The sequence below is a fragment of the Pimephales promelas genome, chromosome 4 (assembly GCF_988280905.1).
Source record: "Pimephales promelas chromosome 4, fPimPro1.hap1.1, whole genome shotgun sequence".
NCBI classification, from domain to species: Eukaryota; Metazoa; Chordata; class Actinopteri; order Cypriniformes; family Leuciscidae; genus Pimephales; species Pimephales promelas.
The window spans coordinates 16,742,516-16,803,463 of record NC_142772.1 but is presented as its reverse complement, the minus strand read 5'-3'; the positions used below and the strand labels follow the sequence as shown (position 1 = coordinate 16,803,463).

The 60,948-nt window shown below is 38.6% G+C and overlaps 1 long non-coding RNA gene across 1 annotated transcript; it reads left to right on the top strand.

Moving 5' to 3' along the window:
• Positions 1-286: 286 nt before the first annotated feature.
• Positions 287-37,501, top strand: LOC120471893 (uncharacterized). The gene is made up of 3 exons (XR_005620865.2): positions 287-459; positions 31,923-32,049; positions 32,773-37,501. It is a non-coding gene; the product is annotated as an uncharacterized LOC120471893 (long non-coding RNA).
• Positions 37,502-60,948: the final 23,447 nt, after the last annotated feature.

Sequence of the window (60,948 nt, the reverse complement as noted above, 5' to 3'; positions counted from 1 at the left end):
TAAGGATGCTCGAACTTCCGCCGATCATAGAGTCCAATGCAATACCGAGAATTTATATTGAATTTTATACTCCATGGTTATACTAATGAAACGTTAGTCACAAAAACAGATAAAACAGACACCCCTCGTTGTGTTTAATGCTTCTTTTTAAAATTATATTAAATAAACATAACTATATATAAAATTACATCTAAACGTATGTACGTTTCGTTTCAAAGACCTCCGCTTTAATCTCCACAACCGGAAATGGACGAGCATCCTTACGTCAAATGCGGAACTTATGGCTCTGGCCCATTCCAATGAACATGGCGCGAACATAACGTTACATTCCTGAGGATAAGCAGTAGAGGACGCCAAAGCTGTTTCTAAAGACTAGTTGCTTCAAACCATTTCCTTGGGTGATTTTTAATCTTCTTGTGGCGCTTATAGATTCAGTCAAGTCGCAAGTCTTCGAATAAGGTATTTTCTTTTACGGTATGCTATTGTTGTTGTTTTTTGCTCTACGGTTTCTGTTAACTAGCCTAATTAACTACGGTATCTCGCATGAATCATATTGAACGGAAGAGTTTGATTAACCACATTTGATAAGCTATATATATTTTAGGTTAGGCTATATCTATCAGCGTATGTAAGATTTTTAGTTGACTGACATTGAAAATGCCACAAAGTGTCATAATTGTGTGTTTATATTAGGCTATGCCCTGGTAAAACCATAGGCTATGTAGGGTAAAACCATGGTTCTCTGCAAGTACCGAATGTATTCCATGGCACATAAATAAGAGCGATCGAAACTACTGTAGTTGTCACAATTTAACGTTACTCGACCAGTAAATAAAAAAAAATCTTGAATACAAAGAAACAGATGTTAGAATGGGGCGTGTTGTCAATAAAGCCATTAACAACCTATTAATGGAAAATTATAGTCAAATGCGTATTAGCAAATTTGTTAAAGATTAGTTAGAAGAAATGCCTATAACAATTGTTATTTTCAAAAAAATGTTGCATCATTGCCATTGTATAAAACTTAAGAAATGTCTCATCTTACCCAATTTGAAATTTATGAAAAATATACTTGTCCTGGGAGCACATAGTTCAGCTACTGTGGATTTCTGTTTCATTAGATTTTACTGCAAAAAAAAAAAAAAAAAATGTTATGCTAGCCAATGTAACTTTAGTTTGCTGGAATCCAAACTAAACTTCAATTATTGAAATTTCAATGAGGGTTTTTTCGAAACCAACATTCAAAAACAGTAGCCTATTTCTTGTGAGAGGTTTGATGTTGAGATCAGGCCCTCTGGCAACATAACTGGCAGTTGCTGTTTTCCCTTCATCTTTTTGTTTTCCTCATCCTTGAGCCCAACTCACTTCCTCAGCCTTTAGCCAAGCAGTGATTGCTTTAAAGGAAAGATTATATTTATAAACAAATACTGCCTTCTTCCTTGGTCATACTATGAGTTTGTAAAGATGCTGTGGGTAAAGAGTTCAGCTGCAGGTCAGTGGAGATTCCTTGGGTTTACCATACACATCCCATTCACAAGCCTTGAGGGAATAAACCTTCGTCAGAGACCAGGGTATAGTGCCATGTCATTTTGGAGCCAGGAATGAGTTACAGAAGTACAGGTTGTTCATTGGATTGTAAGTTCTACTGATGATATATCTTTCTGAAAAACTTTCAGTAAACAAAAACTCCATACAACAATTTTGAAAGTTATAAGTTGTGAAAATTGTGTAAATATGTGACTTTTATACATGATATTGTAGCGTCTGTAAATGCCCTGATGCACAGTGTCAGTGCAGTTCTCAACTCAGGTTTTTGTTCTTTGCTTGGGGATAAAAAAAAAGAGTTTGAAATACCTTTGCAGCAAAACACTTGTCAGCAACATCCCGATTCCATCCACTTTTCTGAGAGTGGTGTTTAGATGAATGTGTGGGTATTTCATGCATGCTTTCCTCTCAGTAACAAAAATTAACAAATGAAAACAGATAGAGAGCATCTGATTCTGAGAAATACTCCAGTCAATTCACTTTGGAAAGCTTTTTCAAACTCCAGAAATTAACTTATTTTGCCTGATTTTGTTCAATATAACGTCACATCAATATTTATTGCAGACTTAAGTCTATCTCTCACAGCATGTTTTTGGGTGTGTGAAATCCAATATGGCATCTAACCTGACTATATCAAGTAAAGTCAGCTTTTTTTTTTTTTTTACAATACAGATTGTTTCAAGGCAGCTTTACAGTGACAATAATGGAAAACAATGCAACAAAGTTTGTTTCGACCGTACAGCAGATCTAGAAGAAAATAGTGTCATAGTCCAGATTAAGGAATTTCAGTGATGGTACATTTTTGTTGTAAAAAAGTTATTCATTTAGTTAATTCATGTATATAGACTATGGTCGATAGCTCTAGTCAATAGATGGGTAGATTGAGGAAGCATTCCCTTTCGTATATTGAAGATGCTTCTGCAGGAAATGTGGGAACGGTTAAAGATCAATGCAGCACTTTAAAAGAGTCAACCTCAGGCCACAATTTGAGTCCATCTCTGTGGGGTCAGAGATTTGAAGTACGAAGGTGACGAGGTCAGCCTTCAAGTCCCATCAAAAAGAGTTTCTTCCCTCCTTCGGTCTGTTCTATTCCTTGGAAAGTGGCAGGAACACACAGACAATGATTTGTCACCAGAAACGGCCCTGATAATTTCCAATTTCATGGGAGCCGGAGAAGAGGCCAGGATGGTCAGCCACAGCTGGAAGTGTGTGTGTCCACTGTGGGCCCCGGCCATTGTTAGAGTCCCAGCCGCAGGCCACTGTGTGTGCGGGACGCTCTCACTCGGAGCGCCCCGACAGCCAAATGTCACCATTAACCATGCGCTGCAAAATCGGAGGCATTCATGATCGAAGCTCCTCATAAGCCATAAAAGGGGTCATCGGTGAGGGTGACTCAAGTTCAGCAAGTCAGATTCAATGGTGTCATGCTTGTTCTGCTCTTTGATGTGACGTGTGTGGAAATGTGGCTTCTTTCTCACACTTGTTAGTGCTGTCAATCTTCCGATAGATTCCCTGGTTAAACAGTTGTCTGTTCTCAGTGCTGGCACCGTGAAAGCAATGATATTGTTGACTGATCATCAGATAACTGAATCAAGTGTTGATTTGTGATTGTGATCTAGTCTTTGTTTTGTCTCATAGACGTTTTATCACCTCTCTCACTAAGACACAAAACTGGTCTCGTCCTGAAAGCTGATTGGTCAGTACAGCGTTACCATCACATTTAAAGGTGCAATGTGTAACAAAGTTGAGTATCTATTAACAGAAATGCAATATGACATCCATAACTATGTTTTCAGTGGTGTATAAAGAACTTACTTAATTAACCGTAATGTTTTTATTACCTTAGAATGAGACATTAATAGCTCCATAACCGCGGGAATCCTCTTCTATGAAGGTCGCCATGTTGTGACGTCATATTCCTACCGTAGCCGAACGCGAACAAACAGCTCTACAGAACGCGTTTCATCACTACCTTGAAAGAGAAGTAGCGGAAAGCTGGAAGCTAGCCTTACACTCCGTGAGTAGTGACTTTTCCCTTGTGAGTGGTGTAAAATATGTAGTTGGGATTGTTTCATGTAACTTAGTTCTCCCTCGCTGTGTTATGGGTTTGTTATGTTGGGGATAGATGTGCTGTACGTTCGTGAGACAGCTGATGATTAGTATTCATGTCATTGACCGTAAAACATGTTACAGGAATCACTAACCCGTCGATAGAGACTTTTACTAAAGTCTTTTATCACTAAAGTCGATCGCGAAGAGTTTTCAAATTCAGAGAAAAAAGCCTATTGCGTGTAGTAAATAGTATCTATGGGTAGGGCTGTCGCGGTTATGGAATTTCCCTTGCGGTAATGTTGAGTGGCTCAATAGCGCGATATGCGGTATTACCGCCATTTATTTATTTATTTAATTTATAAGTATTTGTTGCTATATAAATAAAGTGTACGATGTGGACAAAAACAGGGTCATTTAACCAATAACCGAAACTAAACAGCGTCTATATGCGCATTGAAAGCATGATTGAAAGGCTTTCACTCAGCGCGCATATTGTTATGACAACGGACTTTGAACCGTTCATTCAACGAACACGTTCAAAGAAGCTGATTCGTTAAAAGAGATGTAATGAAACAAGATGTTAATTATTTTTAACTTTGAGTTCCACTTTTCAAGGCTCAGCTGATCAGCAATGCGTCGCATGGGTAACGCGGAAGCTGATGCTTCACTTATTAGAGACCAATATGGCATTGATTCAATGCGTGACTCTGTGATATTATTTTCTGCGGCTTCCTCGCGCTGTGGGATGCTGACCAGCGCTGCTGCTGACGCGCATTTGTGGAAAATACCCGTGACGTGAAGCTTAAAATGATGATACGACAAATATTTCGCTTTCCTTTGACACGGCAACCTTTTCACGACTTCAAAGACAGACGCAGGTAATCGCACGCGCTCTGCAGATCTCTCTCATTCACTGTCTGTGTGAAGCCTCTGTAGGCTACACATCACCAAGATAAGCAGTCTTGTTGTTATCAATCATTATGAACTTGTTTAGCGTTCAATACACATGCATGAAGTTCAAAACAAGAAGAAGCCTTATAAAAAAAAAAAGTGAATATCGCGGTTGCTGCGGTTACGTGCAATCCTCTGCGGTTGACTTGTCAGAAGCGCGGTACTGCAATATTGCGGTTATCGCGACAGCCCTATCTATGGGATGCGGAGATGACATGATTGTAACAGTGCGCGCACTTCCGACCTTTGGACTCATGCGGACGCGTCCCAGCTCAGCCACAGTAACAGCTCATATTAGCCAGCTAAACTATTACTACCCTGTTAGAAAAAATATATAGCTGCTCCCTCGCTGTATTATGGGTTTGCTACAGTATGTGGGGAGAAATGTGCTGCTGGTTACGTTTGTGAGACAATCAGCTGATTAATATTATTTTATTAAATTATATATTAAAACCCTTGATCCTCACCTGACTATGGCTTTGGAAACAGTATTCATGATGTGGTTTATAATGGACTGTGGTACAGAAACAGTGACAATGTTACACACTCTTGGCTTACTCTGGCTATTCTCTGCTGTCTCAGCCGACGAGATGTTTGTCCCGTTTTAGCAACCGTAGCTTCTTCGAAAGGGAGGGGTGAGCAGTGGGCTGAGCCCTTAGTGCAAACCTGGTGCAAACTCGCAACGGAACCACTAGATGTCGCTAAAAATCACACATTGCTCCTTTAACTCTTCACCCATACTTACTGTATGCAATGCATAGACCAAATATTCACCTTAATAGGTACGTTGACAAATTGACATTAAAGTCCCTTTAAAGGTAATTCAACCAAAAAAAATCTAAACACATTATAAATGTTAGAAATGTATTGCTAAAACATATTACAAAGACTGTGAACTGTGAAGTACTGAAATACGGAGTTAGAGCATTAAACAGTTTTTCACCCTTGCTATTTTACGGATTTTTTGGGCGGGGCTAAAACAGGGCTCGATGACACACTGGAGCCCAAGAGCTCGTGGACACGCCCCAACTTGATGACGCACGTTGGCTGATCCATAGACAGGGGATGATCTCTCCCCTAACAATATAGAGCACATTTGCATTCGCCGCTCAATAACGAGTTACTGTCAACTCAGTACTATTAGTTACTACAGTCTACAGTTTGCTAGCTTGCTATGCCTTTGACAAGGAAATGCATAGGCTACTACCTGGATGCGATCATGTACAAAACAGATCGGTGTCTTTATTTAAATTTCCTAAAAGCGATCACATCAAGAAGAGGTGGATTAATTTTGTGTAGAGCCAACCTTGATGCCACCGCCAAACACCCGCCTCTTTAGTGATCATTTTACACAGGATCGTTTTATAAACTTTCCTCAGAGACAACTGGCATTCACTGATAATCCAGCCCGTTCTCATCCTTTAGAGTCACATAGAACGCTATATGACAAAACGGCGCGATACTACGCACATGGCACCCTTTATCGCTAATATTCACGCGAACACAAGGCGTCATAAATCCTTTAGCGTAATATGAGACTACCCTACCCTACCCCACCCCTTAACCTACCCCTCACAGCACGTGTTATAGTAACGATAACGGGTGCCATGTGCGTAGTATAGCGCCGTTTTGTCATATAGCGTTCTATATGACGTTAAAGGATGAGAATGCGTTGCATAATCCGTTGCTGCTGGAGAACGGGGCTGAAACGACTATCTTCCGCCTCAGCGTTCATCCTCCCGTTCCGAGAGCAGTTTCACCTAATATCACCGTCGACAACTTTCCCGCGAGTGGGCGTGGTTTCAGCGCAGCCAGGGTACACGCCCCCAGCGTTTGAGAACAGAGATAACTGCTGATTTTTTCAAGATTTTGATAGCTTATTTTATGTACTTTCCGTCTTTTTTATCATTCAAATTTGGCTGGGTGACTAATATCAAATTTTTCTGTGGTATGACAGACTCAGAACACATACTTAATTTTGACTTTACAGGGACTTTAAATTATTGGAAAATTATAATTTTTGGCTTTTTGAAAAATTTGAAAAGTTTTATGGCTTTTTGTCCACATTAGCCTTTTTTAGTCACCTTTTTGCTATCGAACTCTTAAAGGCCGGAACACACCAAGCCGACACCAACGAACTAGCGCTGGTGAAAGCCGGCTTTGTTGTCGCCTCTCGTCCGCTCTCGTCAACGTAAAAAGCTCCACTTGAACACACCGAGAGAACTGCAGCCGACTGTCAGCTAGAATGTGCGTTCTGCGCCTGCGTTTAATGAGCCAACTGTCTATTTCTGCGGATATATTAGTCTATATTCGTCATTCAAAAAGGAAAACCGACGCTGCCAGCTGCAGATACACATAACGTAAACAAAGCAGCGCGTGATTGCCGTTTTGAATATCAATCCTGCTAAACACTTTCTTTATTCTACTCCACTCATGTTAATATTGAAATATTCGCCAAGGAACACTCAGGTAAGAAGACGTAACATAAGAACAGCCTTCTATCTTTACCGTTTTGAATTCTTTGCTTGCTGTTTTGCTTTTATTCTCGTGCACTGACTCTTTCACTAAGCTGAACAGCCAATCAGAGTTCTCACTTTTCCCAACGGCCCGACGCCGATTCAACATGTCGAATCGGGCGAAACAAAGCCGACGAGGACTATTTTCAGCCAACGGCACGGAACCGTGCGTATCACACCGAGGAAACTTAGTTGGCCGACGCACAAAATCTGCTAGACGCACGGCCGACCGTCGGCTTTGTGTGTTCCGGGTTTAAAGGAGAATTTCGGTGCAAAATGAACCTTTGGTCTAATAAAACATTGGTACCTAGTCAATCGTTCTGAGATTTGTTTTCATGATAATCGAATGTAAAGAGTTTTATCTCTAAAAACTGTTTAGCGTATAATGCTAGTACTGAGGGCATTTTACTAAGTAAAAAGAAATTACTAGTTTATACCACTAACAAGGCTCAAAATAGCCCGCACTAACACAGTAACATAATGAGGGTCCCTGCATGCAAAACAAAGCATTGAGAACTTTGTAAGTGTACAGACCGTTTAATAAGAAGATACTTTATAAAGACAGTTCACTCCGTGTATACAGACAGGAGCCATCTTAAAAAATAGTCGATCCCCGAACACCTTTTATACAGTTCAGAAGTTCGCTGTACTTCATACAATTCAGATCACTCAGCACGTCGTTCGTGGTTTGACTTGTTGTGACTGTTTTCCGAAGATTACGCCACCTGTATACACGAAGTGAACTGTCTTTATAAAGTATCTTCTTATTAAACGGTCTGCACACACTTAGTTCTCAATGCTTCGTTTTGCATGTATGGAGCCTCATTATGTTTCTGTGTTAGTGTGGGGCTATTTTGAGCCTTGTTAGTGATATAAACTAGTGATTTCTTTTTACTTAGTAAATGCCCCCATTACTAGCATTATACGCTAAACAGTTTTTAGAGATACAACTCTTTACATTGGATTATCATGAAAACAAATCTCAGAGAACGATTGACTAGGTACCAATGTTTTATTAGACCAAAGGTTCATTTTGCACCGGAGTTCTCCTTTAAGTTTGAGATATGTTCATTTAGAATTTATAGTCTCCTCCAGTTTTTTTATGACTCATCTTCCATATGGCAACAGTTCTTAGTTCATTGCTATACTGTAAACTAAAAAATATGAAATTTTAATGGGAAAAAACAAAACAGTTAGCCTCTTAAGAATTCATAATTATTTGTATGTAACACACATTTGTGTATGCTAAAATGTAAAGGTATTTATTTACCTTTACAAATGTAAACATCTTCATGAATCCTTTGTTTAAAATTATAGGTACAGTGTATAATTAGATATGTTTTGATATGTTAAGCCATAACCCAACCCCTTACTCTAAACCTCGCAACAATATTAAAACCATAAAGGCAAATGTACAGTTTCAGTTACAATACTACATATTTTTTTGAAGGATTTAATTTTTGAGAAATTGCACAGAACAGAATGAAACTTTAACTGTTAACTTGAGTGAATCCATTAAAAAAACGACCAATTGATTCTGAACTTAATTAATGTTATTAATTAAATGCAATAAAATAGTAGTTCTCATTCAAGGGAATTCAGAATTACTTAAAGGGTTAGTTCACCCCAAAATGAAAACTTTGTCATTAAGTACTCACCCTCATGTCATTCCAGACCCATAAGACCTTCGTTCATCATCGGAACACAAATTAAAATATTTTTGATAAAATCCGAGAACTTTCTGACTGCAAAATAATCATTTTCAAGGCCCAGAAAGGTAGTAAAGACATTGTTTAAAATAGTCAATGTGACTGCAGTTGTTCAACCTTAATTTTATGAAAAGTAATGAGAATACTTTTTTTTTTTTTTTTTTTGCACATAAGAAGTATTCACATCACTTCATAAAGTTAAGGTTGAACCACTGTAGTCACATTGACTATTTTAACAGTGTCTTTACTAACTTTCTGGGCCTTGAAAGTGACAATTACATTGCAGTCTATGCAGAAAGATCATTAGGGTGAGTAATTAATGACAGAAATTTAATTTTTGGGTGAACTAACCCTTTAAATGTATTTAAATGAATAAATTATTACTAATATATTAAAATAATTACTCTAAATTATAATGCTAACACATAAAATCAAGATGTAAATTAAAATCATATTACTTTTTTCTAGGGCTGTCAAACGATTAATCGCGTCCAAAATAAAAGTTTGTGTTTACATAATATATGTGGTTGCACTGTGTATAATTATTTTTTATATATAAATACATACACATGCTTGTATATATTTAAGAAATATTTTCATGTATAAACTTTATATAGAATTTATATTATATATAAATATAAATATTTTATACATAAATATTTTTTTTTCTTAAATATACATGCATGTGTGTGTGTGTATATATATATATATATACACAAAATAATTATACACAGTGCACCCACATATATTATGTAAGCACAAACTATTATTTTGGATACGATTAATCGTTTGACAGCCCTACTTTGTTCCCTTTCATTAACTATTGTTTTTATTGAATAGCATTCAGTTCTGAAGAACAAATGGAAAAATTGGACTCAAAAATAATCGATTTCTGGTTAATTAATTTATAATATAAAATTAAACAACCATGTTAATTCAGTATATTATTGAAAAAAAACATCTTTGTCAGAAATACAGCAGAAATACCAGGAATTATAGTGTTTATGGAGGGAGGCCTTCAAATATTGTTTTGGCCTTTGCGTCAAAAATGTTGAGAATAAAATGGACCTAATAATTTCACGAGTTTCACGAATTGAACTCAACAAAAGGAGGGTGTTGGGGACGGGACCTTTTTGACTAAACAGGGAGAAACCTGTTTGAAACATTCATTATTTTTGTAACTGGTGATGCTTGTGGAAAAATAAATAATGCACTTCATCTTTAATGAGCATTTGAATGAAATTTGTGTCGTCTTTAATCATTTTTTTATGTAGCACTACTTTCATAAAAGCAACAGGGATGTGTTACATTGTGACTATAGTTCAGCAGTTGTAACCGTTTCAATTTAGACCCACTAACAGTAGCAGTCCTCTTGCCGTCCATGCTATCCACATAGATGCACCTGTTGCTTAGAATCTTACACAGCTCTCAGGTGATCATGTGCTCTTTGAATCCCGAGGGATCTGTCAGCATCATCCCCTCCCAGCTCTCACACTTCCTACAGCCCTTTATCCATTACACGAAATCTAACATGTGCTCTTATTGTCAATGTTGGATAAACACAAGAGCGTCTTTGATCATGGCAAGAGCGACCTGTTGATGTTGTGATGGAGGAGAGGAAAGAGAAGGAAGGGTAGATTATGCCTCACAGTGCTACAGGAAGTGTGACCGATCTGCCGGGGATTTCTATTGTCTTCTGTTGTTTGATTGACATAATGGCAAGAGCCTGAGGGACAGTCATTGGCTCCGTCCTCAGATTTCTCTGGAGGTCACGGGTTAAATCGTAGCATATTCTGGTGTGGATTGGAAAGCAAGCGTTTCATGATAACCCGTCATTACAAAAGACATTTGAAAGTGCAGAAGTTCCGAAGACCGAAACGGTCGCTCAATTTATTCCGGCCCTTTTCTTTTCCGACTTTTCTCTTTCCCATCCTCTCTGCCTATGTGGCTAACTTTTCGCTTCATTCTCTCGATCTTTCTCCTGCCACCAGTTTCTTTTCTCCGGGCTCTTGGGGACTCAATTGAAGGGCAATGAGGCAGCTAATGTGCAGAAAGATAGAAATTTACTTGCTTTAAGTTCATGCTGCAGACCTTTCTGAAAGAGAGCATTCAGCTGCCTGCCGCTCCACAATAAGAAGCGATTGAATAAAGCCTGCAAGCAGGTTCTTAGCGGCTACATGATGGTTCAGTTCACGGCCCATTTGCCTCCAATGCTCTCCTCTTTCTCCCCCACATATTTTTTATCTTTTCCTCTCTCGCTGAATGACATCTTTCGGCCGGACCCCCCTGCTGAGGAGGTTTAAATGAAATGCATTGATACGGGCACAAGAAGCAATTTGTCTCCTGAACTGTTTCAAGGATTTAAAGAGAGTCAGGAACGGAGAGAGAGAAAGAACGATTGAGAAGGTTGTCCGAGTCCGAGAACGGTGTTGCACTGTAATTTCTGACAACTGGACATCAGGATGCAGAGACGTACATATTGTTTTTTTTTTTTTTTTTTTTTTTTTTTCAGAATTTTTTGAAATTTTTTTTTGTTTTTTTGTTCATCTCTTGCGTATCAAGCAGAAACACTCTATAATAGCTCCAGGGACGAGTATCTCCCTGGCGAAAATGCTTTTTTCTTTTCTTTTTAACGCTACAGTAACTGTCACACCAAATACAGTTGGCAATACCACTGATCGTTCAATGAAAATTCCAACAATGCCTTGAATTAAAGGCAGAAATGTGCTTTTCTTCTCGTGACTGTTACATGTTCTCATCAGTTCAAGTGTATGTGACCCCACAAACTAAGCGGTATTTAACCTCTATAGACCATCTCTGTCTACATGTCATGCACTCTTTCGCTCTCATTTACCCTTTCTCACCCCGAGTTTCTTGCTCTCTCTTTTCTCTCTCAAGCCTCCAGCTGTGAATGTTTGTTCAAGTGGAGTGAAACCATCAAGATGAGAAAATATTGAGCTTGTCTTTCTATTCTCTTTGGATTTGCTTCAGCCATTACGTTTTCGGTGACTCTATTACTTTCTCAGCATCTCCTTCACTATTACAGTCTTAGACTGGAAGGCTAAATTTTAGATTCAAAGTCTAATTTAAACTTAGAAAATAAACAGAAATATGCACTATTAGGTCAGTAATCAAATAGTGACATTGATCAAGTGACTGCTTGTGCAGATGATCAGATGTTCAGATTAGATGCTGGAGAACATGATCATCAGGTTACACACACTTGTGGAGTTCTGTATCTTGAGTGCCAAATGCTAAAACATTCTGTTTTTCAGTTCAACATTTCCAACTTGATCTCATGATAAAGCGTAACTATTTTGCAAGATAGCTTTGTGTGCGTAAAATGTAATTTGTACATAAACGTCCATTTTCTTTTTTTAAAGCATCAAGCTCCACCCCTAAAACTGTCAGAAAAGCAGATATATAAAAACATACAAATGAGATTGTATGAATTCATATGAATTATCCACCAATTCACTAAACTGTAAAAAAGTTATGAATTGCCATGGAAGTGTGCTGACTTTTCATTCAAATACTTTTAATTAGATTTTTTCATTAATTAAAAAAAAAAAAAAGGATTTTCACTAGTCGTCTCAGACTGAATGGAATACAGTTCTTAAAGCTGGCATTGCAAATCACTTTAATTTTTATCTTAAGTTTAAAGTTTGTCCTTTTGGTTACATACTGTAAACACTCCAGACACTTCACAATAAGCAGAAAAACTCGTGAAAAAAACGCATTAATGAGACTAAAGTGCAGCAGAATATAAAAACATGGCTAGATTTTAAATGTAAACATAAAATATCTTTTAACCTTTTGGAAGAGATGCATTTATATACTTTGAAAAGCTGTTTTCTTTTCTCTCAGCATTTTTCCATTCATTCTTTCTCTTGGCTCTTAATGTCGTTCACAACCGCAATCAGCAAATACGAATAGCTATTGGAACCAGATATTAACAACAAACGCATCTAAATGGCCACGTCTTTCCCTCTGCCGCCTCCCCTCTCGCAAAGGCCATGAATTCCTCGTGCTGCAAAGAAAGGACACATGGCTGTACTATTTTCTTTACGGCTGCATCTGCTGCGGCATTGTGCGCGAGTTGTGAAAAAGAGAGATCCTGGCAATCCATATTGATAGACTGCGAGACAGATTGCGTGTAGAGAGACTACGCCTGGCTCATTCACTGTACCACTTCATTTATTTGAAGTTTTAATCTAATTATTAACTATTTTGGGGGATAATAAGCTTTGCGGCTGTAATAGGCGAATTGTATGCCTGAGCTCTTGTGCCGTTGAGAGCACCGGTACAGAGGCCAATCCTTGGGAGGGGTGAGGTCGCTGACAAAAGCACTTGTCCAAAAATATTTTGTCAAGTCTTTTACGCGCCATTCTAACAGGGCTTACATTGGAGGCCTGAAAGAGGATGAGAAAGGCGCCTTTAAGGCTTGATTGGCAACTGCAAACACACTAAATGCTAATGAACCCCAGATGGATTGAAGATTAGCACCATAGTGTTTTCTGCTCTCTTTCTCCCCGTCCACAAAAGTTTCTCTCTGTCCCCGCAAATCTCCCCTCTCGCCCCCCCCCCCTCCGGATCACCTCTGCAGTCTGCCACCCTTGTTCCCACTCCTAAGCCCTTTTATTGCTCATATCATACTATTAATAACCCGGAGGCGGAGAGGCGGACAGTAATTAATTCATGGGATCCAACCCCTTGATCTGGCCAGAGGAGGGGCCTTCGTGGTGGGACGGAGACTGGGGGCCGGAGTGTGTGTAGGTGGGGGAACGTTCTCGCATCCGCATCCTGACAGAAGTTCTCTGCGTGTTCCTTCCGTCCTCGTTATCGCGTTTCAAATGTCGGATCTAGTTTTTTTTTTATAAGTCTGCGCACACTTTTTGGGTGAGCCTAATGCCACGCACACCCCGTGTTAATCTCTCAGTCTCATGCACACAGTCTCACCCTCCTTTTCGGACCCTGCTGCTGTATAGAGCTGGTGGGACAGAAGCTGCAGTGGCACATGACAAAAGCAAGGCATGAAATTCAATTAGGAAAGGGTCTGCTCAAGATTTCACAGCCTTCACTGAAGAGAATAGCTTTTGATATATTGGTACTCCTATTTACTGCCTATCTAGGCATTGCTCTCATTAGTAGGCACCCCACCTCCAGCCCTCCCTTTCCCTTTCTCTATCCTTCTCTCTTTATCTCTCTCTCTCCGTTTTTCTCTTTCTCCAGATCTGGCTCAGTTAGTTGTGATAGAAATCGAATTGTCTTATTTTGTTGGACCACAAAGTTTTTGCTAATAGTATTTGCTCTAAAAGTCACTTCACATTAAACTGCACACTTGCCACTCTGTTTTTTTTTTTTTTTTTTTTTTTTTTTTTTTTTGAATGACGAGGACAATACTTTTTTTCGGTTGATATAGTGTTTAAAAAAATCCTGCAGCTCAGATTTTTTGTCAAGTCAACAAATACATATGTTATTGTCCAGTATACTAAGTATTACATTTGTAATGTTTTTAAAAACCTGATGAAATGTATGAACACTCTTTTTTAATGAGAACAACCCTTCATTATATTGTTGGCTGTTAACAGAATGTATGTCAGTGTGGTTTGTGTTTACTTGTTATCCAACAGCTAGAAAAAAGTAAGATATTGTAATTTTAGTTTATAAGAGATAGGTTAGCATATAAATAATTTAAGAAAGTTTTAAACTGGGTGTATGAAACCAACATACAACATGTCTAGTGAAAATACATTTTGTGTTATAAGCCTTATTTCTAAAGATACCACATTTGAGCCATATCCTTTTGTAACAACTAGCCTCTGTCTCCCATGCACTAACTTTTCTTGATTTCATTGAAGCTAGACTCCTTTTCCTATGTCCATATCTGTCCTACAACCCCATGATGCACCTTTCTCCAGCTACCTTGCCCATCAGTCTAATTGAGCCCCCCTAATCAGTCTGCATTTTTATTTATTTTATGCATTTAATTTGCATTTGTTTACAAAGTGATCATATCTTGACTTGACCATTCAAATTTGTAGATCATAGATTAAAATTTGCATACTTCACCCTCAATTTACAGCTTTCAGCATCTATATTCTTTGCAATACAACATAAAGAGAATTTATAATGTCCCAGATTGTGCTGTCGTAACATTGGTGCTTGATGAAACTTTTGTGAAGACAGTGATGTAGAGACCATCTACATCATCATTGTAAAGCTTGGCTTGTTAGTCCTGACAAATGATCCTTTCTAATGAAGCTCTGTGAAGTTATGATCCCCACCCCTCTCCTTTTGTTGACCAGAGCCCATTGGGTAACTGATGACTGGGAAGTAATTAGTTCAGTCTTGAATGTTGGCAGGTACGGGCAGCTGTCCTTTGTATGGACGTCAATGTGGTGTGTGTGTGTACGGTAAAGGGTGAGAGTTTGTATACATTTGTGCGTGGGAGGGACCCGTAGAGGGCGGAGGGCCGTCTGATCCCATCTGTTTGACTGAACCCCCCCACAGCTGCGCCACTGCAGGACAGACCAGAAGAGGACCCCCATCACGCTTGTGCCCTCATATAAACATACTGACATGTAATTGTTACAAATAGAAATCAAATAGTTCAGAGGCTGAATTCCTTATTCATCATACAGTGTATAATCCCAAATATTAGGAATATGGCTTACTGTTATACATTTCCTGTCTCACCTAAGGGTCAAAGATGAATTTGAAGATCCAAAATGATGGAAAGGAAGGAACATTTTCCAATGTTTTAGAAATGTTATTGTTGAATTCAGACGGATCAAATATTAATCATATTTTAGAATAAAAACTGCTCATTACTTTTTATTTTTTTTCAATAAATAATGATAATTTCACTAGTAATATTCCTACAACTAATTATGCATGATTAATTATGCTTGTAATTATGCATAATTTACTAGTATTACTATGGTACGTATACGTACATGTAGCATATGTAACAAGGACACTGTAAAAGCAAGTGTGACAGGTCAAGTAAAAAAAGAAGACTTGATTTAAGAAAATCCATTAATATATTTTGAATAAATTAATAGGGCCGAGCAAAACAACATTATCATCATCATCTCATTGACCCATAAATGTTTGATACGAGAAATGCATTTCTGCTGGACGGTCAAAGGCAGACTTAATTAAATCTTTAGTACATGCAAAGATCTTTTCATATGCTTTGCAACATGGCAAGTGATTGAAGCGTGGCAAATATCTCATTCCAGACCCTCTTACTGTCTGTATCCCAGTAGAGCTGTTTGACCTGCAGTAAATGGGCTTGTGCAGGTAATCGGGCCTTTAGAGATCAACTCATTTCAAAAGCCTCTTTTGCCTGATGTCTTGAAGGCAGGGTATTCTGCATCCCTCATTAGCTCCATTTAACCACCATCACATGTCAATAAATATTTGATCCAATCTCTGCATTATTTACTTAATTAGATAGTCTTGCAGTTACGGATAGTTTAACATTGATGTTATACATTTTGTCCCTTAAAAACACTTTGTAGAAAACAGCGTTATACGTATGTCATATTAAATGGCAATAAAATCCATCCATTAGTTTGAGAATATAAAATTAATCGTCTCTCGGAGGCTGACAAATGAATTCTTTTCATCCCATTGTGTACGCTGTGTGTGTGTGTGTGTGTCTGGGATGGATGCAAACGTGTGTGTTCATGTGTGGATGGGGGCTGTTCACTGGAGGACCACTCTGAGATAAAAGGGGCATATCTAACTGCCAATTAAACATTTGCCCGTTAATAGCAATTAAATCCAATTAGATGATGTTTTTTCATTATCGGTTAGATTAGCCATAATCGATATAAATGCGACACTCAGCTGTCAGATTCTGGCTGCCCCTCTTATATGGCCCCTTGCATATTTTACACGATATCGCACACAGTAGCCTCAGCATTGTATCAATTCAATTATTTATTTACAGACAAAGCAAATTCTAAATGTAAATACTAATTAAACTCCTTTTCTTTAATTTGATCATATTTGTAGAACTCTCCACTTCATTCCCATTGGTCAATCTCTGCATTCTGAAGTCATTTTGGCACAGTATAATGACCGGTAAACTTTGCTGTTGATAGCTTTACAAATTCAAAGTAAAGTGGATGTGTAGAATCAGCGCAGTCTCATCCCAAGACGTCATATAACTGACGTCTTGGGACGACGTTATCGGATCCTAACCCTACCCCAGACCTAAACCTACCCCGTCACCTAACTGACGTTAAAGGTAAAGCGTCAGTTGTATGACGTCCCAGGATCGTCATGTAACCGACGTTAAAGGGTGCGCTAAAACGGCGGATGTTGACGTATGGTCAAAAGACGTCCCAAGACGTCAGTTATATGAAGTTTTGGGATGAGACTGTGTTGAGTGGAATCAGAATGAGTTTGTTGGCATCCATTTCCACTGCTTTCCCTGTCCTGTGAATCTTATTCTTATTCCTTACTCACAGGTTTCCAAATCAAGCTTTAATATTAAACATTAAAATACTCTCAACATGGCATAAACCACTTTCAAAACTGATTAATTAACATCGAGGCTCTTTAGTTTAATGTCTCTCATATAACTCAGTGATCTCTACTTACATTGAAATTAATAATTTGATACAATGGACTTATTGTGTACATACATGTTGTACATACTTATATTTTAAAAATACCAGCATGTAATTACAGCTGTAATTACTATATGTAATTACATTTGTAATTACACAGTTGACCCTCCCCTCACACCTTAACCTATCCTTAAACAGACCCATACCACCACACCTGTCCCTAACCTTACCCGTATCACACCTCAATAGCAGCAAAAGTGTTTTACAATACAACTGGAACACAATAATACATTGTACTTATTGTTCAATGTAACTACTGTACGTAGTACGTAAAGCCACTTAATATAAAGTGGGACCCTTTTATTTTTTATCTTTTGGTAAGTCGTTGCATAATAAGAGAGATTATGTACTGTCGACTGGTCGTTGTAAAATAAGCACCTTCTAGGAGATAATGACTGTCTGACTGTACATTGTCTCTTATTATATATATGATAAAGGTGTCAGCATTACTTGTTCTAAGCTGTTGTTTTTGGGCACTCTTTGGTTAACACAGTGAAGAAATGAGGCCTTTTCCCCTAACCAGATGAGCTGAGCCTAATTACTGGTTTAAGTTTCCCTCTCAAGTTCCTCGGTCCCTCCTACTCTGGTCTCTCTGTCAGATGACTGAGCATGTGACGGACGAGGTGCTATTAGGGGAGATGCAACTTGCTGATAATCAGCTCAGATTAGGAGCACCTTTTTTCAGACATACACACCTGTGGAGGAACTCGGAAACCCCCTCCCCCTCTTCCTCACTCCCTGGCAGTGTCCTCAACCTGGAAAATGCTGCCTTCACAGTCACTTTATCGGCAGTTTACCACTTTCCCCTTTTCCTGGCTTTACATACGCTCCGATTTTTTATCTTCATTTATTGTTCTAATACTGTTAATTGGTTTTTATTTATAAATGGATTTTGCTGTTTTACTGTTGTCTGACAATACATCACATCCATCTTTTTTTAAATACCTCCTTTTTCACATTCCACACAACAATGTGGAAATTGTGTTTTCAAATGTATCCACTTTGAAGAGAGTTTTCAAAAAGCTTTTTCATTGCTAAAAACACAAATGTAAATTTTTTGTATTTGATAGCCGATAACCGATATATTGGCCAATAAATTGTAGATCTAAAAAAACTTATTTTGCTTTCCCCATGAAAAGAGACACCAGTGATTTTGCCAAGAGATCTCTCGAATTTATTTATAATATTTATAAGACATAGGAGGAAGAGAAACAGAGGTCTTCATTCTGCATCGTTACCATCTCTTCCTGCTTTTTGAACAAAGGGTCTCAGTCTTTATACCACTGACCAAGAAAAAACTGCATCACCATAGTAACACATACCTATGACCACAAGAACATGTGGTTTCCATTTACTATGGAATGTATATCGTTTCCCTATACACTGCATAAACTTTCAGTCTCACTCCAACATACATTCACTCATACAGTTTAACTTATCCCAAAGTCTCCTAAAGTCTCTCTCTCTCCCACATCTTCAAAACATTATAATCACAAATGCAAAGATTACAAATAATAATGTGTATACATGTAATAAAACAGATACATATTATGAATATTAATACAAAATAATAATAGTACTAAAAACAACATTAAATGATGAGATTGTGAATCTTCAGTCCCTCCTCTGGAACTACGGCCGTCAGTTCCACACCATCATCTCCAGGTGGCCAGCCTATTGAAGTGATAGTGGTGAGGAGAAATAGTAGACCAAGACATAGACATAGAAGACAAAAGAATTGAAACAGAAAAGAAAAGAAATAACAAACAAAAACCCAACCCATGTTATGTCCCCGTATGCTATGTGTCATTTAACATCTATGTGTAAGCATTTAAAATGAACCCCAATCATCTAAGAAAAGAAAAACTAAAAAAATCTTCTGCCCGTGCCTGGACTCATTAATTAATTAACTCGTTAACTAATTAACTCCTCCAGTTCCGAGCCAAAATAAGAAATTAAAATAAACGTTGATGTTAAAAGGGTCCTATCCCTTGGGGTTGTAAATCAGTAAGCGGGTGTTCATTGTTTGTAAGGTTGTGTTTTGTATGTAGTGTAAAACATAAAATCTCCTATTTCACACCATATTTCCCATTCCGGTTTTATCAATGTCTTTTATCAAGAATAACTTCTAACCATCTCTAATTAATGTCAATGAACTTGATTCCTGAAATGGAAACAGAAAAACAATTAATCATCACTTTTCCCAGTATTTAAAAAAATGAATTCTTAGATTTGCTCAATCTTAAACCATAGGCCATCATCATTTTGTTATTCACTAAGCAAGGTTTAACTTGTGACCAATGATACCATCTATCTGTTCCTACACCCTTCCCTTTACAACATGCTTGACTATAACAAAACTGCCTAACTCAGGAATGTGTGGAATATCAGTAGTGGTGTGTTTTCATCCCATTGCTGTTGAATTCACTTTCTATTATTGTCTTTGGTAATTTTGTCCAGCATTGTGAAATAGCATCTTAATTTCTCTTGAAACAAAGTAGAGTCTCCTCCTGTTTCTGCAGGTGGCATAACATCAGGAAGTAGAACCATTGCTGTTCCAGTAATCAGTTACACATAATTCCTTCAATGAGCTGACGAACTTGTGCTTCAGTCCACGTCCTCCCTTGAGAAGTTTCATCATGATTTTCACAATGACTTGTTTAAAAGATGGACCTTGACCTTCTGCTCCACCTCCTTTAGCCCAACAGTCTTTTCATAAGTGTCCATGCTTTCCACAGTTGCTGCAAATCTTCAACCACCTCTCTATGTCCATGTTGTATTGAACTGTCGCCACTCCTCTTTGGTTTGGCTTGTTTCCTTCTTCCAGGTTTGATCTCATCGCCATCTCTAGACGGCCAGCCCATTGCATAATTTGGTCAAATGTTTCGCCTGGATTGACTCCAAGTGATAAGGCTTGTTGGTATTTAGAGCTAAAGCCATCCACAAGTGTGTCAGTGAATTGTACATCATCTCTGTCAGATTGTTTCTTTGCACAGAGAGCCCATCTCTCATAAGCATTCCACTTACGCAGAGCATATTCATCTGGAGATTCATCATCCTTTTGCTTAATCAATGTCACTGAAGTGAATGGAATTTTACCCCTTCCCAAGATTTCTTGGATTTCTTTTCGAAATTCGTCTAATGTTTGCCAAAGACCCAGGTGTCTTCCCTGGCCATCAACCCCAAAGTCTACCCATTGGGCTGATGTTATCACTGCTGGCAAGCGTTCCCATCGGTCTCTTGGGATTTTAACTTTCACTATGGTGTAAATGTCTCTTAGTGTCATTTGATGTGCTTCAACCAGAGAGTCTAATTCTCGCCAAAACTCTGTGTTTGGATCTTGTCTCTTCAGAGGAGGCAAGGCTGAGAGAATGGCTTGTCGTTCTCCCGGAGTAAATGGTCTTTCTTCGGTCATCATCTCAGGTTGCGACTCTTCCCTTTTAATCACAGGTGAAGAAAATTCAAGACCAATCTTGTCAACTGTGGTCATGTTGTCATCCCTTGTCTCGTCACTCCAGTCAGATCCATAATTATGAGCCGGTGTACATCTCATCATGTCTCTGCTTGGCTGGGCTGATTTAGATCTCGTTATTATTGGAGCTGCTTGTGCAGATGCAATAAACAGTTTGTCAACTGGACCTCCGTTTGATCTTGAAGCTTGAGGCTGTGTCAGAGGTTTAGATGAACTTGTGTATTGTTCAGGCAAAGGTGGATAAATTGGTTTGTAAGGTGGAGGCGTTACTGTTGTCGCAGATTTCACTGGTGCTTGTGAATATTTCCTTTCAGCTTCAGTTATTATATTTGTCCAATCTGGATCAAATAGATCACCACTGGTTGTGTTTTCCTTCTCTGGACATGTGATGATTTACTATGTATGTATGTGCGTCTATGTTCAGAAACTGCAGCCTATGTGATGCGTCTGTGTGTGTGCTCAGAGCTGCAGGCTGTCTGTATATGTATGTGTGTGTGCTCAGAGCTGCAGGCTGTGTGTGTGTATAGGTATGTGTGTGTGGGGCTCCCTGCCTCTCTCCCTCACCAACTGGATGTGTGTGTGTGAAGGTACAGGGCAATTCTGAAGGGAGGGGCTGCTTCGCTCTCTTTCTCCCTCACTCACAGAACAAAAGAAAAAAATTAAAGAAAAGTTAACTCTAATGCTTTTCAGTATTTTAGTTTTCTTTTTAAAACTCAAAACGGTTTCTTTTTTTTTTTTTTTTCCTCTTTCCAAATATTTTGGATTTTATCTCAGATTAATTTCTTTGGTATTTTTTTTTTCCCTTAAAGTTAACTCGGATCAGTCTCCTCAAATATTTGAACAGCTTTACGGTCAGGTTCAGAATGCCCACGATCCTAGCTAGTTACAAGGGCGCCTTTTATACTTGTATAACTCTAGCGTGTTACAATGTTTTAGGGATTACCCTGCCATCGTTTTAAACAGTCCCGCCACATTTAACCGCTTTGGTCAATCAAGTATCACTTGTGTTACAACTTTCCTCGTCTCCTACTGAGAACGAATCTTCGGTGTGCTGGATGTTTTAGGGATTACTCTGCCTTCTTTAAACAGTCCCGCCACTATCCAACCACGTCGCAGTTATAACCAAGCAAATTTTACTAGCTTAACCGATTTACAGCTAATTCCAAATTTCTGACTAGATGGTCTTTTTTTCTAAAAAAGATCCACCTCTATCCCAGCATTTCAAATATTGTTTGAGGTTTACTTTTCAGAGAACTTAAATAAGCCAAATTCAATTCAAATGACTTAATTTTTATTCATTTTACTATGTCTTATATTCATTGGCAAAACAACTGGTGCCTAAAATCACACAGTTCTTTTCAGCAGTTTCAGTCACTGTCTCTAATCATCAGGCAGACTTAGAACTTTTATGAAGCAAAAAGTCTTACCTGCAATGATTGAGACGAATGCCTGGACATGCATCCTGTTCGTGACGCCAAATTGTAGATCTAAAAAAACTTATTTTGCTTTCCCCATGAAAAGAGACACCAGTGATTTTGCCAAGAGATCTCTCGAATTTATTTATAATATTTATAAGACATAGGAGGAAGAGAAACAGAGGTCTTCATTCTGCATCGTTACCATCTCTTCCTGCTTTTTGAACAAAGGGTCTCAGTCTTTATACCACTGACCAAGAAAAAACTGCATCACCATAGTAACACATACCTATGACCACAAGAACATGTGGTTTCCATTTACTATGGAATGTATATCGTTTCCCTATACACTGCATAAACTTTCAGTCTCACTCCAACATACATTCACTCATACAGTTTAACTTATCCCAAAGTCTCCTAAAGTCTCTCTCTCTCCCACATCTTCAAAACATTATAATCACAAATGCAAAGATTACAAATAATAATGTGTATACATGTAATAAAACAGATACATATTATGAATATTAATACAAAATAATAATAGTACTAAAAACAACATTAAATGATGAGATTGTGAATCTTCAAAATCTAAATCCAAATTTGTATGTGATTTTTGAGAGCCTGATTACAAGAAGTCTCACCATTAAAAGCCATGTTCCAAGCACACAGTTATAATGTTATCATTATAATTTTATGTAGCCGTTATGACAGACTTGTGTCTTTGAACAGCGCATGTTGCACTTTACTGTCTTTTCCTTTTTTGAAGTGATTCCAATCATATTTCAAGCTATTCAAAACCATCATGGTAAACAGTGTGCAGTTGAAGGAAATAATTAATTATTTATAGGCTTTAATATGTCGACCAAATTATTCTTATTTGGCCAATACCGATAACATAAAAAATGAACATATATTGGCCGAAAACAATATGGCTGCCGATATATCGTGCATTCCTAACGAAGACATATTAGTCTAGACAAGGCTTGAGTAGATGTGTCCAGTGACATGAGAAAAATGGAGCAGGTCCATGCAGTGACTACACCAATCAAAGTGAAAACATTGTAAGTGACATGATCCTCCTGTGAGGTACAATTTCCTAATTTTGACAGTGAATTTTGTATGTTTTCACTCCCATATCAGAAATATGGACACAATGGCAAAGAGCATGGTGTTTATATGGTACATTATGCACTGGTGCAGCTAATACCTATGATCCAATCTTGAATGTTCAGTTTTACTGACATTCATAGCGCAATCAGAACTTGGAACGCGTACTGGCGACAAACAGTATTGAACCATTCCTTGTAGTGTGATCCATGCCATGCTCTTTCTCCAGCCCTTTGCCTTCATGTCTGGACAACCACAAAGCCCCTGTGTGGCCTGATGCTTCTTCCCTCTCTGTATAGAAGGACTGGGGGGGGGGGGGGGTCAAAGGTGACCTCGATGATCCTGTGCCTCAAGGTTTAGATGTGCAGTTCTGTCCTAAAGCTTTAGCTTTATGGCCCTGAGGTTATTAAGGCTATTCTAAAAGGCCATAAGGCTGCACTGTGCATGAGAGGAGACATGAAGTGGATAATGGACGTGAAGTGTGCTGGACAAAGCTACACATTACTGAGAGCTGATCCTCGCCGCTATGCTACATGAATGAAGAGCATGTTAGTGCACTTAGCTCAGTAAGTGCAGGTAAAATTTTAAATCAGAGGTCCAAATATGGCATATTGCTCACTGGTGGGTAGAAAAACAGATTTTGAGGGACTTCAAAGGTGCAGTAATTTTTATTTTATTTTTTTTGCAGTACATGTTCCCCGCCCTCCGCCCTCTGGCTTTTTGGATTTTTAAAGGTACAATATGTAAGAATTTTGTAGTAAAATATCCAAAAATCATTTGCAAGGATTATTAGGAACACCATACTGATTCTGTGTTTGACCCCCTTTCGCCTTCAGAACTGCCTTAAAGGAGAATTCTGGCGCAAAATTAACCTTTGGTCTAATAAAACATTGGTAAATAGTTATGATAATCAAAGAGTTTTATCTCTAAAAACTGTTTAAATTTTAACGCTAGTATATGGGGGCATACTATAATAAGTAAAAGGAAATCGCTAGTTAATACCACTAACAAGGCTCAAAATAGCCCCACACTATTACAGTAACATAATGAGGCTCCATACATGCAAAACTAAGCATAGTTTAATAAGAAGAGGCAGTCCACTTCGTGTATACATGCAGAAGCCATCTTTGGAAAATAGTCTCGATAAGTCGAACCACGACCGATGTGCCAAGTGAGCTGAAATGTAAGAAGTTCAGCGAACTCCTATGTATTCACAAAGTGGACTGTCTTTATAAAATATATTCTTATTAAACTGTCTGTCTTACAAAGTTCTCAATGCTTTGTTTTGCATGTAGGGACCCTCATTATGTTTCTGTGTTAGTGTGTGGCTATTTTGAGCCTTGTTAGTGGTATTAACTAGCGATTTCTTTTTACGTATTAAATGCCCCCATATACTAGTGTTATATGTTAAACAGTTTTTGGAGATAAAAGTCTTTACATTCGATTATCATGAAAAAAAATCTCAGAGAATGGTCGACTAGGTACCAATGTGTTATTAGACAAAAGATTCATTTTGCAGCGAAGTTCTCCTTTAATTCTATGTGACATTGATTCAACAAGGTGCTGAAAGAATTCTTTAGAAATGTTGGCCCATATTGATAGGATAGCATCTTGCAGTTGATGGAGATTTGTGGGATGCACATAAAGGGCACGAAGCTCCTGTTCCACCACATCCCAAAGATGCTCTATTGGGTTGACATTTGGTGACTGTGGAGGCCATTTTAGTACAGTGAACTCATTGTCATGTTCAAGAAACCAATTTGAAATGATTTGAGCTTTGTGACATGGTGCATTATCCTGCTGGAAGTAGCCATCAGAGGATGGGGACATGGTGGCCATAAAGGGATGGACATGGTCAGCAACAATGCTCAGGTAGGCCGTGGCATTTAAACAATGCCCAATTGGCACTAAGGGGCCTAAAAACATCCCCCACACCATTACACTACCACCACCACAAGCCTGCACAGTGGTAACAAGGCATGACGGATTCACATTCTCATTCTGTTTACACCAAATTACGCCAGACTCTACCATCTGAATATATCAACAGAAATCGAAACTCAGTCCAATTTTGGTGAGCTCTTGCAAATTGTAGCCTTATTTTCTTATTTGTAGTGGAGATGAGAGGTACTTGGTGGGGTCTTCTGCTGTTGTAGCCCATCCGCCTCAAGGTTGTGCGTGTTGTGGCTTCACAAATGCTTTGCTGCATACCTGGGTTGTAACAAGTGTTTATTTCAGTCAAAGTTGCTCTTCTATCAGCTTGAATCAGTCGGCCCATTCTCCTCTGACCTCTAACATCAACAAGGCATTTTCGCCCACAGGACTGCCGCATGCTGGATGTTTTTCCCTTTTCACACTATTCTTTGTAAACCCTAGAAATGGTTGTGCGTGAAAATCCCAGTAACTGAGCAGATTGTGAAATACTCAGACCAGCCCGTCTGGCACCAACAACCATGCCACGCTCAAAATGGCTTAAATTACCTTTCTTTCCCATTCTGACATTCAGTTTGTAGTTCAGGAGATTGTCTTGACCAAGACCACACCCCTAAATGCAACTGCCATGTGATTGGTTGATTAGATAATTGCATTAATGAGAAATTTAACAGGTGTTCCTAATAATCCTTTAGGTGAATGTATTTCCTGCAGTTGTGTACTTATATCCCAAAAATAAAAGATTTTTTATTTCAGAGAAATTCCAATTTTAATAAGTGGCCGTCCCAGAAAAAAATGTCGCCTGTCAATGACGCAATATCCAAGCTCCTCGGTTTCCGTTCATACTGCCATTGCCATGACGTAACCATGGTGACAGACATCGACAACTGCGTACTAGTGTGTCTTGTTTGTTTCAAACATAGACCATGGCAAGCACACTTTGGGACAAACAAGGAGAACTAAAAGGACCAATATTAGCATGGCGTTTTTGAGATGCCAAGAGCTCCAAGTCCACGACTAACTTGGACTTGACAGAGCTTCACGAGTCACGACTTGACAGCTTTATTAGGTGAGCAAATAAAACAACTCAACGTTATACTAACGTTAGATCAACGTGATGAAATGCTAGAATGTGGTCAGTATGTTATTCTAACGTTGATCTACCTTACTGCTAGTTTTGTATAGCAAACGAACTAACACATTTAAATGCCGTTCAGTATGATAGTGTATTGTTAGACCAAGTGAAGCAGTGCTGCGTTACCTCACAAGTTTAGTTCGTCTAGTAAACTCACCTGTGTGAGTAACGTTAATCCAGCAATTAACTTTTCTGGGCCTGCCAGTTTCGATCCCTTAAGAAGCCTATGGAGGAGTAATCCAGCTCTCAGATTTAATAAAAAAATTTCCTAATTTGTCTTACGGGGTTGGAACAACATGAGGTCGAGTAATTACTGACAGAATTTTCATTTTGGTGTGAACTAACATTTTAAGCTTGCTTTAGTTTTCAGCCATCTATTTCTCTTCCATTTCACTTTTTTAAAGTATAGAAAATACAAAGTCCAAAAATGTGCTGCTGTCAAAAATGAAAATCATTCAGGTTTGCAGCTCTTTTTCCATGCATAAACAAACACATTAAGGCTCTTCACTGAATGTTCTGGTATTGATAACTGCATGACAATCGCATTAACGAGAGCATACGCTTTCATTAGTCAGTACATTAACATCTTAATATGACGGCCATTATTTTGGAAATCAGCTGCGGATCGTTACACGGATGTACACTGTTTTGTCCACCTTGAAACAAATGCAAAGAATCTTCCTCTTTATTTTTTTCCTCCCTCTATTTGTCTAGAAAATAATCATCCCTGTGTCTCTCTAATAAAGGAAAGTAAAATTTGCCTCTGCAGTTTGCATATTACATGTGGTGTAATCAAAACAAAACAAGAGGTACAATGTGCCATCAGTAAAATAGAATTTTTAGATATGCACAAAGACATTAACGCATCAAGGTAACAGAAAGCTGCGAATTGTTCTGCGCTCAAACAAAAACATTAATTACGTTTTTGTTTTTGTTTTTCACTACTCCTCCTTGCAGAGCCTGTTCAATGAATTGGCCTTAGAAACGTCTGTCCTTTCAGGACCGTATATGTGCCTAACAAATGAAGCGACGGCAATTTGTAAGAATTGTCATTTTAATGAGAACGATTAATTATGGTGGCAAAGGGAGTATTTGCTTCACAAACATCTACTCTGTGAGAAAGGGTGAGTCGGCTTCTCTTTGCTAGACTCCATACAATATCAAATACATTTATATTCTTTATTCACTGGCACAATATGCCTTATACAGTCCGACCATACCATGTCTGGTGGATTGCTCTGAATGGCGGAGTTGGTGGCCTTCGGTACATTGATGGAAAAAAACTTTTTTTACATTTTATTTTTTATACTTCTTATGGCTCATTCAACACCTTGGAATTCACAGGCCTAACTACATTATGTGGTAATGTGGCAGGAAGTAATAGAATGATCAAAATGATTTAAATTAAAATAAAATTGCAGCAAAAGAAAAAATTCATAAATTAATGTCATTGGGTCTGGAAGCAAACTGGCAATTTGTCATAAGGTGAGCCTCCATAAGGTATATTTGTCATAAGGTGAGCCTCCATGGTTTGGTTGATATATGAATACCTGAAGGAAATCAAGATAACATCAGTCTGTCAAATTTTGGAAGTTCACCCAAAAATACAGATTTTGTTATCATTTACTCACCCTCATGACGATCCAATAAAAATACAATTTAGCATATTTAAAAAAAGAGTGCTTATTATGGAAATAATATACTTTAAAAAGATACACTTATAGGTGTGGTTAGCGATTTCTGGGAAACACTTGAAATTTAAAAAAGACATTTTTCACAGACAAGGCTTAAGCTAGTCCCAGACTAAAATGCATTTTTTTAAATATCTTAAAATATGTAAGTGCCATTGTTTCGCCAAAAGCTACTTAAATGTCCTTACTTAACTAAGGCCTAATCCTGGCTTAATCTGCCTTGTTCTGGGAAACCAGGCCATAGTGCACTCTCTTTAAGCTTTCTTAATATGGTGCATTTTTTTTTAATATACATTTACGATTTGAAGTACACTACACATGCTCATTCATTTCATTAAAGATTTACTAAATACACTCTAAAAAATGCTGGGTTGATTTAACCCAATTTTGGGTAAAATATGGACAAACCCAGCCATTGGGTTACATTTTTAAATTACATTTTTTAACCCAATGGCTGGGTATGTCCATATTTTACCCAAAATTGGGTTAAAACAACCCAGCATTTTTCAGAGTGTACATTTTTTTTTTAAATCTTCAAATAAAGTAGGCCTAAAGGTTTGGAATTACAGGAACTGTTGAACATTTCTAGAAACACCTGAGCTTCATCAGTATAATATATCTTATCGAGCTCTTCTCTTTAGCAGAGCCCCCCTCTTCCTTATTAAATGATCCTGTAACTCTCAGGAGGAGGGCCAATTAGGTGGCTGAATCTCAGACACATGCACTTCTGTGAATAAACATGATCACAAGCAAGTGTCTCTCCCCTTTAATTTGCTCTAGAAAAAAATCACCTTTACTTGATTGACATCTCCGTTGTGTCGACAAACTGTAGAATATTCCGCCATGTAAACTTAAATCAAGACGCATCATTCCTGTTTACTAGACAATTTTTTTTTAAATCTACTAGCCGGTGGTACGTAACTCTTAATAAAGACGGTGTGTGTGATATCAGACGTGGTTCATTGGAGGTGTGTGTGTGACTCAGAGAAGCATGACAGACTCCCCCTGCGCGACACAACACACTGATTGGCAAATTGCCAAGCATATCCGCTGCAGCCTGAGTTGCGAGTGGCAGGTAGAAATTGAAAAATGCGAAGCGCACTTTTCCGCTGATTGCTCCAGAGATTACCGACGCTCTCCTTCTCTTTCTCTGCATCAGGTTATTTTCTGCTCCTTCCTTTTCATATAAATGTGGTAAATACATAACTAGCTGTAACTAGCGAGCGTGGTGACAAGCAGTCTATTGAGTGTGAAGGTGGGAACTCCGACTGGAGAGAGGCTCAGGAGGAGAGTGTGTCATATTTGTCACCTTGTTTTCATGTGTATGATGGCTCGAGAGAATAGAGCCGTGGCAGCTGTTGTCATCTGCTGTGTCACTCTCTGAATCCGGGCGTCCGTGTCAACCTGACAGACAATCCGTCCTTCCATTGATCGTGTCACTCAAGTATTGGTTTATTTGCCTTTCTGTAGCGCTTAAGCACCTAACGGACTGAAAATCACCCCGGCAGTGTCAGGAGGTCTTCGTCTGACTCTGGATCGTCACTATTGTGCCGATGACTGTCAGCTGCTAAGCCCACCGAGTCCTCGGTGGACATTGGCAGCCTCTAATTTACCAAGATAGGCCTGTGAGAGTGGCGGCTTTCTCCCCAGCAGGTCTACCTTTTCTCAGTCTATTAAAATTCTCCTCCTAATAAAAGCAAATTTGATAAATGCCTTTTCTACCTGTTCCATTACGGAGGCCCTGCTGTGCAGTCACACAAGAGGCTGAAAAGAGCCCTCTCCCAGTGAGTCGTGCCACCAAGAGAGCAATTAAATGAGGTACACTTACCTTACTCGCCCCTCTCTCTTTATAACTGCCTTTAAAGGTTCATTTTAAAGCCCATGCTGCTTTTTCTTAGTTACAGGGAAGGTAAGAAAATGTCTGACTGCACGTGCAACTTTATACGTTATGTGGCCAATGTATGTTCTTCGAAAGCCTTATGTAATCACAAATGGCACAAATGCTGCCATGTTGGGATGACTGTATTTAGGAGTTCAACATGACTGAACGACACCATGAAGACGTACAGTTATTACCAACAGGAACCTCGTTATTCTGTTTAAACCCCAACTTTCAATTTCCGTGTTCAGTGGCGGAAACCAATTTATGTTGATAATAATAAGTAATTGTGAATGTTTTAAATACACAATGCATTTTGTGTACTGCAGGGTGTTTTATTTTAATTTTAGTTTAGTTACAAAACGTTATGGTTGCCAAAGTTTATGCATTAACTAATCAATTATGTTGGCATCAAGTGGAAATTGAAATCAACTTTTATTCCCTTTTGTTCCCTTTTATTATTTATGTTTATCACACTTTTTGAGCTTCAATGATAAGCGCTAAGGTTCTCATTCTACCAGTGTATCTTATGCAAACAAGGAATTATGTTCATTTTTTATTAATTGCTGTTAACTACTTTGCTTGTGCATGTAAGTAAGCTACCACAAAAAAGTCACTCTAAAAGTCATCTGGCCATTAGACAATTAACTACTTTGTAGCCCATCCCTTGCGACTTTGTATACGTCATCATTAAGGAAGAGATGTCAATGTGTAACGGGAAGAAGAAATGTTTGTAACATTAAAAAAAAAACATTAATGTGCTCTGATAAATAACTTAAACATAGTGGCAATCATAGAGGCAAAAAGAAAATGTTTTTTTTTTTTTTTTTCGCTTTTTTTGCTACTCAATTTCTCAGCACAGTCATGAGTGACTGCATGTTTAATGTGAGTCTTAAAGTTTCACCATTTAAAATGTATATCAGAAAACAGATAGAGTACTTCCCTGGAGAACTTGAACAATAGATCACTTTGTGGTTGACCAAGGTGTTGAGATGATTGACGTGGCTCTCATTGGTTTGATTCATCTCATGACCATTAAGACCTTACTAATTGATTAACTGATTGACAAGCTTGCTGATTAATTCTGACATGTTGGTCCAGCCCTGATTTATTGGTTTATGACTCTGGCCACACAGTCTTGTCTTGGTGTTTTTAACACACACACACACGCAATGTAGACCCTAGGCATCTCTTTCCATGCCTCTTGGTATCACTTTATCATTAGATAAGAGAAAGTCCCAAGGGCCTTGAGAGTCCAGACCTTCCATTTGCAATAATCTTGTGCAGAACTTGTTTGTGTCCTGCTTGGTTTCAGTACGTATGACACAATAGAGGATATCATTTTTAGGGAGGTGTGGAGCTGTGAATTGCTCCCTACTCCACTGAGCCATCGTACACAGACCTTTTACACTCAACACAATACACCCAGTAGCACACACACACACACACACACACACACATACAGCACTTACACCACGACCCACCTCCTATAAAAACCAAACACACCACTTAGCAGTATTTTAGCCTCAAATGCACCGCCCACACACACACACACACACACCTTGATCCTGTCTGATGCACCAACTGTCAACAACAACAGCTAGGAACCTTATTCTAAATTGTTACCCTAGTGGACGTAGCTTGTGAGTTTCCTGAACGGTTACTTGCAAAATTCGTGTTTGGATGATTAAAACGTTAAAATTAAGGGAAAAATGACCTCAAAGTGGTATTATTTCTCTTGCCCTCAGATCTACAGCCTCTTTTTGGACTCTTTACCACTAGCTTCATTTTCACACTTAAATGTTCATTTGATTTACTTTCTCTTTGTGTTGTCCCCCTCTTTTAACAATGTCCCCTCCCTTTTCTGCAGGAGAGGTTTAATTGCAGGGTTACAGGAGTGCAGTGCCTCGGGATGCTGAGCGGCCGAACCGGGCCCTACCCTGTCATTTACTCGCGTCAAGCTCAGCTCAGCCATGGGGAAGCTGGAGATTTTCACGGTGGGCCCCGAGAGTAGAGTGGACTTGTCTGCCCCTCAGCGGGGCTATAATGACAGATGCCTTTTAATGGCTGCATGGGTAGAAAAGGAAGGGGGGCAAACTGCGGGGGCGCTTGTCAATGTGAAGGGGGATCATTTTCGTCACCAAGATGTGACGTTTCTAATCTTTTTCCTCTGATTTGCTCCTTTTTGATGCCTTTGTGACTGCAATGAGAGAGTTCATTAACTGTCACTGTCTGTCGGAGAAGTCTATAAAGTATTGAATTCATATGAAAAGGCCTATTGTAAAAACATAAAGATATGCTTATAAAATAATGTTTATTAAATATAAAATTACATCAAAAACAACAACAATATAAATAACAATATTAAACATTTTATTGTTGTTGTTTGTTGCTGTTCATATTTTTATTTTATATTGAAGAGAGTACAACAACAAATACAACCATCAAATCTATTAATATCATACAATTAATTATATGAAGTAATGTTTTATATAAATTATTACTGTTATCATTATTCTTGCTGTTGTCTTCCAGACATTATGAAAAAAAAATATATATATTAAAAATCGAACTGTAAATAATTGAACTGTATAGCTCTATAAAGTAACTGTAAATATGTATGTCATTAAAACATAATGATAAGTATTGAATATAAAGTTGTCATGTCGTCTGGATGATGTGCGTGCTGAAGGTGAAGAGCTGTTCTCTGTTATCCTCAGGCAGTGTGTTTGAGAGGTTCAGAACAGAAGGGGACAGATGGGCCCAGTGAAAGTCTCCATTGAGAGAGCCTGTCCTCAGGCTCCAGCCCAGCTGTCAGAGAGCACTGAGACAGCAGGAAAGGTGAGATTCACCTATTTTGAAGGCAGACAAGTAACATATGTGTCAGAATTACTAATCTTACACAGAGGTGACTCAGTGTTTGGTAGCTGGCAGACCTGCCCCTGTGTAAATGATAGGCAGATTAAAGAAATCAATGGCCTTTTGAAGGGCAAGGGATTTGCTGATTCTCATCTCTTGAACAGGGAGTTGATTCCCAGTCAGGGGTATGTGCACTTGAAAGGGTTTCATTTGGCTTTCATTTGACAATAAAATGTAATATAAAAATAGATGGAATTTATGACTTTTAAATATAAGGGTGTCAATACATTACATTTGTAATGTGATTAACGATATTAAAATAACAGAATATGTGTGCATTTAAAGCACCTAGACAGAGGTTTGACTCATGTTTCTCTTTTTGACCCTCAATACAAACTTTTTCTGCCCTTCTTTTTGTCCAAGCACATCTCAAACACAACAACAACTATAAAATTATAAAAGAAACCAACAAATGTTCTATACTTGATAGAACAATCTATACGTTCTATGGATTAAAGCACAAAGACAATTTTGCAACTTATTGTCATTGGTCATTGGAAAAACATGCCTCTACCTACAGTACATACTGTTACAGTATGAAATAAAAATATTTATCATAGTGCATGCTTTGTAAACTACAGTAATACAATTTGACATTTGCATCACATAATCAGCTCCACGTCACATGTATGTTCTGTGTTCCCTCCTTCATTTTGTTTTTGGTTCTGTCCTGTGACCTAGGCTAATGGTGCGTTCTATTATAGCCAACGAACTGACTTGGACCTCGGATATGACGTCCTGTCCACACTTCAAGCATTCTATTATGTTTTGCGTGTTCGAGTAGGAGAAAAAAATGGATGCCACCCGGAAAGCTGTTGTAATCGTAGCACTGGCCAAGAACCGGGCAATTACAATTAAAAAAAAAAAACACCTTATCAAAACGCAGCCATATGAACTTGAAAATGTTCACTTTATTTAATGTTTTTCATGTTAATCTTCCGTTAGCAAAGCTACCAGCGTTAGTAATTGCACTCACAACAACCCATTCCCATACCTACAGGGGACGCAGTAATACGAGTGATTATAATCATCTTTTAAAATACCAAAGCGGTTCAAAAACAATGAAAACAATTCATACAAGTCACACAGGTCGCAGACATCTTGAATTCCGAAACAGAATTCTTGCTCGGTGTCCTCACGGTTGTCCGACGTCCGAGAGGAGAAATCCGAGGAAAGGGGGTGTGTTGCTAGGCAACGTCTGTCTTCCGATTCCGATCTCCGAGACGTAACTTCAGACAGCCGTTAAGCATACATCGGTTGTACACTCGTTATTGCGGTACATGTGGGATTGAATGAGTGCACTCAATAACGTCCACCATAGTTTCGGACACAACTACGAATGGCTGTCCCCTCAAATAATGCCTTATTTGAGGCTATAGGGGGGTGATTTCGGATTCAGCCCAAGTTGTCCTCAGTCTAATTAGTCATTACATTCACCTGTGTCCTATTATTTATCTGATCAGCTCCCTCAGCGCCCTTGTTGTAGTATTTATGCTCCCTGGTTCTTTCAGTTGTTGTTCGTTCTTGTTAATGTTAAGGTGTTTTATGTCTGCTTCCCTGAGTTCTGTTTAGTTTGATTCTTCGTGCACTTCCTGCCAAATGCACTCATGACACTCCACAAGTATTACTTTTCTGACATAGTAAACTTGCTCAGTATCTCACCTGACACAGCATTGCCCTTGCGATGCAGAGCACTATGGTACGAGTCCTGTCCTGTGAAAGATCTCAAAGACTGTTGAAGCAAGCTAAAATGGCATGGTCGTTTCAGCAAATACTTTTTATCTTTGCTTTTGTTAAAGGTGCAAAACACAAGTCTCTGAGTTTTTGCAGAACTACGCCCCCACTGGCGACAAGCGAAACTGAAACCAGAGGTGTGCGCGCTCATGGATCACACACACACACGTTTGCACGAGCTGTTCATAACCAAAGGAGCATCAGCCGCACACATCTTTTGTTACAGTCATAATTAAGTAATATAGAGTTATAAATCTGCAAGCCATTTAAAATATATGAAAGGAAAGGCATTTGCGTAAATTACACACTTATGTGTGTGTGAGGGAGAAACGGGGGTGGTAGAAAACTTCGGTTTTTGTTTCCATCTATCTCCATGTTGAACTGGAGTGCTGATGTGCTTACTGTATCCACTTATGATTGTATTATTATGGAAACACGTTCATGAACAATATAAGTTATTACTTAGGACTCGTTTGAGCCCTAGAGCAGACCAGAGATCTCTCTATGTGTTGAAAGTTTCCCGATGTTGACTCTCGTATTATTCTGACACCTGTCACTAGACAGAAGTTGTATATTCTTTGTCTTAGGTGGAGTTTGCATTGGGGTTTGGAATGAACTATAAGCCAGTCTCTTTGGGGCTGTTTACACCTGGCCACTTCATGCGTTTTCTCAGATTGGATAGCTATCTGATTTATCAAAACGATTCCATTTACACCGGATATAAACGGATATAAATCTGATCTTCAATTCCTGCGCTATTTACAGATTTAATGAAGTGCACGTCACCGAAAGCAACAGATTTGAACTGCATTTTATTGATCATCGGCTAATTTCAAAATCAGCAAAGACAGCAATAAGAGAGAGCGGCAACAGCCTTGGTAAGATCATTTCATTTCTTTACTTTTAATGAAGATGGTAGTGTTAAGCGTCTGCGACTTACTTTCACTTTGATTTGCGATAGATAGCGGTGCGCTGGCTTTATGAATAGGGGCTCATCTGAGGTGATCATGCGTGTCGCAGTAGCGTCGTCATATCCGACTAAAATAACATGATATATAGCCTGGTTTCAACAACCAGATGCATTTACACTTGTCCAGTTTCATCTGGAATACGGCCCAGACCACATCCTCAAGTGGTTTGAGCGATCAGATTCAAATCCGTCGCAAGGGCTGTCGCGGTTATGGAATTTCCCTTGCGGTTATGTTGAGTGGCTCAATAGCGCGATATGCGGTATTACCGGCATTTATTTATTTATTTGTATTTGTTATATGTATTTGTTGCTATATAAATAAAGTTTACGTTGTGGACAAAAACGAGGACATTTTCAGTAACCAATGTAACCGAAACTAAACAGCGTCTACAGTATATGCGCATCGAAAGACTTTCACTCAGCGCGTGTAACCCCTCACACCCGGGTCCAACTCCACCCGCTCCGAGCGGGCCTCGAACCGGAGAGTCAGGCGCGCTAACAAGGAGGCTAAAGACTGCAGCCTCTAGTGTCTGTCGCTATAGCGCCTATTGAGATCAGGTAGTGAGGTTTACTCACACAGCAACTACTAGCTGGCCTCCGTTACACTCACCCCCCTAAACCTCACTCTCATCCGGGTCATGGCACCAATGTAACCCCTCACACCCGGGTCCAACTCGACCCGCTACGAGCGGGCCTCGAACCCAGGTCTCCGGCATGAGAGTCAGGAGCGCTAACAAGGAGGCTAAAGACTGCAGCCTCTAGCGTCTGTCGCTAGAGCGCCTATTGAGATCAGGGAGTGAGGTTTACTCACACAGCAACTACTAGCTGGCCTCCGTTACACGCGCATATTGTTATGACAACGGACTTTGAGCGAGTCATTGAACCGTTCATTCAACGAACACGTTTAAAAAAGCTGATTCATTAAAAGAGATGTAAAGAAACAAGATGTTAATTATTTTTAACTTTGAGGTTCAACTTTTCAAGGCTCAGCTGAGCAGCAATGCGTCGCATGGGCAACGCTGAAGCTGATGCTTCACTTATGATGACTCACTGATTTTATTTCCCCGCGACTTCCTTGTGCTGTGGGATGCTGACCAGCGCTGCTGCTGACGCACATTTATGGGCAAAAAACCCGTTAAAATGATGATGCGACAAATATTTCGCTTACCTTTGACACGACAAGCTTTTCACGACTTCAAAGACAAACGCAGGTAATTGCGCTCTACCGATCTCTCTCATTCACTGTGTGAAGCCTGTAGGCTAACACATCACCATGATAAACAGTCTTGTTATCATTATTAACTTGTTTAACATTCAGTAAATGGACTGCATTTATATAACGCCTTCATAGACCTAATGGCCACCAAAGCGCTTTACATTTGCCTCACATTCACACACTCATTCATACACCGACGGCAGTGTCAGCCATGCAAGGCACCAGCCAGCTCGTCGGGAGCAGCTGGGGTTAGGTGTCTTGCTCATGGACACCTCGACACTTGGCCAGGTGGAACCGAAGATTGAACCACCAACCTTTCGATTCGTAGACAACCCACATGAACCACTGAGCCACTGCCGTCCCATTTATGGGATAGCTTAGATAGATTCAATACACATGCATTAAGTTCAAAACAAGAAGGGTGTAGCCTTCTAAAAAAAAAAAACGTGATTATCGCGGTTGCTGCGGTTACGTGCAATCCTCTGCGGTTGACTTGTCAGAAGCGCGGTACTACAATATTGCGGTTACCGCGACAGCCCTATATCGTCGCGAATGCGTTTCGGAGAGCATTTACACCCTGGTCTTTTCACAATCTAATAGCTATCCGATCACAGAAAACGCATGAAGTGACCAGGTGTACACGGCCCCTTTGAACCCATCTTCTACTTTTGTGGAAAGTTGACTAAAGTTTTGTCGCTTGAGTTGTCTTCTCTGATACGGAGAATGGCGGCGAATACACAAACCTGCCAGTCAGTCATAGCCAGGTGAGCGTGAACGCACATGACATCACGCTCAGTCTCAAATTCGAGCCCGAAATGCTCTTATTTTTTTTACTGTACAGGATTATGGAGGCAATCGCAGTGATCAGAGAAGGGCTCATTCAGCCCATCAGGCGATTGTTTAAGCATGTATGGGTTAGAAAAAGGGTATTTTTAACATGAAATGTTGCGCAATGCACCTTTAAGGCCATATGTTAAGTTTAGGGTTGGTGGTATGTTACTTTTTAAATGCAATACAGCACTAATCTTTTTTCTTTCTCTCACTGCACATTTAATTTCTGAACTGCCACGATACGTACCAGAAACAACATAATAACACTTTGCCAGATTCATATGTTTTTGATGAAACTGAATCTGCTTTTAGTGCAACTTAATGTGTTGTGAAATATACAAGAAGCAACATATCGTTTTCCAGATATGTTGCCATGGAACCTGCACATCAACAGTATTTAAATATGACAACTTTCTCCACACTTCATTTTACATATGTGTCTTGATCCTTGGCTAGCGCCATGCCAAAGGCGTCTTCATAGCTCATACGCTGCGGTGTCTTTCACAACTTGACTCAATGCTGAACAATCAGTGGATATGGTCTTGGCATCTGTGAGGGTGAGGCGATGTTTCTTGAGGTCTTCGACTTGCTTCGCCCATGTCTTCTTCAGCGCATTGCGGTGTACCTTCCATGTTTGTGGTCGTCAGCGCCAGAGTAGTTTGAAAGGCAGTCTGGCGCTGTCCATTCAGCACGTGTGCCTAAACCACGGCAGGCGATGAGACTTTTGTATTACCTCTTCGATTGTTGACTGGTTGGCGTATTCTCAGAGAAAAGCATTAATTTAGCATGCACAATAAACGAAAATAACTAACTTTATCAAAGTGTGTGTGTTTTTTTCTTCTTCCTCAAACTATAGCTTCCTATCTCTTCAGTATTTTACTTGATGACACAAAATAACAGGTTGGACTTTGGCAGGAGTCACACAGATTGCTTTCATTCAGTTCATTTAGTGAAATCACTCTCGGATGAATACAGGGATGCAAACACTCCCTACACCTTCAAAAGCAGCAGGAACCAGGTTCGGCACACAGAGGGCCCTTGTCAGGTAACGTTCAGGTTCTCTGTGTGTTTATCACATCCACTGTCTTCTTTGTCCCTCACACTTCATCCCTGTCTTTTGATTTCTGCTCGGTTGCTCTCCAAAGGCTTTGACTGACGGTGTCACATTAAGCATGGGGAGACACGGCCACTCGGGGAGGGGAGGAAGAGGGGTGGGCGCTCTTTGGCGCAGTAGGTAGAAACTACCGTAATTATAGAGCACAGACACACTGAGGAGGAGAAAAAGAGGCTGAACACGCAGCTCACATTAAAAAAGAAAAGCGCAAAAATAAAAGCAAGTGTGTTTTCATGCTGAAAGAAAAGAAAAAGGAGAAATAAGTGGAGAGAGAGGAAAGTAGGGGTTTGTAATGGGAGGAAAGAGCTTAAACCGAACGAGAATTGTCTGTTTTTGGTGGATGTATGCAACTCTTTGTAGGGACTGTGTTGTCTAATGCGTGTGTGTGTGTTGATGTGTTTCACTTAAAATTTGAATACCTCACTTTTTGTAAGTGAAAATTTCACTCATGTTTCTAGTTCTATAAGAAAAAAAAAATAGCAGCAGTGAGTGATGCTAGTAGCAGTGATCAACAGTAAAAAAAATTATATATATATTTTTTTATTTTATCATTTTTCACCCTGCACTTGTGCTTCAAATTTCACTTGAGTATTCAGCAAGAGTCCAGGAATATCAGATCTCTGAGCTTAGGGTTAGACATGTGGTAAGTTTTGTCAAAAATCTAAACTTTGTGGTGTTTTGTCATGTATAGTGCACATGTTCATGACACATATGAGCTCTTGTTAATTCCATATATTGAGGGAGCATGAAGAATCTTGAGAAGAATCTTAAATTCATTTAAAGTTCCCCTATTATGCTATTTTAAAGTTTCCTAATGTTGTTTTGGAGGCTCCTAAAAAAGGTTTACATGCATCAAAGGTAAAAAACTTTTCATTTCCTCATAATATACACTCACCTAAATGATTATTATTTAGTTACACCATACTAATACTGTGTGTGACCCTCTTTCACCTTCATAACTGCCTTAATTCTATGTGGAATTGATTCAACAAGGTGCTAAAAGCATTCATTAGAAATGTTGGCCCATATTGATAGGATAGCATCTTGGAGTTGATGGAGATTTGTGGGATGCACATCCAGGGCACGAAGCTCCCGTTCCACCACATCCCAAAGATGCTCCTTTGGGTTGACATCTGGTGACTGTGGAGGCCATTTTAGTACAGTGAACTCATTGTCATGTTCAAGAAACCAATTTGAAATGATTTGAGCTTTGTGACGTGGTGCATTATCCTGCTGGAAGTAGCCATCAGAGGATACATGGTACATGGTGGCCATAAACATTTTTCCAGTCTTCAACTGTCCAATTTTGGTGAGCTCTTGCAAATTGTAGCCTTATTTTCTTATTTGTAGTGGAGATGAGTGGTTTTTGGTGGGGTCTTCTGCTGTTGTAGCCCATCCGCCTCAAGGTTGTGCGTGTTGTGGCTTCACAAATGCTTTGCTGCATACCTGGGAGTAACGAGTGGTTATTTTAGTCAAAGTTGCTCTTCTATCAGCTTCAGTCGGCCCATTCTCCTCTAACCTCTAGCATGAACAAGTCATTTTCGCCCACAGGAAACCCTAGAAATGGTTGTGTGTGAAATTCCAGTAACTGAGCAGATTGTGAAATACTCCGACCGGCCTGTCTGGCACCAACAATCATGCCACTATCAAAATTGCTTAAATCACCTTTCTTTCCCATTCTGACAATCAGTTTGGAGTTCAGAAGATTGTCTTGACCAGTCCAGGACCACACCCCTAAATGTATTGAAGCAACTGCCATGTGATTGGTTGATTAGATAACTACTACTTCTACTACTTCACTACTCAGTTTGAGGTACATTATAGGATGTTGCAATCAGCATTAACAATTGCATGTCCATCAACAAATCGATTATTTTACCGGTACTAGTTTATTTACCGAGTATTTTTCTATGGAACTCGAAAAATTTGAAGATTGTGCAAAAGTTTCAGTAATTCAACTTTAAAGGTGAAACTAATACATTACATAGACTCATGCAAAGTGAAATATTTCAAGCTTTTATTTGATAAAATTTTGATGATTATGGCTTACATCTTAATAAAAGTACAGCTGTTCATTGTTTCCATATATTCAAAGAGTATATACAGGTAAGATCTGAAAATCAGACACATCCAGTATGATAGTGATATCATCACAAAAGTCAATAACACCAGATCAACTTCCTCTTGACTTTTTCTTGCTACAACAAATGTGTTTTAAAACTCACTGTTACAGCAGTCAGAGAGAGATGAATGAAACAAGTCCAGGGACAAGAGACCTACTAAAGCAAATACTGATCTCCATTATGGTGACAACAAACTTTATTATTAATTAAATTCTCAACAAGAACTTTTGTACATGTATGAAATAAATAATGTTAAACTGGTTTGTAAACTGTTTTCACACTCAGTGTTGCTGGAAGTCAGTTGTAGATCTTGTGTTTCTCTTTTTCAGTTCTTGTTTCTCTGTCCTTCAGTGATTCTGCTTATCAGGTGTTCATCAGTGTCTCAATTCACTCACTTCTTTTCATTCAAGTGGACTATATTAGTGAACTAATGTAGGGAATAGTGAATGAGGGTATAGGGTGTGATTATGAACACAGTCTCTGAGTGTCGACTTGGAGAGCTGTTAATTCACAGTATATTCCTGTAGGCTATTTTTGTTTTCTACGGTATATTACTGTTTTAATGGAAAATGGTATGATAGTGTCAGAATTTGGCCTGTTGCCAGTATTTTACTGTAAAATAAATTTAGTTATGTAAAAAAAAAAAATTTTACTGGGTAATAAATATCGATTTCTCGATATTAATCGATTCTCATTTTTACGAACCGATATCGATTCTTAAATCTCAAGAATCGATTAGTCATCCTGTTTCATTTGAATGAATGGGACATTGTATCGCGGCTGCGCACATCCAAAAAATCGCAATAATCTTTGTCCTTTGTTACTATTGATATGAAACAAAGTCTCAATTTTCAAATTACGTCCATTTTCTTTAGAAATTCAAAAACATAAATAACGTTTTGGCGCTGTGGCGTGAGATCACTCTGGCGCAGCTCAAGAGAAGCAGCAGCGTTGATCTCCCTTCCGGGTTAATAATACCAGTCACAGCGCGAAATAAACATGAGTGAGCATCTGAAAGTGTGTTAAAAGATATAGTACAACTTATCGAAATCCGTATCATGTCACATTGATTCGCTCAATCAGTGTTTCAACCGTGGAAAGACGTCAGTTAAACAGCTTGTAATCAATGTCATGTATCATCATATTTACCTCAGAAAACCCACATAAACTCGTTAGTCAGCTAGAAAAAAAATAACTCCAGAGAGGAGCATTTTGCTAAATATATACACCAGCCTTTCTCAAAGTGGGTGCCGCGGCACACTGGGGTGCCCCCTGACTGTGTCAGGGGTGCCGCCAAAAAATTACGTAGGCTAAAAAAAAAAGTAAAAAAAAACAACAACTGACATTTCATATATAAATATATTTGAATTTACATTCTTCTTTTTAAACATATGAACGTATTAATAAAATTGTAAATTCATTTTAGATAAATATATAAAATTAAGCATAAAAATCCGTCTCGCAAGACACGAAACTTGACGGAAGTGACGCAATCCATAGCAACGCGTTATAGCAACAACACCTCAGACTGACAGAAACGTAAAAATAAACGTAAATTTAGGTCACTTTAGTAAAAGCATCATGGATCTTTTTTTTTTTTTTTTTTTTTTTGAAAAGAAAATCCCCCCAAGAACCGGACAGTTTTTCTGTGAAATGGAGCCTCAGCCTACTTCCTCAGTACTGCGGATGCAACATGCCCTCTCCCGTTGTGTCTAATATATGGGATGAAACTATCAAACCAAGGGATGATTCCGCAAACTTAAAAGACACCTGACCACCTCTCATCCAACCCTGCCAGGATAGGGCGGCTGTGTGCGTCGCACCAGGCTCACGTCTCGATTGTGGTCACCCCCACCCCCGGCTTGTGTGAGCGCGTGTACGCGCTGTATGCTCGCATGTAGATCGTTCTCCCTCTCTCGTTGTGGATTATTGTTTGTGTGTGTGGGCGTATGTGTATGTGTGTGTGTGTGTGTGTGTGTGTGTGTGTGTGTGTGTGTGTGTGTGTGTGTGTGTGTGTGTGTGTGTGTGTGTGTGTGTGTGTGTGTGTGTGTGTGCATGTGCATGGCACGGATAAAAAAAAACAAGCACTATATGGAAAAACATTCCTGCTTATCTCTGGTGCATTTTTTAACATGCATCTTTTTCTTATTGCATTGTTTATATATATATATATATATATATATATATATATATATTAATGTCTTCCCCCTTTTTTTTTTTTTAACTGCATCCTGCACTTCATTTGAGTTCTCCTGGTCTGGATTTGTTATTGGGTTCTTGTATTGGGCGGTCCACCTCTTACGGTTTTATGGCATTTGTGTCTCTGATTAATTATTTTGTGAATTACTTTGCAAACCTTTGTTTTTAAAGGTACTATACAGTTTTATTATTATTGTTATTTACAGTTCATATTATGCTATGTTCATTACTGTTCTGTCTAACTAAACAAGACATTTGCATTTACATTTGGGTTATGCAGTGTTTTTAAATTAAATTTTACACTGGGGTGCCTTGAGATTTTATGCACTTTTGAAAGGTGCCCTGACTGAAAAAAGTTTGAGAAAGGCTGATATACACCATATTACATATGCATTATAATCTTAATGTTCTTCAATATTTAATGCATATTTGAATAAATCTGGCAAGTTTTTATGACAGCCACCATTTAAATGTTTATATTTCATATAATCTTCTTATTATAAAAATAGTGTAATTTAAGTGTTTGTATGGCTACAAAACAGTTCATTATTACCTTCATATTAGGCTAATGAAGCCTTGTAGGCTACAACTATAGACTCCCATAGTTTACAGCATTTAAGAGATTTGATTCCCTTGAGAAAAATTGCCATTTATTGTAACTGATATCCAAAATAATCGATATCGAATCGAATTGTAATCGAAATCGAATCGAATTGCAAGCTTGTGAATCGAAATCGAATCGAATCGAATACCCAGCCCTAGTAAAAAACCTGGTAAGGTCTAACAGTGTGGTCAAAATAAGCAGATATTTAAAGTGGCTGATCAATAATGTAACTGGATGTGATGTACTCAGGCAGAATAAACGAAACCTCCTTATGTAACCTCTCAGCACTGAATTACTGAACCTGTCTATCTTAATATTTGATGTACACCCCTTACTGTATATCAACATCACGTTACCAAACCAAATGATGCATAAATGTTCAAACACGCTAAAATCTTCATGATATTGATTTAGAAAACTGAGTGGATTACTGCTACAAAAGAAAGATTTCCTTTAAGTGGACATAAAAACACTCTCAGTCAGGATGGCAGTTGTTGTCAATGCCAGTTTTTGAAAGCCCCTCTTTCCACCGAAGGCTTGAGAATTAACCTGAAGTGAATGTGAAGGACGCTGCTGTATTTATAAGTTGCATCATCTGCTTTTGTGGCTTTTTAGCCTCTGTTTTATAAAGTATTGGTCGTTCTGAGCTTTTTAGATGCGTATAATTAAGAGTTGTCAGGCGACATACATTTAACAGGTAATAAGTTATAAAAAAAAGCTTCCTTCAATCTGAATTTTACACCTTTTGTTAGGGCTGTGCTTTTGTTAAAGCCTGTGAATTCAACAGCTTCTTGGGTCAAACGTATGAAATGATGACATTTCATCAAGGCTGCGCTTTTGTCACGACATTCTGTGCTGTATTGTGATCTCTGGGCGGTATTTTATCTTTCCATTTCGCACAGGTCCAGGTCATGTTTAAAATATCATCAATTACCACTTCAGTCAAGACTAAGGTCCACCTCACATAAAAATTAAGTGCTTTGAAACCTGCTACTTTTTCCTCGCACAATTATTGAAATTTTGCTTTCAGCCGTAAATAATAACCGTCTCACTTGAGTCATTCACAGCAGAGATCTCCCTTCTCTCGAGGGCAGGCAGGTGCGATAGTGGGCAGGAAAAAGAATCGTGTTGCATATATCTTTATGTATAAAGATGTAGGGTCAAGTCTGGTCGATAGGCAATCTCTCAGCTCTAGCGGAAGTGATGGGACTATTTGAGGCTGGAATGGCTCTGTTGTAGTGGAAGGAAAGGCTAATCTGTTGCAGATGGGTTTGGACCCAGCAGGTGTGCTGGTCAGCTGGTCATGAGACCTGTGTGGACATGAGCGTGCAGAAAGGGACTAAGGGGGCAGGACAGGGTCTGGATGGTGTGTCAGTTATTGCAACATGGTATTTAAGACTAGGAACCATTTTGTATGACATGTACTGTTGATGAATTGCATTGTAACTAGACTTTTCTGCTAAGGTTTTTTTTTTTTTTTATCCCTTATTGTTTGTTCAAATGTTCAGGGTTATATCCAATATATTGCTTGTTTCTCTTTGTCCTTTGTTTCTATTCTATTCGCTAAATATTACTTACAGTATCAAAAAGTGTTAAGCTTTGTATGAACACTACCAGTCGATTTTTTTTTTGTATGCTTTTTGAAAGAAGTCTCTCATGATCATTTATATGAGGATAAATACATGAAAAAAAGTAATATTATCCAATATCCTGTTTTAATATATTTTACAGTGTAATTTATTCTTGTGATGGCAAAGCTGACTTTTCAGCAGCCATTATTCGGGTCACATGATCCTTCAGAAATCATTCTAATATGCTGATTTGGGGCTCAAGAAACATTTCTTATTAGAAAAAAAAGCGTTGTGCTGCTTAATATTCTTGTGAAAACTGATACATTTGTTTCTGGATTATTTGATAAATTGAGAGCTCAAAAGAGAAGCATTTATTTGAAATAAAAATCTACTATAACATTTATGTATATCCTTGCTCCTTATTCAATATAAGGATAAAAAAGTTAATTACCCCAAACTTTTGAACAGTGATGTTCATTTCTTTCAGATTTTTTAAACTGTTTTTATTATTATTATTATTATTACTGAATGCTAATGTTGTCATACTAAAACTAATGATCTGTCAGTTGCAAATTTTTCCCGTGGCTATAGTTTTTTGATAAAACCCTCTCAGTAGTTCAGTGCATCCCCTGAGGTCCCCCATCTGGCTAATTAGGCTATAATTAGCTGTCTTCCTCAATCACTTTTAAAGCATATCTCTTCATTTAACCAATCTCTCAGTTACATTAGTAGTATGTTGTCATGAAAATCAGTTAAGCCACATCCCTCTCAATTACTCTGCCATGATAACTAATTAAAGAAAATGATCTTAAGATGAAGCCATTTCATTCATCAGCATAGCTGTCAGGCTATATGAACATTTTACATGTACTGTATATGTTTGTGTTAATATGTCCCGTGGTTTTTGCATTTACTTGTGCTAAAAGTTAATAAATGTATTATTCTGTTAAAATGATGGACTCTGGGCCTGGGTTTCGGTAAGAGCTTCAGTTCACTTCCACTCAAAGGTTTCATGTTCCTGAAATGCCAGGGGCTGTAAGAGGTACCTGTCAGTGGTGGGAGGTCAAATTAATGATGCTTGACTTGCGTCCATTATATCCCATTAATAACAGTACTCGAACCTCTCGGCATCCTGCGGGAGCCCTTAGACACTCATTAAGATATTAGCCATTGTTTCAGGGGGAAGTACATTTAAGGTGATGTACCCCATCTAATTTATACAGAATATCTCACTCTATCTGCACACTAAGCCACAACACATGATTTAGTTTCTACTGGCTGCTTCCTATTTCAATTTTTGTTCAGCAAGTACTTTGGCATATAATATTTATTCACCCATATATGAGTCTTATATGTCATCTGTATCATCAAAGTGTGAAGATTACGTCTTATACACTTCCAACAGTTTGGGGTCAGTAAGATTTAAAAAAAAAAAATGTTTTTGAAAGAAGTCTCTTGGGCTCACCAAGGCTTCCTTTTATTTTCTATTTTGATGTATTTTAAAATGTAATTTATATCTGGGATGACAAAGCTACGGTGGCAATACATTACTCCAATCTTCAGTGTCACGTGACCCATCAGAAATCATTCTAATATGCTGATTTGCTGCTCAAGAAACATTTCTTATTATTATCATCAATGATGAAAACAGTTGTGCTGCTTAATATTTTTGTGTGCAACATGACACATTTTTACAGGATTCTATGATGAATAGAAAGTTCAAAAGAACAACATTTATTTGAAATAGAAATCTTTTTTTAACATTCTTTTCACTTTTAATTAAATGCATTCTTGCTGAATAAAAGTAATAAATTGATATTAAAAGTATTTTTTAACACTGACCCTAAATTTTTGAACGGCATGTTTTGAGTCCATCCTTTAACAAACTGCTGACTGATTGTATTGTTTAATTATTGTCAACTTGTACTCACATTAATGTCATTCTCTTATTTTTTCAATCTCTCCCTCTCTCTCTCCTGCCATTCCTTATAGATCTGGATACCTGAGGGTCATTCAATCTCTGACACTCAGGTATCCAGGTCCTGGTCTGATGACCTGCACACTGTGAAGCAGATTCCACAAAACCTGTGGAACAATACATGCAGGCGCTCAATTACTAAATGAGGGCAGAAAAATGTTCGGCTGGTGTAACCTAAGACCTGAACCTGTGTTGTTCCTCATGTTAAAGAGCAGGAGATGACTGTGACACAGAGTTTGGTCATTAGTCACTCTCTCTGCTCTTGTGGAACCAAAGCTGGAGTTACAAAACAGGGGAAATACTACAACCACAACAATGCTAATTATAGATTTTAGTTACAAAGCAATCCAGTAAGGTTTTCTTGACAGACTCCAGTCTGATCAAATAGCTCAAAACAAATACAAATTTGGTTGTTTATTTTCTACAAATAAAAATGTAAAAGTTTGAAATTTAAAGTGTTTTAGGTAAGATTATGATTTATTTTATTTTTTCTGCTTTACTGTCTGCTTTTCTAAGAATAAAACCTCAGGTACAGTGTGAGATGATGAGGTGGGTCAAGAGGTATTGTCATAGAAATATTGTAATGCCCCAGAAGTTCAGATATCAATTCTGTTGATATTTAAAGGTTACTTTTTTCCAATCAACATCTGTTTGAATCAAGAAAAATATCATTTTCGCCTCATTTGCACACTTTTGCAATAGCAGCAGAATGTTTAGTTTGAGGCCATTTAGTTTTTTATTAAAAGTGCATGACTTTGCATCAAATGATAAATGCAAACACTATCTGTTTAATGGCACTTTCAGAGTCAAGTCACCTTACCTTTATTTATATGGCACTTTTTACAGTACAGATTGTTTCAAAGCAGCTTTACAGTGATAACAGGAAAATGATGCAACAAAAGAAAATAGCATCACAGTTCAGCTTAAGCAAGTTCTGTAATGGTTCATTTTTGTTGTAAAAAAGTTAGTTAATTTATATATAGCCGCTCTGGAGAAAAAAAACGTCATTGTCCACCTCAGCTCAGTTGTGTTGTGGCAGATCAGTAATGTTGAATATTAAATGTCCTCAACTAAGTAAGGCGCAAGCCAAAGGCAACACAACAACCGTGTTCCTAAAATGTTGATAATTACATTATCTTGTCTTACAAAAAAAAAAGACAAATTTAGAATTGAAGAAGTATAAAAAAATGTACTCCTTTTTAATTTATTATGCGTAAATTGTCTTAAAATGGTGAATCAGTGCCCAACCTCCAAAGCAAGTTCTTTAACAGTTGACTAATGTCACACTTGATCTCACTCTATCCATTCATAGCTTCAGCGGCCTGCCTCTCAGATTCCACAGTAATGATATTCTTATCAATCATGTGGGAGATGTTAGAGCTTTAGTCCTCACTCTCCCTCCTGCTGAGACTTAATCTCAGCCGAGACACAGTTCCAGAGTCCTCTTATGAACACCAGAGTGTAAGTCTAGTGTCAAGTATTGACTAGACTGTGAATAGAGGTGAGTGCATGAGGGGTGTCTAACCTCTCACCAGCTGCTTGGCTGTTCAATTGGTCTGGTCTCCGTAACACCCCGGGGTTGCAATAATGCAACAGCAGCTTATCTCGATCAATACCTTCATCTCACTTTTGGGGGCTTTACTGCCGAGTCCCTAGAGTGCGGTCGTCTGTTTGCAAGCACAATTATGAGTTTGTTTTGATCTGTTTTTGATCTGTTTTTTGAAAACATTTGCAAAACAAAACTGTGTGCTCATGCGGCTATGTATTGAACTATTTGACTACTGTGGAGAACACTTTAAAATAAAATTCTTAGATAATAAATTCCAAGTGAATAAATCTGGAAACATTTTTATTTCACTATATTACATTTTGTTGTTATAAACTTGCTGCTTTCAAGAACATTGTTACACTGTACAATAATGTTCTATGTGTTAAAGGGATACTTCACCCAAGAATGAAAATTCTGTCATCATTTACTCACCCTCATGTCATTCCAAACCCGTAACACTTTCGTGATGAAATCTGAAAGACTGTCCATTGACAGTCCACACAACTACCACTTTGATGCTTTAAAAAGTTCATAAAGAGATCATAAAACACGCACCCCACATCACTAGTAAACTATGCACGTAAAAACTCACTTTAGCATATAAATTACACGATAAAACACATGCGTGTTATAAAGACGCGTTTAGGTTGATTGAGCGCTTTAGTCAACATTTTCTGAAGAGACAACTTTATATGATGAACAGATTTCATTTAGGCTGTTATTCACATTCATTCATCAACTTGGTTGTGGTTAACGAAAGCTAAACGGGTTTGGAACGATATGAGGGTGAACATTTTGGGGTAAATTATCCCTTTAATGAATTATGTATGATCATCTGTAAAAGATGATCTTTTACAGCCTTTAATAGTGTTCATTTATATAGATCATTGTTTGTGATGCATTTAGTTAACACAACTTTCATGTTAAAAATGTTGAAGTTTTCCATATTATTTTATTCCATATTAGTATTTCCATTTTAATCCAGATTAATGAATTCTGTAGAATAGAATATTATTCATTAATTCATGTTAACTATTTTGTTAATTAATGTTAAAATATAGCTAATCTCATTGTAAAGTGTAACATGATATTCAAAAAATGCAGCTTTCCTACATTGACATACTCTGATCTTCTTAGTATAACCCATACTACGTTTTTGTGGCTCCTCACGGCATGAATAATTCATGTGGTTTCATTGTTTGACCATTTGCCAGATTTATTTGTTGTTGTTGTTGTCCTGTTTAGTAACTGTATTTATTTCATAAATTATAAATTCTTAAAATGTATATATTATATATTCTAATACAATTACTTAAAATATTGATACAAATTTTGTTATAGCACCCCATAGATTTATAATGTATAATTTTTTTTTTTCTAATTGTAAAAGATGCAATAATGTAGTAATAACCTGGTAATGACATGCAAACATGTCATTAAGTTAAGTTATAAGTTCCACCACGTCAAAACTGTCCCGGAATGCAGACTGCAGCTTATTTATGCATTATATGGGTTTAGACAACAAGATATTTGGTCAGTGATATGTTTCTTATTGAAAATGTGAGATGAAGCTGATACTGTAATATACTGTATTAACAGTTTAAAACAATGCAAATAAAGGCTGAACAGAACTACTTAAATCTAATTGTTTAGCCTGTTCACACCAAGGACAATATGATAAAATCATTCTGCAAGTAAAAGAATTGTCCACACCACAACTAAAACTAAAACAGCACATATAAACAATATTGGAATCACTTTCCCAACATTTTTTCTGATGAACGCTAAAAACATTGATAGCCAATCAGAATCCATCCTGTTTTAAAGAGCTTGAGAATTTAAAGCGAAAGACGACATATCTGCAGCATGTGCTTGTAATAAACAGAATGATATTGTGCTTTACAGGGATGCCAGATTTGAAGTCATGGTAGCATTTAAAGTTCAGATAAACAGACCTGTTGTGAGATGTGCAAGTGTTTGGGGTTTATGCACACATGCTGTTGTTCACTCAATCAACACAGGGGGTGTTGACTCAATCAACACAGCTTCTTATTGTGTTGGGCTATGTAAAGAGGCCTCACCAAGTGGAAAATCATGGACGCTCAAGAGCTCTCCACACAAAAGCTGACAAAACACAACCCTAAGAGTGCCTTAGAGCGTTGTGCAGGTCACATGTGACATCATCCCACATCGGTGCTTCCGCATAACCTCTTTTCCATCCTTGCAGTGGGATAAAACAATCATAACCAATACGAAATGCAAGTGTGTCCTTAATGGCTCTTAAGGATTCAAGCAGTTCCAGATGGGACTCAGCAGAGGACGGTCTACTCTGGTCTGTTGATGGTGTTCGAAATAGTCAAATGTGTCGCTGCATGTGTGTAAATATCAGAGATTTCAGCTAGACAAAGGTAAGCCAATGTAAGCCTGCTGTAACGTAGGAAAAGTATAATGAGTCCACTAAAAAGCCATTTCTCTTAAAAATGGACTGACTATTGTGAAACTGCTTCAGTTCAAGGATGAAAAGCCTTCCATTAATAGAGACAGATGGGAAATCTGAGGATGCTAGTCTGAAAAGAGGTAGAGTGTTCAAAATAAGACAAAAAAAATTAAGAAAGTAAATGGATTTCCATTTTGATTTAATTGGCAAAAATAAATATAAACAAAGACACTCATGCGCTGTTTTACAGAAAGTTATGTGAGGTTTAATGGGAATTATTATTATAATGATGATTATTAATATTATAAAAGCTGCACAGTGAAAAAAAAACCTTGATATACATGGTATGAAACCAACTGTTCCTGCCAGAACTTACAATTGGCATTAAGCACTAACAAAAATACAAAAGTAACATTTTAGGTTTTACGGATTTAACCTAAATTTACAGATAAAAAAAAAAGTGAATTTTCTGTGAATTGGCTTCTACATTTTACTCTTAAGCGTACCTGCACTTTTTGTTGCGTACTGCTCAGGGCCTGAAGTTAATTTTTTCGGCCACCGGCCACTGTGGCAGGTGGATTTAAAAATTCACCTGCCACAGAGACTTTTTACCAGCCATTTTTTTTTTTTTGCCTCATAAACGTAAAAAAAAAAAAAAAAAAAAAAAACGGGAATTTCACAATATTTTTCTTTAACTTGTAAGAATAGCCTACACATTTAAGTGCTGTCAAGTAATAATAACTCTAATAACATACATTTAAAAAAAAAATCTTTTTATTCATTGATTTTGACAGACACACACACACACACACAACATATATAGTATAGGCTATAATATAGTATACTCAACAGATAGACCTACCGCAGCTCGTAAACAAATCACACGCGGCTGTGTTGATGGCGGATTTAGTCACGTAGACAGGTCTTACTCTTAACAGCTTTTAGTTACAGCGTTCAGGAACAGTTAAATATGAACTAAATTAATACTGTTATTACTGATAAAATTACCGGGTACCGGACATTTTCTCACCGGTTCCCAACTCCCAACATGCACAGTTGCACACGCACACACATCTGTGCAACTGTCATTGTACTTTAACCTGCAACAGCGACGTGTTACATTATCTCATCCCATCTCATCAACAGTTTAATACTCGCACACGTAGTCAGAAAAAGAGCCTCATCTTCTTTCTGATCGCATGAATGTTACGAAACACGCTGTCATAAATCAGCCGCTCACGAACCTTGCCATTGCCGCCGATTGTTCACTTTGTAATAAAATGTCTTCTTTACTTTTCTTTTTCTCATCCTCATCTTTTTGTTGGCTGTTTGTTTTGTTTTAGCTGGCCTCTTTACCCCAGTAATGTGCTGCCACATTTTAGCTAAAGTCCAACGCAATAGCGGACTTCCTTGAAATGTAAAAATCCTAATAAATCACTCACAATTCTCATTGGCTACCTGCCAATGTGGCAGGTAGATTGACAGTGTTACCCGCCAATAGCAAAATTCACCCGCATTTGGCAGGTGGTCGGGTGTTAATTTCAGGCCCTGGTACTGCTACTTCTCGCATATAGCCGGTACTCTATAGACGAATCCGGCGAAACTACCGGAAGTAAGCGGGGCGCCATTACTGAGCTGTTGCTGGGTAGCGTTGCGCCATTGCCTCCTATTGTTTTAGTTGCAACTTGCGTCCACTGGAATAAACAGCCCGCGATTTACGACTGTCACTAACGTTACAACGTTATCCCTTGTATAATGTCGAGTGGGTAAACAGTTTCCGTTATAAATTGTTTCAATGGTGGCAGTAAAATTTCAATTTTGAAGAGAAAACACTGTGAATACCCCGGGTCGACTGCCCGTCTGGTGCCGTACGGTTTACAGATTTCCTGGGCGAGTACAAGACGTGGACATTCGCGTATAATAACAATTATTTAATGACATAAGTAAAAAATATATAATAAATATGTGATATAGTGATCAGCAAAATCTCCTCTCTTGCTATTTTTTCTATTCAATTAACATGCTATGGTCATTAAATGGCTTTCCTGAGCTAAATGTAACATTATGTGACATAATTGTTTTCCTGCTGTTATATTGACCTCTTTCCATGGTTTAAAAACACTAATTGGTCGATATTATGTATACTTTCTAGCTGTAACGTTACCTTACCCTTGCCTGTTGCAATGTGAAAATGAGATAAATAATGGACACAAATGAAAAACATGAATTTGTTTATTTGATTTCATTCATTTATTTATTTATTGTTGCCAAATGGACAGATCTTTTTATAGTTTCCTCGTTAGCAAACGTTAGCCTAGCTAGCTTGCCAAGCTATTTTCATAAATAACGTTAATCTGTAAGATCGTTTGTACCTTCATCTGTGACTGGAGGCCACTGCAGTCACAGATCAAACCAACAAGTCATTCTGCCTGGCCGTAGCTGTCATCGAGGGTGAGTTCGCGTTATCACCGAGGTTTGTTTACATACCGGTGCATATGTCTATATGCCTGTGTAACAGCTCAGTAATGGCGTCGCCACAAGATGGCAGCCTACACAGAACGCTCGTCGGATTCCTCTATACCACTGATAGAAAAAGCGTGACGGCCGTTTAACCCCTAATTTACTGCACACATCTGCGGCTCGTTACGGCTGCGAAACGGCAACCGGAGCTGATCGCAGGATTCGTGGCCACTGCAAGAGTGAGTAACGCGTATCTTTTTCGGCTTGCATGTCACACCGCGAGGAGTAGTGTCGTGTAAGCAGCAGTGAAGCGGGGGTTCGGCGCAGTCGCGCCAAGTCTATTTTTGTTGTGGTCACGCTCATTTAAAGGGTTAGTTCACCCAAAAATGAAAATTAAGTCTTTAATTACTCACCCCCATCCTGTACCATCTTCGGAACACAAATGAAGATATTTTTGATTAAATTTGAGAGCTGGATCACTCCTTCATAGACTGCCTAAGGGACTGGCTCTTGACAGCCCATAAAGTCATTAAAGAAAATGTTTAAATATTCCATGTGCCTACAGTGGCTCAATTATAAGTTTATCAAGCGACGAGACTACTTTTTGTGCGGAAAAAAACATAAATAACGACTTTATTCGACTATTCCATTACTTCATTATGGGCGCATGCGCGAAAACTGAGACGACGACGTTCTTCTTCGACTACTTCTTGTTACCGGCTGCTCACCGCTTAGGAGTATTACCGCCACCTACCGTATAAGATGATGTGCTGATATAGCTGGAAGCGCAAAACTTTCTGTTTACAAGCAGAGGAAGATCTGCCCTGTACATACGCTTTTCAATTACCATATTTTCCGCACTTAAAAGCCTTTAAACTTCTCAAAAAACGACAGTGTGCCTTATAATCCGGAGCGCCTTATATATGGATCATCATCTTATACAGTAGGTGGCGGTAATACTCCTAAGCGGTGAACATCGTAATCTCAGTTCTCGCGCATGCGCCCATAAGAAAGTAATGGAATAGTCGAATAAAGTCGTTATTTATGTTTTTTTTCGCACAAAAAGTAGTCTTGTCGCTTGATAAACTTATAATTGAGCCACTGTAGGCACATGGAATATTTAAACATTGTCTTTAATGACTTTCTGGGCCGTCAAGAGCCAGTCCCTTAGGCAGTCTATGTGGTAGTGATCCAGCTCTCAGATTTAATCAAAAATATCTTAATTTGTGTTCCGAAGATGAACGAAGGTCTTACGGGGTTGGTACAGCATGGGGGTGAGTAATTAATGACTTAATTTTCATTTTTGGGTGAACTAACCCTTTAAGGTGAAAGCACACTTTTGATGGAGAAAATAAATTTGATTTCACACAAAAAGTGACCAAAATGCCCAGAATTTGCATGTCTAGTGTGTTTTAACAAGAACTGGAGTAGGCTACATCAGAAAAGAAAAAGACTTCAACATATTTATACAAGATTTAGCCATTTAAACATCTTAATTATTCCGTTTGGGTAAAACTATGTTTTATAAATAAATAAAACGAGCAAGCTAGTCAGAATATAAGCTTTTCTTTTAGTTTATGTAATAGCCTACTCAGACAGGTATATAGCCTACATGCCCAAAACAAACCTTGTGTAGGCCTACTTTTTTATGTTTGCTGTCTTGTAAACATATAGAAGTATGACTGAAAAGACAATATCGAGATTTCTTGGTTGTTTCTGTTGTTTACTATTTACATGCAATTGTTGTATACTTCCCATCTTAACAAACTTCAAGAGTCAAGTTTATTAATGACCAACTTCTAAAAAGAGAATGTTTCTTTTTAAAGAAATGTGCGCTCACACACTACGGGCCCTATTTTAACGATCTGAAACGCAAGTGTCAAAGCGCATGGCGCAAGTAACTTTGTGGGTGGGTCCCGGCGCTGTTATTTTCCCGGCGGGATAAATGCCTCTTGCGCCTGGCGCAAATCTAAAAGGGGTTGGTCTGAAGTAGCTTCATTATTCATAGGTGTGGTTTGGGCGTAACGTGAAATAAACCAATCCGAGCGCCATCCAACATGCCCTTTAAGAACAGGTGTGCATGTTCCATGACGGATTGTTATTATAACGGCGGGTTTACCAGGCGCATGCCAGGAGCGTTCACAGCCGATGAGACCGACGTTCTTGTCAGGACAGTGAAAGACAGAAGTGACATTGTATGGGGATGGGAGAAACTCTCGCACATCAGCGTCGGTTAAACATTATAGCCTATACGTATGTTTCTTGCCGCTATTGGGCAAACAGGTCTGATCCAGTACTACAATTAGCCTTAAAAAATGGGTAATTCGTTTTTTTCATCTTCGTGTAAACCACAATGATTTCCCTCATGTGTTAATATTTTTCCTTGTTATAATTTATGATTTGCAAAAATAAAAACTACTGCATCTGTGTTGATTAGAGAATCAGTGTATGTGCATTGTGTACCCGCAGCCCGTTCTCATCCTTTCACGTCATATAGAACGCTATATGCAAAAACGGCGCTATACTACGCAGATGGCACCCTTTATCGTTAATATAACACGCGAACCCAAGACGTCATAAATCCTTTAGCGTGAATATGACACGCACACCCTACCCCACACCTAAACTTAGCCCTCACAGCGCGTGTTATATTAACGATAACGGGTGCCATGTGCGTAGTATAGCGCCGTTTTTGCATATAGCGTTCTATATGACGTTAAAGGATGAGAATGCGTTGGTACCCGCTACATTTTGGGCAAGCATGCACGCTTAAAATAGCATTATGAACAACGCGCAACGCGCCACTGACTTTAGACCAGTTTTTTTTCTGGTCAGTGGTGCAATTGTTTTCTGGAAGTGTAAAATAGCACCAGGGAATGTTTGCGCCAAAACACGCCTCCTTTTTGCGCCGATCCGCCCAGGGAGCGCAAGTTCATTCCCTAGTTTACCGACGTGCGTCTGTGAAGGGGAAAATCCCGCTTTGCGTGCGTGCAAAATAGCAATGAGACATGCGTTTGTGTATAAAGTCATTTGCGCCGGGTGCAAGATAGGGCCCAATTTGTTTAAATACATTTATGTTGTTAATAAATAACAATACATTGTTGTTGTAAGAGCAATATTTCCAAGTTTTGTTTTTCCCTGTGAAAATCTCAAGTGTCATGATCCAAGAGAGTACCGGCACCTTTTTTCCCCCACTTCAAGCACTGTCAGCCAGCAACGTCTTCTGTCCCGTATGAGGGGATGTCTTGGAGCCCAATCCACTTGACTACAACTGACAAACTGCTCATAGACTGGGAGAGTGAGTGCTTAATGCCAATTTCTGTTCCCCGCACCGAGCCTGTCCCTGTTAGCAGTACTGAGCTTATAGTTTTGTTTTTCCAGACTCCTGCATCCACTTCTTCTTCTGCCAGTTTTTAATCTGCCTGTTCCAAGTCTATATGTTCTGTGCCAGCCTGGAGACCTGTTCCTGGATTTTATGCCTCTTCTGTGTTGTGCCCTGGTGTGCCTGAGTGCCTCTACTTAGTCCTTTGGATCCTTTTCTGATCATCACTGGGTTGCCACAGTCAGAGAATTCATCCATGCAGCCCTGGATGGTCGACCCAGTAACTTCACCTACGACCCCTGTGCCTGTCACTCCTTCTAAATCTGTCGAGCAGTTGGCTCCACCGTGACTTCCCCCTGCCTCAGCTCCACCTCAGCTTCCTCGTCCCTCCGGCTTTGCCTTGGTTGGTCATCACTCTGCCTATGCCCCTTCTGTGCCCTTCGGCTTCGTCGAGCAACGGCTTCCCTCGGCACGGCCTTGGTCCTCAGTTGCTTCGCCTTCGCCTCAGTCGTCCAGCACCCCGCCTCCACCTCAGTTGCTAGTCGTCAGAGACTATTTATATAGAGACATTCCACTTCCTCAATCCTTAATACAGCTATATAGGGAAAACCTGTAACACCAAAGATGGCGGTTGTACGCCCATGCCTCTCCCCTCCCGCTGGAAAGCCAATCGTCTGCTTTTAACAGTCAAGCCGGGAAACATGTAAGCCTATCGTCTGGTTCCACTGACACATGCGCACATTTTAGGTTTGCGACAGCGGAAAATATGTTATTGTTTGAAAAGGCGGCAGATTTGATATGTGTTAATTGTGTAAATATCAGACATCCCAAGTCTCCCGGAAGTCTCCCGCAGATTGATAGCGGCTCCCTGATAACCGCAAATTAGTTCAAATCTCCCAGAATCTAGAGCGAGCAAGCAAGAGCGCACACATACTGTGTTTCAAACCGTGTAGCGCGCACGACAGAAGGGCGCGCTACACGGTTTGAAACTGCTGTTTCTATACAAGCAGTTTTTATGTCCCGGTGACCAGTAAAAGTGCAGTTCTGACTCTCTGCCCATTCATTCAGATAGGAGCCTGGTCTTGTTAGTCCGAAATAGCTGCCCAGAGGCATTGCCAAGATGGCAGCCAAGTGAGATGACTTGCCTAAAAGGACTTTGTCGTCACTGTGGCTCCGTCCTGCCCTCCAGAACCTGTATCATCGTCCAGTCCCTGCAGTCTCGGGGTTTCACCTGGGTCTCCACAAACAGCTTCATCTCAATCTTCTACCGTTCTCCCCTGTTTCTTGTTCTGTCATTTAAGCTATGTGTTTCTTTCAGTTTGTCACATCTAATTAGCATTTAAATTGTATTTCTTTTTTCTATTTCTGAGTTTCTTTTGTTAATAAAATGAAGACTGCTGAATTTTGATCCTTTTGTCTTCATTATTGCAACCAATTTTTGACAGAAATGTCCATTAGATTTATTACAGTTACCATTAACCAAGTAACAGGTTTTTATGGTAGCGTTTTTTTTATCATAGCAAATCTACACACATTTTTTACAGTGTGCCGAAACATCTTTCCATGTGATTTTTCTCACTGTGGGCTTGTGCATCCACAATATTTGTGCATTTTGCAACAGATGGAGGAAGAGAATAGAGCATTGAAGAAAGGCTAGTCAGAGAAAGTGGGCGGGGGAGGGATTTGGGCACACCAAGGTCTCCTATGCACCAGCCCCAAAAAGGAAACATGGGAGAAACATATGTAATTTTCACCACAGGGTCCTGGGTAATTGAGTCATTTAAAATACAGATACATAGATGAATAAAAGCTAAGGGGGAAGGTAATAAGACAGAAGAGTACCCTCCGGAGATCCAATTGACGATTTCTTACAAGAACGGAAACTGTTTTCTTTCTTTTCTTCCACAGAGCTTTTATGTGTTGTCATTTCAGCCGGATACCTACCTCAAGTAATTTTGTTTTCATTTGGCTCCTTTTGTAATGCTTTCCTTTAGTGAGAATGAAGGCAATTTGTCTCCGATGGCCTCTTGCCTTTTGAAGACAGATTTCACTTAGTGAATGCAAGTGAGATGTGGGTTTTTGTTCTGAAAGGAAATATTGCTTTTGGGACATTACTCTCCTCAGGAAGATTTGATAATTTACCAAATGACTCTGTAGCCCAGCATTGTCAACGTTGAGTTTATCGTTGAATGGTACTTCTTGATTCAAATGTCTTGCAGTTATTTGACTCTCTTCTGGGTTTGAGGTTTACAAAACTCACTTCTTTTTCTCATGTATAGCAATATGAGTTATCTCAGGATCCTGCTGTTAAAAGGGTTTATTTTCACTTTAAAGAGGTCACTCTCACAGACCGGTGATTATTGCCACTTTAGCCGACAAAATGAAGATTTTACTAAAGTTACTTGCTTGTTTCATTTAGTATTTATGTTTACCTGTTCAATGTGATGGCTAAAGGGACATTAAGCGCAAATTTTAAGCAACTGCTTATTTCAAGTAAAAGCTTTTTTTTTAAATCATAAAGGGGCTAATCATAAAGTATTACTGATGTATTTATGTTAAAGAATAAAATTCAATAAAACACGCTTGTATTAAACACAGACCTTATTTCAGGCATGTAACCCTAAATCAATTTAAAACCCCATTGACTTCTGGCCCATGGACCCTATAATGGTGTACTTATAAACTCATTTCCAGGTTTTGGCCTAAAAAAGTAATCCCTGCAACATTGTCTATTGTATAACACTGTTATGCACATGCCAGTTTTGTTTGTTTTTTCTAAAGTCAGTATAATAAAGGATTTTTTTCCTCCTCAATTATTACAGTATGGATGTTATTACATGCAAAATAAATTATAACAGCTTTTTGTTATTTTTACAGATATGTGTGTTGCATGGACAGATTTTTTTTTTAAACTGAAAATAATTTAAAACAAAAAACCTATTTACAGTTCAAGTTACATATAAATACATCAGCCCTTCTTTGAGATGGCTTTAACCCTGATCCATTGAACTTGTAAGTCTATGTATAGTTTCTGTTATAGTTAATTTGAGGATACAAGTATTGCCTCCCAGAACTGCTTTTTTTTAGATATACTGCCACACACTCTCATAGATCTTCCTTTTAAGGATGCTCCACAGGTTCTTGAGGTCAGGGGATGATGGTGGCCACATCATGATTTTTTCTCCTTTTATGCATAAAGCAACCAAGGAATCAGTTGTTTATTTTGCAGCATGGAATGGTGTGTGTTTTATTCTTTTTATACCATGACAGAAAATGGTTGGTTAGGAACTCTACATATCTTGCAGAGGTCATTTTGACACCTCCAAGGACCCTGTTTGTGAGCATAGGGGTGGCTTTTTATAGCTGCCCTTTTAATAGCATTAAAGGGTTAGTTCACCCAAAAATGAAAATTACTCCATGATTTACTCACCCTCAAGCAATCAGATGTTTATGACATTCTTCTTTCAGGAGTTATATTGAAAAATGTCCTGGCTCTTTCCAGCTTTATCCATCCATGATAAAAGTCCTTCACATGGCTCATGGGGGTTTATAAAGACCTTCTGAAGTGAAAGCGATGCATTTGTGTAAAAAAAAAAATCCATATTTAAAACTTTATTGACTAAAATAACTAGAAGAATGTCATATGAAGAGTTCAGATGCAAAAGCCTCTAAATGACATTTGAAATTTTCTTCTTTAATGATGATTTTTATCAAACTTGTATATTTAAGTTCAGTAATTTCACTTGAATAACAATTAATAGGTAATTATCATTGCCATTTAAGTGAAATCACTGAACTTAAAAATACAAGCTTGATAAAAATTATCATTCTAGAAGAAAATTTCAAATGGCACTTAGAGGCTTTTGCAT